The 62,778-nt window shown below is 43.6% G+C and overlaps 3 protein-coding genes and 1 long non-coding RNA gene across 5 annotated transcripts; 2 read left to right on the forward strand and 2 right to left on the reverse strand.

Annotated features, from left to right (window-relative positions):
• Nucleotides 1–14,343: 14,343 nt before the first annotated feature.
• On the reverse strand, nucleotides 14,344–19,252 carry LOC123931746. The gene is made up of 3 exons (XR_006816296.1): nucleotides 19,131–19,252; nucleotides 15,918–16,035; nucleotides 14,344–14,394 (listed from the first exon to the last, which is right to left on the reverse strand). It is a non-coding gene; the product is annotated as an uncharacterized LOC123931746 (long non-coding RNA).
• Nucleotides 19,253–23,692: 4,440 nt separating this feature from the next.
• On the forward strand, nucleotides 23,693–28,784 carry DUXB (double homeobox B). Its single transcript, XM_045986719.1, is given in 9 exon segments — nucleotides 23,693–23,717; nucleotides 24,305–24,403; nucleotides 24,406–24,515; nucleotides 26,594–26,699; nucleotides 27,092–27,246; nucleotides 28,210–28,429; nucleotides 28,432–28,554; nucleotides 28,557–28,743; nucleotides 28,745–28,784. Coding segments are annotated over 9 exon segments (1,065 nt in total).
• Nucleotides 28,785–34,110: 5,326 nt separating this feature from the next.
• Nucleotides 34,111–43,456, reverse strand: LOC123931813 (TERF2 interacting protein). The gene is made up of 3 exons (XM_045989408.1): nucleotides 42,686–43,456; nucleotides 37,146–37,270; nucleotides 34,111–35,366 (listed from the first exon to the last, which is right to left on the reverse strand). Exons 1-3 carry the CDS (start codon nucleotides 43,359–43,361, stop codon nucleotides 34,962–34,964), a joined length of 1,206 nt encoding a protein of 401 aa, XP_045845364.1. The 5' UTR covers nucleotides 43,362–43,456; the 3' UTR covers nucleotides 34,111–34,961.
• Nucleotides 43,457–43,535: 79 nt separating this feature from the next.
• KARS1 (lysyl-tRNA synthetase 1) lies at nucleotides 43,536–58,863 on the forward strand. Of its 2 annotated transcripts, XM_045989236.1 has the most exons (15): nucleotides 43,553–43,653; nucleotides 46,170–46,349; nucleotides 47,932–48,091; nucleotides 49,059–49,224; nucleotides 52,022–52,115; nucleotides 52,678–52,864; nucleotides 52,948–53,073; nucleotides 54,245–54,364; nucleotides 55,342–55,504; nucleotides 55,613–55,786; nucleotides 55,938–56,023; nucleotides 56,368–56,453; nucleotides 57,077–57,203; nucleotides 57,915–58,058; nucleotides 58,581–58,863. In XM_045989236.1, the coding sequence occupies exons 2-15, from the start codon at nucleotides 46,204–46,206 to the stop codon at nucleotides 58,677–58,679; spliced, it is 1,878 nt and encodes a 625-aa protein (XP_045845192.1). In that variant the 5' UTR covers nucleotides 43,553–43,653; nucleotides 46,170–46,203; the 3' UTR covers nucleotides 58,680–58,863. The 2 variants fall into 2 exon arrangements, with proteins under 2 accessions (XP_045845193.1, XP_045845192.1); XM_045989237.1 differs by lacking the exon at nucleotides 46,170–46,349 and having other exon boundaries at nucleotides 43,536–43,653.
• The last annotated feature ends 3,915 nt before the right edge of the window (nucleotides 58,864–62,778 follow it).

Raw genomic sequence — 62,778 nt, forward strand, 5'->3', positions numbered from 1 at the left:
TTCGGCTCAGGTCATGATCCCAGGGTCCTAGAATGGAGCCCCACATCCAGCTCTCTGCTCAGCAGGGAGCCTGCCTCCCTTCCTCTCTCTCTGCCTGTCTTTCTGCCTACCTGTGATCTCTGTCTGTCAAATAAATTAATTAATTAAAATCTTTTTAAAAAATAATAAATAAATAAATAAAAACCAGAACAAAACTTGAGGTGCCCGTACGGCTCCATTGGTTAAGCAACTGCCTTTGGCTTAGGTCATGATCCTGGAGTCCCAAGATGGAGTTGCGCATTGGGCTCCCTGATCAGCAGGGAGTCTGCTTCTCCCTCTAACCCTCCCCCGTCTCATGCTCTCTGTCTCCATCTCTCATTCTCTCTCTCAAATAAATAAGGAAAATCTTTTTTTAAAAAAACTTTATTGGGCTCTAACTGACATATGAAAGGTTGCACACGTTTAATGGATACATCTTGATGAGTTTAGTCATCTGCGTGTACCCATCGTACATCACCACAACCAATACAGGAAACATAACCATCACCTCCCAAAATTTCCTTCAGTCCTTTTGTAGGTTTTTTGTCTGTCGGTTCGTTTGATACTGGTTTGGGGGTTAGAACACATAACACGACATATTCAGTCTTCACGTCTGTTCTACTTCACAATGCCATATGGGCACAACGTTGACTAAGTGCTTCATGACAATGAACATGACATCAGGTACTACTGCGCATGTTCATTTATTTACATAATCAATGATGTCCTATTGACCACTCCGTTTGTGCCACGTCCAGTCTTGGCACTGGTGACAGGTTGAGGAATAGAAAAACAAGACCCCAGACCTCCTGTGGTTTTACACGTAAGTGAAGCCGGGGAGAAAGTAAACACAGCATATGTAAACATCAGTTCATATACCAGTAAGTGCTATGGAGAAAATACGGTTGAATAATAAGATAGGAAGCGATCAGGCAAAACAGTGCCCAAAGGTTCACTGAAGTGCACAGGGGAAGCGGTCAGCTCATCGGGCCATCCTGTGCTTGCAAACACCAAGGGAGCTCCTATAGAGAGAATATTGTGGAAACATGACATATGGCAATAACAGATATTTGAAGGCCAAGTAAGAAATCATTTATCGTGGCGCCTGGGTGACTCAGTGGGTTAAGCCTCTGCCTTCGGCTCAGGACATGATCTCAGGGTCCTGAGATCGAGCCCCGCATCTGGCTCTCTGCTCAGGAGGGAACCTGCTTCCCACCCTCTCTCTGCCTTTCTGCCTACTTGTGATCTCTCTCTGTCAAATAATAAATAAAATCTTTAAAAAAAAAGAAATCAATTTATCAATAAAAGCATCCCACTCATATCAGGCTTATACCGGGGTCTGCTTTAAAAAGTCTCCCCTAAGATTTGGTGCATATACCTTTATACACATGTAGCTCCAGGCTTTTTCAGCTTTCAATATTTTACTTGTTTATTTACTTATTTATTTGGGGAAGAGAGAGAGTGAGAGAGAGCACAGGCAAGCGGGGGCAGGAGCAAAAGGAGAGGTACAAGCAGACTCTCTGCTGAGCACAGAGCCCCATGCAGGGCTTGATCTCACGACCCTGAGATCGAGACCTGAGCCCAAACCAAGAGTCGGTCGCTTAACTGAGTGAGCCACCCAGACACCCTGTTTCAGCTTTCAAAAGGTGTTTGCCTAAAGACTAGCCACAATTCTGCTGTTTAGCAGTGAGAAAAAACATACTTTCAACTTTCTCTGGAAGACGGAATTCAGAAGCTATAAATCCTGAAATGCCTCACTGAACTGATATCACCCTCACACTCAGAAGTAAGAAAAGGGATGCAATTTTCCAATCAACCAATGAACAAGGTCAAGATGCAATCTGGGCGTGAAGAAATGGCCGCGGCAAATGGTCTAGCTATAGATTTTTACAACCATTTCTTTTGAGCCAGCCGTCTTAATACTTCCCATGATATTAATTAGGAAACCTCCTCTGAATTTATTTAATATCACTCATGTACTTGATGCAATTTATAAACAGTAATTTATAAGGTTTACAATAAAGCTACCTGGAAAATTGAGGTGGGGGTGTGATGCTCCTTGCTACCCAGGAGAGGCTCAGCATCTTCCGCGAAGTAGGCATATGCGTTTATGAAGGGCTAGTGTTTGGGCAGAGATGGAGAGATGAACACCAATTCAAGTCTCCCTCTGCACCTTCTGTAATACTGCGGCAGAAAACCTAGGTCAAATATTCCCGTTCATCTTTGTTCTTGGTCCTGGTCCATTTGAGCTCCTGTAACAAAACACCACTTGTAACTAACAGATAGATATTTACTTCTCACAGTTCTGGATGCTGGAAGTCCTAGAACAGGGTGCTAGTGTGGCTGGATTCTGGGGAAACCCCTCTTCTGGGTTGCAGGCTACTGACTTCGTCACCAGTGAAGGGGTCTTGTTTCTAACACACTGACCAGAGAATCTATCACAAAGTATTGCTCTGAGATAATTCTAAACCATGTTCACTTGTAATACCTGAACTTCGGGGAACACAGTTATTATTTTTAATATTTTGCTTTGTTAATTTACAAGAAGCTTAAGTGAAATATGTATTATTTGAATTGGCTGGTAACTGTTTATCTCAGATTTAATTGATCTCTGCTCTGATTACCAACAGACAAGCACTTCCTGTTGGTGTCTGCGTTGGTCTCCCGCCTACGTTCTGCAGCCAGAGCCACAAAGCCTGGGGGTGTGTGAGGACAAGGGTATTGTAGGCTGCCCAGATGCTCCACAGGGGACAAATAAAACAGTAAGTCTCCAATTTTCACTTGTCTTTTATTAATAAATAAGACCTCTAATATTGACTTGGGAGAACAATCCTACTGTTTGTGTGTGAGGTGGGCAGTATGCCAGGCTTAAAGAAAGAGAGCAAATTCATTGCCATGTTCAAATACCTTGAAGTGATCCAGAGATAAAGAGAAAGACATTGAGACTCAAATGTCTTCCATCCCACTTAAATTAGCTCTGCTATGACTGAAAACACAGATCTAATCAGACCTGATACATAATCTGCAAAAAATTCTAAATTGTCAAAGACTATGTCATTATTATCACAAGCTTCATAGTTTTGTGCATCTTTTATAATCTGCATAATATGTCTGCATAGTGCTAATATGTATACCTTATATATATATGTAAAAATTTATTGGATGTTCACTAAAACAACATTTATTACAAAGGCTGTTCAGCATAGTAGGTTAGAGACTCTAGTCAAAAACACCATTTTAATCACATCAACCACTTAATTGAAAACTATTATTCACTTTCCACTGGCTACAAGTTCTGTTTCAAGCCCTTATGTAGCAAATCTGGCCCTTCCCGCTGTGGTCCCGGTCCCCTTCCTTATCCTTATTTCCTACCGCTCTTTTATTCCTCCTAAAGGTGTGGACCCACTCCATTGTCTCTGATCTGGTTATGATATTTTGAGTATCTATCTCCTTCTATATAATATTTCTACTGCTGGGGATGGATCGTTATTTGCTCCCTTCCCCAGTGAAAAATTTCTACGTATCTTTGCACCCCGATAGATGGTCACCTACTCTGTGAAGCATGCCTCATTGGTCACTGGGGGTCCACATCTGTGTCTCCACCCTGTGGACAGGAGCCCTCTGAGGCAGGAAACACATCTTATCCTTCTCTGCACATCAGGAATGAATGTTAATCGATGCCTTCATAAATATACCTAAATCCATTTAGAGGTGGAAAACTACCCTTAAGAATGGTAACATTCTCCTACAGGGTCCTAGTAGACGTGATAGTCAATCTATGACATGTGTGCTTGTAGGCAAAATATCTTTATAAATTTTACATGGAAGTAACAAGAGATAGAAATAAAGTAGAGCTCAACAAGACAGATGTGTGTACCCAAACTAGTAACAACTATGTGATTTCATAGATCTCTTAAAAGAACTTAAAAATCCCGGGGGTGCCTGGGCAGCTCAGTTGGTTTAGCGACTGTCTCCTGCTTAGGTCATGATCCCAGAGTCCTGGGATGGAGCCCCACATGGGCTCCATGCTCAGTGGGAAGCCTGCTTCTCCCTCTCGCATTCCTCTTGCTTGTGTTGCCTCTCTCGCTGTGACTCTCTCTGTCAACTAAATAAATAAATAATCTTCCAAAAAAACCCAACAACTTAGAAATTCTTTGCCCTGGGCCTTTTCTGAAAAGCATCTCAGTTGTACAACATCGCCACCTAGTGGTAGACTTCAAAACACAGTAAATCAATTCTGTCTTCCCAGTTACAAAGATACTCAATAATTATGACCTTAGCTTCTGGCCATGGTGGAATGATACAGGATGAATTTGCCGTTTCCCCAGGGAGAGGGAAAAAAAAAAAAAACAGATAAAATACACCACACAACTAATTGCAAGACACTGGACAACGAGCAATAAAGGACAGGAGTCCTGTGAAGAGGGAAAAAAAAAAAAAAAAACCAGATAAAATACACCACACAACTAATTGCAAGACACTGGACAACGAGCAATAAAGGACAGGAGTCCTGTGAAACAGGAAACAAACAAGGTCAGCCCTTCAGTTTTCCTCTGATTTCCTCTGATTTCTGCCTTGAAAGAGATCCTAGGCCACAGGCAAGGAGAGGAGGAGAGGCGGGGATGTTGACTCATTAATGATAATGTCTCAGTATTTGCTTATCAACCATAACTGTGTCACACTAATACAAGCTGTTAATTATAGGAGAAATTCTGTATTTATAAGAACTCTTTGTATTTTATGCTCATTTTTTTCTGTAAACCTAAAATTGCTCAGCATAGTGGGTGGGGGCAAGGTGTTTGGAGCTCTGGGGGTGTCCCTGGGCACCCAAGTAAAGTTGTTTGAAAGAAGAGCATTGGCCAGGGTTTTGTATTTGTCCCTCTCCCCCACGTCGGCTGAGGTCCGCCTGGCTGCCCAGCACTGGTTTGGTTCCAGGCATAATGCTCTCGATGTTCTCTGAAGTTAATGATACTCTGGATGTGAGGTGACTCCACAGTGGCCTCATGTCATATTCATGATGCTCTGTGTCCTGCTGGTCCTGGGGCCAATCAGTAGCGGCACGTCCAGGGCACATTAGACCCGGTTCCCCATTCACAGCTGTGTGAATATTTTTATTTATTTTTATTTATTTATTTGACAGACAGATCACAAGTAGGCAGAGAGGCAGGCAGAGAGAGAGGCGAGGGGAAGCAGGCTCCCCACTGAGCAGAGAGCCCAATGCAGGGCTCGATTCCAGGACCCTGGGATCATGACCTGAGCCGAAGGCAGAGGCTTTAACACACTGAGCCACCCAGGCACCAAAAAAAATAGATAAATAAAAAGATCTGACTTCATGCAGAGACAAAGTGGACACTGGAGGGACGCATGGGGGGCTCAGTCCATTGGGCGTCTGCCTTCAGCTCAGGTCATGACCCCAGGGTCCTGGAATCAAGCCCCACTTTGGGCTCCCTGCTCAGCAGGGAGCCTGCTTCTCCATCTCCCTCTGCTTACCGCTCCCCCATGCCCACTCTCTCTCGTGCATGTCCATGCTTGCCCTCAAATAAAGAAATAAAATCTTTTTGAAAAAAGAAAAAGGTGGACACTGGAGATTCTGTCCCTCTGGAGGAAAGACAACACATTTTTTAGTAGCTATGACTAATTAAAATGAATTTGAGGGGCGCCTGGGTGGCCCAGTGGGTTAAGCCTCTGCCTTCGGCTCAGATCATGATCTCAGGGTCCTGGGATCGAGCTCCACATCGGGCTCTCTGCACAACAGGGAGCCTACTTTTCCCTTTCTCTCTGCCTGCCTCTCTGCCTACTTGTGATCTCTCTCTCTCTCTCTGTCAAATAAATAAATAAATTTTTATTGAATTTGAAGGGTCTAAGTCAAGTTCAGTGGCACGCTTCTGGGAGACATGGTATCAGCAACAGCAAAGCTGGAGACCATGAATAAAGACCTAGAAACATCTGACCTTTTACTTGGGTATAAAGTACACATTCCAAAACTACCAAAAGAGGACAAATGTCAAGATAAAAAACAAGTTGAGCTAATCACCAACATACCAGAAAAACGTAGTATTTAATATCTACATCAGAGCACCCAAATCGAGTCTCTGCAGCTGTTAACATCTACAAAACCCACTGGGGAAAATGAAGGAAAAATTCAGGAAGCTCTCAGAGATGCTCTGGTGAAAAATTCTCATCTTCAAGGAAGCTGGGCACAGTTTTCAAAAGAAGCCAAATGAATGAACAAGAGAATGAGGACATTTGTTGCACAAAAGAAAATAATATTACAAAACTCTTTTTACAAAGTCAGATCAAGTTTCTGGGTAGACAATGGCAAAGACGAGGGCTGGGGCTCTTGCTCCAGGAGAAGACACGGATGGTGGGAGCCTAGAACTGGATCATACAAGTTCACCAGAAGGCGGGACCAAGTGCAAGGTGAACCAAAGGAAAGACAATGATCGGTGTGGCTTGAGTTTAAACACTCATTTTAAAACTCCTGAAGAGACCAGCTGCATACTAACTGAACTGAAAAACAGGAAATAATCAGTGCCTTGAAAGATCATCTGAAATGTCTCTAAACCAGAAAAGTTTCACAGCAATCAGGGAAAAAAGAAAAAAAAAAAAAAGGCACAGTTAGAGAGACACCACAGCCCTTATCCTCCTTCAAGTATATCTGCATAAAAATCGTTTTCACCAAATAGAGAGGATGTACCCTGCAGAGATGTAGGACACTCCTTCAAAATCCTGTGACAAGACCATTAATGCAAAGAACTGGACACCTACAAAATACAAGCCAAAATTCTGTTGGGAAAATTCTAAAGAATCATGTTATTATTGAATCCTATTCAAAGAGCTCATGACTATGAGTCAGGAGCACTGTTGGCTGAGAGAGAACCCCATAGCTTAAGAAAAGAAAGTGCATACCTGAAGGGGGGTGGGGAAGGAAAAAGAAAAACTGAGAAACAATGTAAGTTTCCAGAAAAATATCTTTATGTCCCTGATGTTGCAAATAGGGCATCTGGCAGAGGACAGAGACCACCAGGACATCCTCTGGATGTCCAGACCCCCAAGGAAGGAGCCCCACTAGGCTGTGGCTGGCTGAGGATCCAGAGTCCCTCCCAAGGATCGGAAGCCGAGGGGAAAGACCCCTCTGGCAGGTCAGCTACATCCTGACACAGATCTTTCTCAAGATCTCAGGATAGCCAGGGTATCCTGGTCCTCCTGGTGCAGACAGCAGCTTGGGACTTTCTTTTGACTCCACAAATCACAGGATCCAAATTCCATTGACCTAGACTCTGGTCCCCCCTCTTGCCCCTTGTCAGGCTTCAGATGTTTTAGAAAACCTTACAGGGATTGCTCATGGGGGACAGGACTCTCTGGTCTTCCCCCATTCCAGAATTTCAGAAGAAATTGCCTAGGAATCTTCTCCACCGAGGGGATTCCCTGGCCCCGCGCACTTCCTCTCCATCCTCCATCAGCCACAGGAAATGTCTCCACACTGAAGGCTGTCTACAGGGCCTGAAAAGAGAAATGAGTCACCACTGAGCTGACCCCAACTTCCATTGATCCTACAGCTACAGAACCAGACCACAGCAAGATGTTTTCTCTCCACTCAAATAATTTTCTAATACTATTTTAGTCTTATGGCTATTAAGCGATTCTGTAATGTCTACAGTGAAAACCACTTGGGATTATACTACATAGACAATGTTCTATAGTTGTGGATTACTTCGATGTGACGCTTAGTTAATTGCTTCATTTTATCCTATTTGCAAGCAGCATAATTACAGCTTTTTATTGTTTTTAGCAAGTCTTCTAAAATAATCCAGGAGGCCAGTGTTTCATTTTGCCCTTTTTTAAAAATAATTTTGATGTTGTTCTTCTGGTTTTATTGTCATTGTAGAAAGTGATTACACAACATCTCAATGGGGGACCTGATCGAATTACAACACTGAGGATTATGGATTATTTTGTGCCTGATGTGAATGGGAATCTGATTTAACCCTGAGGCCACCTGCCTCCACTCTGCTCAACCTGCCCTCCTTGGGGTTCTTGACTGGGAGGCAACCTTAACCTTTACACTGAAAGGCGGCCCTAGTTCATAGGTCAAGCCCAGTCACTCTTTTTTTTTTTTAATTTTTTTTAAATTTTATTTATTTGACAGAGATCACAAGTAGGCAGAGAAGCAGGCAGAGAGAGAGGAGGAAGCGGGCTCCCTGCCAAGCAGAGAGCTCGATGCGGAGTTCGATCCCAGGACCCTGAGATCATGACCCGAGCCGAAGGCAGAGGTTTTAACCCAGGTGACACTAGCCCATCCACTCTTTACCCAAGGCCTGCCCCAGACAAAGTTACAACGGTGACCCCACCTCCCTTCCCTGTCCTGTGTCCTGTACCACCCTGCCCCATCACAAGCCTGGATTTGGGACTGGACAGGATCTCAGAGGCTGTCAACCCTCGCCTCTCCTTCCCTGAACTGTCTCACCTTTACAACAGCACAGTCAGTGGAAACAATTTAACACCCTAAATGATACCATGAGTCCGTGATGCTCAAAGCCCACCTATGACTCCAAATCATGCTGAGAGTCAAATCCATGCTCCTGGTCTAGACATGCTTATGTCCAAGACCCTCCTACTCAGACACTGACCTCCTTCTATCTGAAAAGCATCTTAAGGTCACTTGTGCAATTTCCTCTGCCAGAAACCCCTTTCCCCAGATGGGTGGCTGCTGCCTCTTTCATTTAGATACCAACACTGGTCCTGTCTTCTGAAGGTGCCCTTTCCAGACCACCCCAGGCCAGCGGCTCTGCTCACTCATTCCTCTCTATTCCCTCACCCTATTTATGACCTCGGAACCATCATCCTTTCAGAAATCATCTATTTCCATGTTTATTCACATGTATTTCTGCATCACTCTGTGTACTACAAGGGCAAGTAGGGCAGAGAGATGATCTTATTTCTGCCAAGACCTCCCTCCTGTCAAGCACCTGACAGTCACCCAAGGATTTGGGAAACTGGGCAAGAAATGAACAAGTGAATCCAGTGGAAAGACACCCATGAAACCTCAGACCTGCCCAAACATCCGTTGTGGGCCTCCCAGGGCAGGACCCACATACATGCCTCCTTGGAGCCTTGCCTGGACCCCGCTGCTCCCATGGGCCGAATGTTCCCTGAAGAACACAGGCTTTCCCCTAGAAACAGCTCCTCCCTTGGGTGTGGCTTTCAGGCCAAAGATTCCACATTAACACTGCTCATGGAGAAGGGAGGGGAAGGTCAAGGTTGAGGGGAAAGAAGAGGAGATGTGGTAGGGTAGCCCCTGCCTCCTGTCCTGGGCACTGAGCAGGAAGGAGCTCAGGTGCTTTTGTGGTAAAAGAAAAGCCACCAGGGATGCCTGGGTGGCTCAGTTGTTTAAGCATCTGCCTCCAGCTCAGGGCATGATCTCAGAGCCCTGGGATCGAGTCCCGCATTGGGCTCCCTGCTCAGCGGGGAGCCTGCTTCTCCCTCTGCCTGCTCTGCCTGCCTCTCCCCCTGCTTGTGCGTGCTCTCTCTCTCTGACAAATAAATAAATAATAAAATCTTGGAAGGAAGGGAGGGAGGGAGGGAGGGCCACCAGACCTCCAGCCCAGGTTTTTCACTGGTTTGGAGAGTCCCTAGCAAGGAGGAACTTGCAAGCACTCAACACTCAGCTCTTTGCTAAGAGTCACAGCCAATATTGGCAGGAGGCATGGAACTCAACAAAGCCCAGACCTTGACAGGAACTCCACCCTGTTCTCCTCTTCACCCCCCTCAAAACCCACTGATGCCCCATTCCGTGCAGGAGTCCCATGTAGAGATGAGGAAACGGACGCTCAAACAAGCTCCAAATTATGAAACGTTGAGACGGGGTTGTCAGTTCGTGCTCCGAAGCCCAGGGACGAGGCTCACCTCTACACCTTCCTAGCCGGGTTGGGTTTCTTTGGGCCACGTCCTCTAAACTGGGTCCCTCGAATTCCTCAACTCTGACCTAGGTACACAGGTTAAATGAAATGAACTTGCAGAGAATTCTTAGCACATGATAAAAGAAGTTGCTATTTTTATGATCCCCTTCTAAGTTATCAGCACTCAATCTGGGACATCCACCCCGAAATTCCATTCATTTCCCATTTCTCTGAAAAGGCTCACCTCTGCTGAAGCTTTTATTGCCAAGAGGCAGTACGAGGACCTCTCGTGGAGGGAAATGGTCATTTACTCAAGAGGAGCTGCTCCAGAGGCTGCAAATATGCATGCGTTTGGGCCACACGTGCACAGGTTGGAGGCGTACGAGCACACTCTTCCCGGGGCAAAGCCAGACATCAGCGGGTGCAGGGGGAAGGGGCTCAGCCTTGAGTGCAGATCAGGGGGATAGGCCCGGGAGCTGAGCAAGGTCAGGGAAGAGGAGGCCGGCCGTTCCCCGCTTACCGTGAGTGGGTAAGAAACAATGGGAGTGTAACTAGCAAACGGGCAAATGCAGTCCTAATTAGAACCAGAGGTTCTTTCTGCAAGTGGCAAAAACATTTTGGAGGTAACCATGGGAAAACATGGGAGAGGGCCCATAAAGCAACACTGGAAATTAACTTGTGTTTCTCTGCAACACTGACAGCTGGAACCCAGAGATGCTCCCTCTGCCCAAGCACTCACTTCCAATTCGGTATCAGCAGCATTAGCGTCTGAGCCTCTTAGACTCCCCCTGGCCATTGGTGGCCAGAAAAGCTTTCATTCAGACCACTCACTGCCCTGTGGGAACTTGATAGGGTTTTATTCTTAGAGGATGCTCTAGAACGGTGGGTGTGGCTCTGGAAATTCAGAGTCTCCCTGTTGCTCTATGTGTAGGTGGTATTTTGTGGCTACTAACGAGTCCACTAACATCATCGGAAACACAGAATTTCTTTTTTTTCTTAAAATGAGACTTTTTCTTTCTTCTGCTTTCACTGCTGGTGTGTAAGTAAGAACAGAATTTTGGTTGGCTTTGTTTGACTAAGGCCCCATACCATGAACGCTAAGAGGGAATTTTACAGGAGTAGACTCTCAAGATTTGGAATGCAACATTTATTTCAGTTGTAACAAGAGCTGAGCTACTCTAGTTACAACATTAATATGTTTAACAAGATCGAGTTTTGACTTAAGAAAGGGTAAGGGTATGAAACATTTTGTATGGCCAAGCATCCCTTTCTTCACTAATCATCACGCGTACTTGTAATGATGCCACTACCTTCACCCCTTACCCTCAGTGTGCAACTGTGGCACAGAGTACCAGCTCTTAGAGGCGAGCCAGTTTCCTACACTTGGGAGTCAGTGTTTCCACCGCCACAAGCCGGATGTGCTTCTCCACCACCACACCTGCCAGAACCAGCCTTTCAAAGAATACATTTCAGTTAGGTTTGGCACAGAAGACCTGATGGGGTCATCAGGTTGTATAAGAGAAACACTGAACTCATACTTAACCCGAAGGCCAAGCGCTTCTCACTAAGCTCCCTGGGATGATCCTTTAGGCCGAATCTCAGTCTTAACTCTGAAAGGTGTCCCAGGTGGGCCCCTCCCAGATTCACTGGACAAACCCAGCACTCCAGCCAGGCCAGCTCCCAGCAGGGTTATGATGACTCTAACGGAGACATTTTTAGGACCTTGACCCCCTGCTCTATTCTGTGCCCTTCACCCCCTGTCAGCATCACAAGTCTGGCCTTGGGGTTAGAAAGGACCTCAAAGGGCAAGCTGTTAACCCTTGTCCCTCGTGGGTGGCCCCATCCCTCCTCAGCCACTGCCTGCCAGCCCAGTGACAGCTGGAACTAAGGTTCATGGAGAGTTTAGAACTCTAAACTTCGTAACGTTCTGTTAATACGTCAAGGTCAGTTTTTGTCTGTTTGTCTGTCTGTTTTGTCTCAGATCCTGCACTGTTTCCTCTGCCAGGAACACCTTTCCCCCAGACAGGTGGGTGCTGCCTTCTTCATTGAGATAACAACGCTGCCCTGGCTTCTGGAAGCGCTTTTCCTGACCGCGCAGGCTTGTGTCTATGCTCACTCATCCCCGCCCTTCCTTCTCCCTGTTCAGGGCCTCAGAGCATCCATCCTCTCTGAAGGAATTTTATTTCCTCGTGTATAGTCTGCATTTCCCTCTGAATGGTACAGGTTGTTACAACAGAGTTTATCTTATCCCCAGGGAGCCCTCCTGTCCAGCCCATGGCAGGCACTCATTAAGGACCCGAGGAATTGAGAAAGAAGTGAATGCGTGAATCCAGAGGGAAGGACCTGAGACCTCACACAGTTCCGGAAGTTCCGGGCCTCCCAGGGCAGGACACACACACCTGTGGTGCCTCCTTGAGCCTGACCTGGGACCCTGTTGTTCCCCACTGCCCACAGGTTCCCCAAGGAACCTCAGCTTTATCAGACCACTCTACCCTCTCCGCATGGGTGATAGGCCAGCCCCTTGGAGGTCGATCCCTGATAGTGAGTGGTACACTCCACAGTAATGTGGGCAGTGGGAATGGGTGCCAGTCCCAGTGTTGTGGGATAAGAGGAAGATGCTAAAGAAGGAGACGTGGTAGGGTACCGGGACTCCTAAACCACAGTTAGGCAGCAAAGAGCGTGGGTGCTGCTGTGTTGAAGGAAAAGCCGCTGGATCTCAGGGACCCAGAACATTCTACCAGCTGGACAGTCCCAAGTGAAGGAGGTGGGGAAAGTACAAGCACTTAGCAAGTCTCCCCCAGGTCTAGTAAGGAACGCTTGTGGGCACACGACTCTCGAAGCCCAGAGTGCTTGCCTGCACACCAGGTTTCTATTTATCTCATTTAACCCCGCCGTGGCTCGCCTTGAGGAAAGGAATGGCATGAGAGGTGAGGAAACTGGGTCTCAAACAAGTTCTAGAACTTAAGTTTTTTCCAAGTGTCTCTCGAAACATGATGTTTCCATGTTATTCTATTTGTAGGTGGTGTAATGACAGTATCTTCATTCCTGTTAACAAGACCCCTAAAATAATCAGAAACACAAAAGGAATGTGGTCTTTCTTTTGAAATAATTTTGATTTCTTTCTCTTTGTCTTCCTGCTTTTAAGTGAATGTGCAAATATGGAGAACTCATAGGATGATAATTTTTAGGACAGTTTTTTTATAAATGTTCATTACATAAAACATGAATATTACTTTTGTCATTACTATTTCATCCAGAAACAGGAACACTTTTTCTCTCTTCTGATGTAATTTTGACTTTCTTACCATTGTTTTCACTGCTGTTGCTAAATAATTGTATATTTGCTCAAACTGAAGCTGAATAGAACAATTAGTTTGAAGATAGTGCTTCATAAATGGAATTCGTTTGGAAGTAAATTTGGTGAGTGCCTTGTTTCTTTGTCCCAGATGGTGTAAAGACAGTATTTCGGGGATGGCAGTTTAATAAGGTCCCATAAGGAGGGCTTATCGTGCGGGATCTTATACCTGGAGAGATTAGAAACACAGAGTCTACTTCTGTGTGCCAAGAGCTGAAGCGACTCCACTTAAAAAGACGGATATGGCTAACTAAGCTGTTCTTGAAAGAGAGCAGTCTGAGAACCTTCTATAGGCCAGGCACCACATCCTTCAGTTTTCACCTTGTATTTAATTGTATGAACACCTCCAAGGAGACGTGCCTGTGGACTCGGAAACCTTTAGCCTCCGGCCTCAAAATCCAGCTCTGCACAAAGATGACCACACAGAGAGGGAGTCTGCCTTCAGAGACAAGCCACTCTTATTGCTTTCTTCATGTGGCACCCTAACGCCATGCCCCTAGCTTCCCACTGACCCCACTGACCTCACTGACCTTGACTAACAGCCCTCAGAACCAGCCTTTCAGGACACACACTTCGGTGAAGGACAATGTAGGTAAAGTGGAGTCACTGGGATGCAAGAAAGGGAATCCGAACTCGGATCTAATCCGAGGCCACAAGACACTGGGCCTCCCCAGGCGAACACCCCAGCCTAGTGTTCTACCACGGCCAGCCTCAGGCCAGATTATGATGGTGAAAACACTTCCTAGGACTCTTATTTCTCATTTCTGGCCACTTATGCAAAGTGCCCAGGGCCTCACACTTTCTCGCATGTCATTAGCATCCCAGCTTCCCCAGTTTATTTATGGAGAAATGCCCCGGCCCCCCATGGTTGTACACACATGAGAGAGCTCTGAAGGATCCCAGGATCCTTTTAATAAAATGTGAATTTTATAATTTATAATAAATTTAATAAAATTCACATTCTTGGGAATTTTACTTTTTATTTTGAACTTTTTAATTTGAATACTACAAATAAAATATGATTGACAATAGAACTTACATATCTGCCGATAGCACCCAGACAGTGAGAGGCCTCAGATTTTAAAACAGCAGGATTCAGTGATACGTTGATTTTTATGAAGTCTGGAAGTCAAGAGCAAAGTGGCATGAATATCTTAGGAAACCAGAACAACGTGAAAGCATCTAAAATAAAAGGGTAACTTTAAATGATATAATAATAACTATAATTTAAATGATATAATAATTAACAAAAACATTAAACAATTATAACTGAGTGTTCTAATAGGAAACATATCACAAATTCTAACTTTATTCATATATTTATATCACCTGGGTTCATATTATTGAGCCTGGGTTATGAACTAATGATTAATAATTATATTTTATCAATATAATGATGTAGTACTATTAAATATTGATTAATAGAAACTTAATTTGTATAAAATTATTGTTACCAATGTTAGTGATTGGTAAAATATATTTTCATAATTTTTAGGGCAATACTTCCTAAATTTAACATTAATACTTATTCATAATCACATGCACTATCACTTGGCCAATAGACACAGTGACATTCCTTATACTGATATTATTTTCTTTTTGAAAAAAGAAAGTGAACCACTGGAAGGGAATGGATGCTTTTGAGTTACGTTTTAATGTCTTTTCATTTTCAACATTAATCAGATTGTACTATGCATTCCATGCTTTTGAAATTTCCAATATTTGGGGCATCTGCGTGGCTAAGTGGTTTAAAGCCTCTGCCTTCAGCTCAGGTCATGATCTCGGGGTCCTGAAATCAAGCCCCACATTGGGCTCTGCTCAGCAGAAAGCCTGCTTCCCCCCCCGTCTGCCTCTCTGCCTGCTTGTGATCTCAGTCTCCCAAATAAATAAATAAAAAGAAAAAAAAAAGAAATTTCCAATATTGTCGGTATCTTCTTTGGAGTTAGCCACACAATTAAATGCACAAAAAAAATTTTTTTCTGGCCAAAGATATGTTATATAAGTACTCAAGTTACAGCAAATGAGATGATTTTAATCTAAAATGTGTGCCCTGTGAATACAGTACATTGACAACCATTAATAGCAATGGCCTTAAATTTCATGATAGTGTGTGACTCCTTAAATTACACGTTCATTGGAAGCAGTTTTTCAATGTGAACTGTTTTTGGAAAGTTTCCTCCACACATTCTCTTACTTGGAGGGTAAATATTTCACAACTCTTTCCATTGTACTGTCTTTCTATGAGTTAATCTCCAGTTGATTACAGAGAATGGAGATGTAGTTTTATTGAGATGTAATTTATTCACCATAAAGTGTATCCTTTTACAGTGCACAATCCAGTGGTTTTCAGCATATTGGAAGAGTTGTACAACCTTCAACATTGGCTAATTTTAGAAAATTGTTATCATCTTTAAAGAGAAATCCCCTATCAACCAGTGCTCAGTCCCATTCTCCCTCCTCCCTTAGCAGGTAGTGGAAACTCCACACCTACTTTCTGCCTCTATGTATCTGTCTACCCCAGACATTTCAGTAGGAATGGAATCAAACAAAAGGTGGCCTTCTGTGCAAGGTCGCCTGTGTTAATAGCATGTATTTCATTAATTTACATGTCTGAATAATATTGCATTGTAAAATACGCCACTTACTTGTCCATTCTTCAGTTAAAGGAGACCTCCGAGGCTAACATTCAGTGATTACCAACATCTTTCCTCGTCGTTCTTCTTAAGAGCTTGAGCATAATTTCTGGGAAACAGGTGTGCCCTCCTGGGGGAGAAAAAAATTCCTCAGATGCCACCCCCCAAACTGGGTAAGCCTTGTTTTACAAAGATGCAACGTAAACTCCTCAGGAAATTTGTCTCTAAGAGAGTCAGTTTGCTGTGCACAGGCGAGAATGACTCAGTAGTCAACTTGGCACCCAACATTCGTCTAAGAAATACATGTGCACACATACGCACACACACTCCTACTGGATCCAGGGCACGACTGCCATTTTATTCTCTGAAGTCACGAATGGCTTCAACATTTATTTAGGGTAAGAGCCAATTTTTTTTCCCTGAAGTACTTTTTCAGTGCTGTGAATATTTTACTCAAAATGCTTTCCATAGTAGAAATTTCTGTTTCGTATCAGTTCCACTATCTCTTTGGAACGTTCCTAGATGTGCTATAGGACAGACGCTGCGGTGTTCCAATGGGGTCACTGCTCAGCCTCCTCTACCCCCTCACGCTTCCAAGGCGGCATCTAGCAGTGAGGAAGCCCAGCACTTACCAGCCCCAAGCTGCCATTTCAGCATTTTCCAGGACTGAGATGGCTGATGTGAGAGAGGGAGGGGACAGCAACAGACGGAAGAGAGTTGGAGAGAGGGGAAGGTAGAGAAGGTTCAGACATCGGGAGAGAATGGAAAGAGATGGTTCTCAGGGGAATGACCCAGGACACCCTGGCTGCCTGCATTCTGGTTCTTCCCTTTGCAACAGGTCCTGGATGTCACCAGCCCAGATTTCCCTCCTTCCCCAGTTGGACTCCTCGTGGCTCCATTATTTCTGACAACACTTTTCCTTTCCATCTTTACTCCAGACCCATATTTGAGAGCAGACAGCACAGTGGCTCCAGCAGATGGGCTGCAATTCTCCAGCCCACCTCCTGCCCCTACTTTGATGAAACGCATGAGAAAGAGCAAAGCTGCCCCCAATGGCCAGGACCAGGCCTGGTACCCTCAGTTATGTCTTGGTGTTCTTCTGCAGAACAGACAAACTAGAACATTGTCTAAACCACAAAATACCAACTGTCCTCTCTCCTGACCAACACAGGTGACGGCTTCTCCTCCACAATTATAGCACCGGCCTTGCTCAAGCTTTGGTTCCTAAAGATAAGATTTATTAAAATACCAATCATAGAATCATCCCCGTATGTGGCAGCACAAAATCCAGTGAAAAATGTCTGTTTCCGTGACCTCACCCCAAAATCACCCAGCCTCAGTGGAAATCCTATAAGGACTTTCTTCAAGAGTAACAAATGCCAAACCATGGGGGATGAGGAAAATGGGCAAGGAACTCAGCAGCAGGACTGGGAACACTGATGGCAGGCCCTCAAAAGGGTCAGAACAGTCCCTTTGGCCCCTGCAGCCTGGGGCAGGGCCATCCGGAAAATGCTGGCTGGAAAGGTGCCCTCCTCCCTGCCCCTCTCCTACAGGGGCTGTGCCATGCGGGATCCTTGTCACTCTATTGGGGGAACAGGGTTGGATTCCATTCCCCCGTCACTTAAGGTCTCTTCGACTGTAGTGTCCACACAAGTGCGTCTTCCTTCTTAGCTGCAGCCCCACTCGGGGTTGACACCTTCCAGGCTACTGCTGCAGTGAAATTAGAGCCGATGGAGTAAGATGAGCATTAGGGAAGTTAAATTAAATAGTTAGGGTCCTACAACAATCTGTGGTCAAATCTGTGACTATCCATTACGTAAGAACTGTGTGCATGAAAGAAGTCGATATCTGGAGTATCAGAAAGTGTGTCATTACCTCACCTGGCGGGGCAGCTTGAGCAAAGGCACGGTTGTAGGAAAGATGCATTGTGTGAGTGGGACAGCTGGGAGCCTCTTGTAGGATAGAAAGGGCGTCTGAGTGAACAAGGGTGAGGAGACTGCAGATGGGTCAGATTCTGAGGGGCTTTGATTGACATGCAAACCACAGGGCCACTGCCTCCACTGGAAGAGGCTGTGGTTCTAGAAAAGGGCATGCACCACCACAGTCCTGGGAAAGATAGCCTTCATTTTTCACATGCTCTACCCACTGGCTACGTCCTGACATCACTCTGTCCCATCTGCCACCAGGGAGAGAGCTCCTCACCCCCCTCTGATGAGGCCTAAATCTGTGTCATCTCAGGTACTTTCTGAATCAAATTCCCCCTTCTATTGGCCCTGGGACTGTGGATTTGTCTCCACTTTTTGATAAACCGATCAGGGTAACCAGATAATGAAATCCAGGGAAGCCTTTAATTCTTTGTGTCCTTTCTTCTTAAAGAACAAGTAAACATCTCCTCCAGGATGAAGGACACATATGGATTCCCTCCTTTCTTCCACATGTACACAACATTCTGAGCATCAGGTCCAGGGAGATTCCCTCATTTTCTGCAGGTCACATGACCAGCTGAGCAAGTAACTTCCCATGATCTTCAACCAAATGGATCCCGTCCTGCTAGTGTCCGCCTAGGTTTCACACCTCAGATAGGGCAAGTCTCTCGGAACTTTCTGTTTAGAGAAAGTGGTTTCTAATTTCATGCCCTTCTAAATTTCATGGAAATTTACTGCAGTTAAAAGAGAAGGGGCTATAAAAATTATAAAAACTGGTTTCTTGAAATACTCAGATAATTGTTTAAAGCCTTAACTCTGATCTCAGAGCTTAAGATACAAAAACCAAATTTGTACGTCCACCTTAGTCTCAATTATGTCATGGCAATAAATGACCTCCAAACACTAGTGACTTTCCTCAACAAAAGTCTATTTCTCATCCTTCTGGGATTCTGCTTAATGGGATCATCATTATGTAGGACAGAGAAGGGTCATGGCAGTGAGAAAAGAGCAATGGCCCCCAAAAATGGAGGATTCTGCTCAAAGATGGTACAGACTGCTTCCTTAACCCCACTCGTATCTCATTGGCTGAAAGAAATCACAGAGCAAAGCCTGAAATCAACAATTTGTGAAGTCCAGGTCCCCTGAAAGACAAGGCCTAACGGGGCCAGTGACATGAGGCTGGGCATGAAGTAAGTGGACCCTATTAAATACACCATGGTTCATCTGTTTGGTCAAAGTTATTAGCTTCCATCTCTAAAGTACACCATAATAATCTTTAATAATAATTAAATAATCTTACCCTTCTCCGCCAGACACAGTATGAAACTTCCATTCAAAAGCAACGAGAAGACCCCACTATAGTTCCTTCATCAAGATCTCAAAGAGCAAAATCCAAGGCTATGAGGCAGCTGAAATAGGGACTGGACCATGTAGTGAGCATCCTCTCATCTGTGGAGAAGAGGGGGGAGATGGCATCCGTTGGAACAGAGCAGTAGCAAGATTCAGCTGGGGAGCTTTTTAGGTGTAGACCTTTAAGGGAGCATGGATCCCCCTTTTTAGATCAATTTCTGCTTCCTGGCTGAAGTGCCCAGACCAGATCCTTGGTTGTCCCTTATCTTGCTTGGCCTCATTAGTAGGGACCCTAGAGACTGCAGTAGAAAGGGAAAAAAAAAAAAAAGGAAAAAGGGAAACAGAAGTACAAACCTATTACCCTGATTCCATTTCTTTCCAGATGCAGTTAGCTCACCCCCTAACTCATTACGCCTAATTTCTCTTTCATCTTAACTAAGATATCTGAGCTTATCAGTTGTCTGTGGCAAAAGCACACTTCATTTTTCCCCCTGTGGCAGTTTACAGGAATGCTTGAATAATAGAGAAATGACTTACTCGTCGAAGTTTCAATGCAATCCTTGCCATAGACCAAAGGTTTTAAATCACAACCCAGCTTTGATTTTTGCATTTCTTAACTATGTATAAAATTTTTCTTAAGAAGTAGGTGTCTAACTTTTTATGTCTTCATTTAAATGAGTATAAAATCTACCTGTACCTCTTACCCTGAAGTTCATGAATTCTCCTACCCTTCTTCCTGTTGAACAACACATTCCTTTCTTTTTATTTTTTTCAATAGTAATAGATTATGCCTTTATTAACACATTCCTTTCTGAGCTCATTTCTTTCTAAATGGTCCCAGGCAACAGTGGCCAAGAGCATGTAAATAAGGACAGAAAATGGGGTGCCTGGGAATCACCACTGGGTGGTTCAGATGACTAAGCATCTGCCTTTGGCTCAGGTCATGATCCCAGAATCCTGGGATCAAGCCCCACCTCAGGCTCCCTGCTCGGCGGGGAGTTTGTTTCTCCTTCTCCCACTCCCCCTGCTTGCATTCCTCCCTCTCTTGCTGTCTCTCTCTCTGTGTCAAATAAATAGACTCTTTTTTTAAATAAATAAATAATGACAGAAAATTATGTTATCCATAATTCCAGGCAAAGTGGGTTTCACCCATTTTCTGCCTTCCAGGTTTTTGCAGCTAACATAGATTTACCCAAAAAATTTATAGTGGTGTAACATGAGCAGGCATTTTTCTAGGATTCAACAAAGTTTTCCACCAACCATGGTTTGTCTCCGTGACAAATCCACAGACAAACTTTTTCCCTGTTAAATGTCATCATTTCCAAATAAGGCAGAGTTCAGTCATCCAACTAGAGAAACAGAATCAGTATATATAATGATTAATTACAAGGAATTAGCCTATGGGACTTTATAGACTCACTAGGCAATTCCAAAATTCCTTGTATGGGCTGAACTCTTGGGCACGAGCGAACATCAATTAACAGGAAGAATGTCTTCCCAGGGAAGTCTCCACTCTGTCCTCTTGGCCTTTCAGTTGATTGACTTAGGCGCAGCCAGATTATATAGGACAAATCTCCCTTAAAGTGAAATGATTGTGGACTTTACTCACTTCTACAAAATACCTTCACAGAAGCACCTAGGTGAGATAATAAGTTCTATAGATTAGCCATACTGACACATAAAACTAACCATTTCTGTCTACACATTGTTGAGCTGTATAAGCCATACACCTCTCCTGAAACCACATATGACTTCCAAATTTAAAAAAGTGGTATTTCTGCCTAATATAGTACAACTATCCTGCCTACAATAGAAACACACTAAGAAGCCTTTCCCAAGAAGAAGACACAACATCCTTGAGTGATGTGCATCATTCTCTTTTGATACACCTTAAATACAGTGATTTAAAGTGAACTATTGGGGTGCTTGGGTGGCTCAGTCGTAAAGCACCTGACTCTTGATTTCTGCTCAGGTCATGACCTCAGGATCCTGGGCTCAAGCCCCTTGTGGGGCTCTGTGCTCAGCGTGTTGACGAATCTGCTTGGCATTCTCCTTCTCCCTCCGCCCCTCCACCTGCTTGTGCTCTCTATTTCTCTCTAAATTAAAAAAAAAAAAATTAAAAATCTTTAAAGTGAACTATTATTGGGATGCCTACTGGCTCAGCCAGTGGAGCATGTGACTCTTGATCTCAGGGTCATGATTTCAGACCCCCAAGTTGAGCGTGGAGCCTACTTGAAATAATAATAAAGTTAGCTATTATTAATGGATTATTGGGGATAACTGTGGGAAGAAAACATTTTACTATATATACAGATTCATAGCAAAATTCTCATAACTAGTATATCCTCAATTCTGCAAATGGTCACAAGGTAGTAGCTGGTATTATTAACAATTTAATATTAACAGTATTTCCTTTGACCTCAGCAACCACTTCACACGGCTTTGATTCTGGCTAGGTGACCCAAATACTTATTTATGTTTATATGTATTTAAATTATATGTAATATATACAAATATTTATCTATAAGTCTGTTCTTATAGAACTACCTCTAGTGCTAACACCTGTATCACTTAGTCTCAAAGAGAGAAACAGGATCAGTAGCAATCTGAACTCATAGGAATCTAGTGAAATTATACATACACATGTGTGCTCATGTATATATACATATACATATATAGACATTTGTTATTATGGGCTTATACAATTGTAGCACATGGATAGACAAGAATGATATTTCTGGAGCAGACCCTGCGGAAGGCTGAAACTCTCATGGTGAATGAAGCTACTCGCCCCATCAGGAATGCCCAGCTTTGCTCTTAAGACTCTTCCATGATTCTGGGTGCCTGCGTGGCTCAGTGGGTTAAGCCTCTGCCTTCGGCTCAGGTCATGATCTCAGGGTCCTGGGGCGCCTGGGTGGCTCAGTGGATTAAGCCGCTGCCTTCGGCTCAGGTCATGGTCTCAGGGTCCTGGGATCGAGCCCCGCATCAGGCTCTCTGCTCTGCAGGGAGCCTGCTTCCTCCTCTCTCTCTGCCTGCCTCTCTGCCTACTTGTGACCTCTCTCTCTGTCAAATAAATAAATAAAATCTTAAAAAAAAAAATAAATAAAATGATCTCAGGGTCCTGGGATCGGGTCCCCCATCAGGCTCTCTGCTTGGTGGGGAGCCTGTTTCCTCCTCCTCTCTCTCTCTGCCTGCCTGCCTCTCTGCCTACATGTGAGCTCTGTCAAATAAATAAATAAAATCTTAAAAAAAAAAGATTTTTCCACGATTCTATCAGCCCCACCCAGATTATCAAGGATAATCTCCTTTACTTAAACCCAACTGATTGTATAATTCAATCAACAAAATACATTGATACCTAGATTCTTATTTTTTTTTAGTAACTATGGAGTATAGACTAGTGAAGATGGCATGTACACCTTACTGTCAATGATGGAAAGAAATGTGTTTCGGGGTGCCTGGGCAGCTCAGTCAGTTAAGCATCTGCCTACCACTCAGGTCATGATCTCAGGGCCCTGGGATGGAGCCTAGCGTGTGGTTCCTTGCTCAGCGGGGAGCCTGAGTCTCCCTCTGCCTCCCACTCCCCCTCCACTCATGCCCTCTCAAATAAATAAATAATACCTTTTTAAAAAAGTGTTTCACTAATGAATCATTGAACACTATATCAAAAACTAATGATATGGGGCGCCTGGGTGGCTCAGTGAGTTAAAGCCTCTGCCTTCGGCTCAGGTCATGATCCCAGAGTCCTGGGATCCAGCCCCGCATCGGGCTCTCTGCTCTGCGAGGAGTCTGCTTCCTCCTCTCTCTCTGCCTGCCTCTCTGCCTAGTTGTGATTTCTGTCAAATAAATATTTAAAAAAAAAAAACTAATGATGTACTATACAGTGGCTAACTGAACATAATTAAAAAGAAGTGTTTCAGTAAGAACTCAGGAAAAATATAAAGTGGCATATGTATATCCATACAATATCATATTATCATCAAGCCAAAATAATCAAAGAGAGTACTAAAACATTGTGGAGGGGCGCCTAGGTGGCTCAGTGGGTTAAGCCACTGCCTTCAGCTCACGTCATGATCCCGGGGTCCTGGGATGGAGCCCTGCATCTGGCCCTCTGCTCAGCAGGGAGTTTGCTTCCCTTCCTCTCCCTCTGCCTGCCTCTCTGCCTACTTCTGATCTCTGTCAAATAAATAAATAAAATCTTTTTTAAAAAATAAAATAAAAAATAAAACATTGTGGAAAACAAAACACTTAGAAATGTGTGTATCTGTGTGTGAACTAGAGAGTCATATTTGGAAAGACGTTAGGAGAGATGTAAAATTGCCTGGTTGAATCTGTACTTCTTAACCTGATTACTTCAAGTTTCTTCCTAAAAGCATTAAACATTTAATGAAGGGATTAAATAGAAGGGCGTTTAAGAAATGGGTGGGTCACCCTGGGTGTTGATAAGGCGTGTCTTGGAGTCCTGCTCAGTTGCCCATTCACCTCTGTGAGATCCAGGCAGCTCTTCCCGGGATGGATTTGAACAACACTAAAAGCGGTAAGTTTTCATCTGCAATTTGCTCTTGGATAATGCCACATGCTTTATTTTTGAGAGTTTATAAAAGTTAAAAACACAATCATAATTAGAGAAGCATATTGTTGGAGCAGGAGCTGTTTGCCTTGGTAAGTTGTGTTGGGGGACTGGTAAGTGCTTTCAAGTTGGAGACTGGAATTTCAAATTTAAAATAAGAGCCATAAGTCCCACAAGTGGGTTGTCAAAAGTTCTGAAGTCGACACTGTAAATGGAGAAAATATACATGGAAAACCTAATGTTTTATATTAAAATGTATTTTACTACAAAGCACCAGCTACTGTGTAATGTATCTCAATTTCTTAAGGTTTTACTTGTTTATTTCCATTAAGATTCCCAGCTCCTATTGCTTCCTATTTTCTCTGAGTAATTTTTCATTTTCAGTAACTCATATCACAGATTGTCATTTTTTTCTATTATACGTACATCCATAACATATATGTCTCCAATTCAGCATGACTTTAGCTGTACCCCTAAAGTAAAAATAGAGAATCATTGTTGAACTTATAGGCTTTCAACCTGGAAAAAAAATGTGAAGACTTAGATTTACACAGTTTTTTTAATCCATGAACATATCCTCCATACTCCTCTTCCCATTTTCTCTTCATCGGGCATACTACAAAAAGAAACTTGGCAAGGCAGGATTGTTTACAACCGAGTCAAAAGGATATCCTCCAAGAATGGTTTAAACAAAACCCTTACCCTGACAGAGCTACCAGGAAACAATGGGCCAAGGAAATTGGTATTTCGGATTCCAAAATTCAGGTAAGCATAGGTTTCTATTTCACTATCTGTCAGAAGGGCTGGGCTCGGGACGTTCAGGCCATTCTTATGTCCAGTATGTTGCTCAGGGGCTTTTTGTTGTATATTAAAAACAAGAACTGTGTTTATATCTTTTACCAATTGTGAAAATTTTGGCTGGGCATGTTCACTGATGGCAGGAGAATACACAGACTGGTTCAGGCTCTCCTAATAGGAGGTAAGTTTTTAAGATTTATGTATTTAGGAAATTATAACACTATGTTAATGATAAGATATCATTAAGTATTGAAATGTGCCGGGGCACCTTCCTGGCTCAGTTGGTAGAGGAAGCAATGCTTAATCACAGAGCTGTGAGTTCAAGTCTAACACTGGGTATAGAGATTACTTAAAAATAAAAAAAAATTTTTAATTGATAAATACTGCAGAATGAGAATTAATATGTAGTTATAAGGAAACATGTGTTCCCAATTTTCAGGCTAGTTTTTTTTTTAAATAACTGAAGTGTGATTCACACACAGAAATATACGAAATAGAATCCCATATTGTATTTTTCGAATAGAGCTGATATGAAAATGAAACTAAGTTGGATTTCTTCAGTTAGCAAGGCAATAATTGTAGACAATACAATTATACCCGGTGAGACAGCATTTAAAACAATGAAGATCAGCAAAAATGTGCTCTTACAATAAAATAATCAGTTCAGATTTTTGTGTCTATATAGAGAGAGAGCCTCCGATTAGCCATTGGCTGTAACGTCCCTTGTCTGAAGGATGCTGGGGAGAAATATTTTACTTTTCATGCATTTGAAAAGAGAGTAAAAGGTGTAAAGAGAGAGTTTACTCAAATCCCAGTCATAAAAGTGGATCCCATGGGACTATCTGGTGATGTGCTTAAGACTTACCTGGAAACATTTTAATTTAGAGCACAATGCCTGGATAAAGGAGTGGTTTGTTAAATATTGGTGGTCATTAACACCCTAAGTCTTATCACAAATTATCAAAATAAAACAAGTAATTAGAAAGTACATTGCAAACCCTACTCCAGAAACGAGAAAACAAGGAGTTCTATAGGTTTTATCTGTGGCAAGTTTCACAGTAAGGTGTACAAGATCCCAGGAGTCTCCTTATCTATTGCTGATTATACCTAAGAGGGAATATTGAAGAGTGTTAATACAGTGCAACTTTGCTAATTTACTCTCCATTTAAAGATATTCTTGGGGCACTTGGGTGGTTCAGTTGGTTAAGTGTACAACTCTTGATTTGAGCTCAGGTCATGATCTCAGGGTTGTGAGACTGAGCCCTGGGTAGGCCTCCACACTCAGCAGGGAGATTGCTTCTCACCCTCTTCCAGTACCCCTCCCCCTGGCTCACACACTCTCTTAAATAAATAAATAAATCTTAAAAAAAGATTCTCTCTTTCCCTTTGCCTCTCCCCACCCTGCTTACACCTACTTTTTTTTTTTTAAGTTTTTTTCATTATTTATTTGACAGAGATCACAAGTAGGCAGAGAGGTGGGGCGGGGGGGGGGGCAGGGAGAGGGCAGGCTCCCTGCTGAGCGGAAATCCCCATGTGAGGCTCAATCCCAGTACCCCGGGATCATGACCTGAGATGAGGGCAGAGGCTTTAACCCACTGAGCCACCCAGGTGCCCCATGCTCACACATACGTTTTTAAAAAAAAAAAAAAAAAAAGGAAACTCTTTTCCACAATCAACTCTATACGTATTACACATTACAAAATGGTGTTTCTTATAAAGAAATGGTAAGCCAAGAAAAGACATTCACAGATTGAAGAACTGTTATGAGAGAGGTAAGAAAGGGAGAAAAAGAAATATTGATCTCCTTCAATAGAACTGACAGTGTCTCTTAAGTCAGGGAATTTTTCTTGAGATACCATGATGTGATAAAAGAAATGCTGTCCTGAATTGTAAGCTAATAGTAATGTAACTCCTAGGATAATACATCACTTTTTTCTTATGGATATTATCACAGTGGTAGTTTATCAAATCAATTTTAATTATATTGATATTTGGACCGACACAGATTGAATTACATGACTTTCATATCTTCTTCTCCCACTTAGATCTGGTTTAAAAACCACAGATCGAAACAGAGACAATTGGAATTGGGATGCTCCTTAGGCAAAGACAAAACCCAAGGACAACACCATCATCAGCCTTGGACTCAAGGTAAAAAAAAAAACAACAAACAAACAAAACCACTCGCTCAAATGCATTTCTTCAGCGGGTCCCAGTGAAAATGGAAACAACTCGGCATCTCGTGCCCATGTTCTCAAAAAAAAAAAAAAAAAAAGTCATTATCTTGAGAGACACTTACAGCTTGTTCTGGGCACCCTAGTGTCAGAAAGATAAGCACAGCCCCAGAGCTGCTATGACAGGCAGGTTCTCAGCAGGCAAGTTTCTGGGCCTTTTGGTACTTCAGTTCCAAGCATCCTCTTCTGTCACCAATGGGGATTCAAGGAGAGTAAGTGTACTCAGCATGATCTTCCCAGGCTCAAGTTTCCAGTTAAAACCTGAAAACCGTTCTAAAAGATATCTTCTCCTCCCATGTTCTCCTTTAGAATACTTACCAAAAGCAGCCAGACAAGACTGGACATCTGTCCCAAGATCTCAATCACACATCCTACTTCAAGCCTTTGAGAGGAACCAATTGCTTGATTTTACAACCAGGAAAAAACTGGCTAAAAAAACAGGCATCCAGGAACCAAGAATTCAAGTAAGTTCTGTCTGTGACATGAAATATGTGATATCCACCCCCTGCCCCGTGGGTTGCTGAAAAACTGGCCTATCTTAGATTATCACAATCATCAAGGCTACGTTAAGGTATGGGATGGTAAACATCTAGCACTACAAGTCCCACTCCTGCAAAATGAAGAACTCCCATCAGCGGTATTCCCGTTTAGAATCACCAGCCGCAAATACATGAGGAAATGTGAAAGTATTTATTTTGAGAACACCCTGTGTCAGGTTTTCTACAGTTGGAACTGTCATTCTGGTCTGGATAATTCCTTTATTGTAAGGCTGTCCTGTGCCTAGTAGGTATTTTCAGCAATCCTGGCCTCTACCAACTAGACACGCTGCCCACCTCCTCTCCCCCAATTTGTGACACCCCCAGAACTCTACTTAGTCACATGTCCTCCAGTTGGAAGAAGAAAATCACTCCCATTGGGTACCTTCTAAAGTTAGGGAGACAGTGGTTTAGTATGTGTTAAAAGCTCATGACAAAGTAGCATTCATCGGTTTATCAGCACAGAAACAATCCTTGATCAGACTTATACCAGTGTATATGACATAGGGACTTTTATGCACACATTGGCAAAGAGAAAAATGTCAACCTGGTCAAGAAAATTTGTTTTTGATCCACTGTTGAAATTAAAGGGAGGAAGGGATCTAGATGATATGCCTTTTCAGCCAGTTTCAATTCCTCTATCATTGATTGCTGAGTGTTATGACCTCAATTTATGTTTGTATATGTATACACACACATTTGTACATATACATACACACACACACACACACATACATACTGAACATATGAATCAGAGTAATGAATTTCACACATATGGAATACTTATATTTCTGATATTGGGGCCTATATTAATAGCCCCTTTGCAATTTACACAGGATGAGAAACAGAGCCACAATCACTTCTTTTATCTTCTCTCTTTTCTTCCTGTAGGTGTGGTTTCAGAACCAAAGATCCCTATACCCAGGGCAGAGCAGAAGTAAGTCCATGAATTCCTTGGCAGATGGCCCAAATGAAAGACCAGATCTGACAGCTCAACAGTACCAAATTCATTTGTCCACTCCCCTGGGGAGGTCTCATCAATTTGCTTTTTCTAATTCTTTCAGCAGGAACCAAACATTTCTACCTGTTTTGATTTTATCAATCCTGTCCCTTGTGTGAGTCAAGGACCAAGTGTCATGATGGTGCAGCCTACACAGGCTATGCAGGGAGAGAATTCTCTATCTACTCTGACCCTTAGGAACTACCTGCCAATACCCTCAACTTCAGCAGGGGACCTCTCACTCGGGCCCTTTTCTGGCTCCCAAACCACGAAGAATGCCAGAATCACATAGAACAGACTGGCACAGGAGTATTGCAGCTGAAAGACTATTCTGAGCCTCGGCCTGAGCATCAACACCACCAGTCGCAGGATCTGCCACAGGTGGACATAACTTACGCTCTGCAAAGGTGGGATGAGGTGTGCCAGGCTGACAGCAAAATGGGATCCTCAAGAAGGTACACCCTGAGATACACACGGCTGCAGCACAGTCAGCCGAAGAACCAGCCCACTCTCTCAGCCAACAGCACCAGCAATGTGTAGAAACCTCAAGCCTTATGTCAGCTCCTGTTATCCACAGATGTTGAGGAAAAGGTTACCTTCTCTGAGTCCCAATCCACAGAAAGAGAACCCTCCAGGACCCCAACTGTGCTTCAGTGAAGATGATTTTCAGGCTGTGTTCCATATGCTACAAAGCTCACCAGGGCCTGAGTTTCAGAAGGAAGAAGTCATTCTCAGAACCTGGTCCAGGCCTCTCTTCTTTTGATGGACAATCAGTGCAACTTAAAGAACAGTCAACAATGAAGTCATCCTGTTTGGGACAGGATTAGTGCAAGAGGAACGAGAAAACTACTGGAAACCCAAATGGAAGTCTTTTTTTTTTTAATTATTTATTTGACAGAGATCACAAGTAGGCAAAGAGGCAGGCAGAGAGAGAGGAGGAAGCAGAGCAGAGAGCCAGATGCGGGGCTCGATCCCAGGACCCTGGGATCATGACCTGAGCCAAAGGCAGAGGCTTCAACCCACTGAGCCACCCGGGCGCCCCCCAAATGGAAGTCTTAACTTCTTTGTGGGCAGTGGTTATTTTCTGTACTCCTTTCACTGACTAAGCTGCATCCAGCCTCTGGAAGCACCATAGGCATTAGCCACCAGACAGGCCTGCGGAATCCTTCTGAACCAAATATTTTTCTGACAAACATGACCTCCTCTCTGTAATCACCACGTTCATCAATCAGGAACATCCATGAACCGTAACCAAACCCAAGTGAAAATAGGTCTACCAGGGACATATCAGCACACATTTCCCCGCTAGCAAGATGGGAAAGCAAACTTGAAATTAGTTTCTCATATAAAAAATGAAAAGGATACTGTATTTCCTGATGTGAGTTCATAAAAGTGAGCTTTTCTCCAAAGCTCTGAGGGCTTTAATAGGAACTAGAAACTATCTTAGTATCTCCAATAAGGTAATGATCAAATTAATTAGGATAAATCCACGATACTGAGTAATCTTTGCTTGTATTTTTTCCTTTGTCTATTTAAAACATAAAAAATTTTACAATGAAAATGCAGTAGTGACACAACTACTTACTCTAATACTAGTATTCCTACATTTTTAGGTTTTTCATATATTCACCAGTGTATGTGTGTGCATATATATATATATACACACACATAACATCCAGAAAATTCCTCATTTCATTATAAATTCTCTATTAAACTAAAACCTGAGGATAACCATTGTCATTTTCATTTTTCTCTCTTCTGAATGGTAACTTTTCAAAGTAGATTTTGATGTATGAAGGTGTAGTAAGGGTTTACTTCGGTACAGTAAAAATATCTTTGAAAAGTGTATTTTGTTCATTTTATCAATCTGCATTGTCATATTTGCTGTTTACTTTCCATATGAAAGTGTCAGAATAAGGGCCATGCACATACATCCAGTAATACAAAGATAGTCATTTTACACTAACACAAAGAGGTATGAGGTGTACATCCTTACCAGTGATATATGGGTGTGTCATGTCCAAGTTTCTCTAGATGTTCACACACTAACACTTAGGCGCCAGAATATTCCAACATCAGTATTTATGGTCAAATTACACTCAGCAGAAATTACTTCTCCTAATATTAGATGGACTTTACCACCTAACAAATTAAAACTCACACACATACACACATAAGGGACACTCAAATTACTGTGGCATCTATCAGAAAAAAACAAAAAAAAGAACCTGACAGATTTGGTGTTTATGAGTGAACAGACTACGTTGCCTGAATGACAGAAATTCATTTTCTCACAGTTCTCAAAGTATCTGCCGGTTTGGTTTCTTCTGAGGCCTGTTTCTTTGCTATGCAAATGGCCATCTTCTCCCTGTGTCCTTACATGGTCTTCCCTCTGGACACACACTGCAGTATGCCTCTCCATGCATCCAAATTTCCTCTTCTTGCATTTGGTTTTCTTAGCTTTCAGTATATGGTCTCTGGTTTAGGTTTTGGTTTGCTTGCCAACGGCACTAGAGTCAACCCTATCTAATGAGCTCCATGTTTTAACTACTTTAACCTCTGTAAAAATTTATTTGTAAAGTTTCCACTGCCTGCTTTAAAAATATTAGAAAATAATTTGATTTACTTAAGTCTATATTGTGGACAAAGCCACCAGTTAAATACACAAAACAGGCAGAACAGTCATCAGCAAGCTTCTCTGAAGAGCCCAGATGAGCTCTTCATATCTTTGGGCACAAATTTATGACCTGAGGCAGCCCACCGTGCCAAGGCGCTAAGCTTGTAAAACCTGATTCATTCCCCAGACACACCCCAAAGGCAACAAACTATCAAAACTGAAAGCTGCAGAACTGAGGAAACCCTCCTTGTTGACAGGCACAACCATACTGAAAACTAGAGAATCTGAGAGGAAAAGAGCAAAAAGATAAGCAGAATGAGTTTTAAGGTAATGTTTATTATTGACAGAGAAGCATAAATGGCATTTGCTTCAAGAAAATATGCTCAAGGGGCACCTGGGTGGCTCAGTCAAGTGTCTGCCTTTGGCTCAGGTCATGATCCCAAGGTCCTGGGACTGAGCCCCACATCGAGCTCTCTGCTCAGCAGGGATCTTCTTCTCCCTCCCCTTCTGTGCTCTCTCTCTCAAGTAAAATAAATAAATAAATAAAATTTTTAAAGGGGGGAATAAAAGAAAATATGCTAAAGAAACATATTAAAAACCCCAAGGTAAAGCACAGAAAAATGAGAACTCAAAAGGTTAAGTCCAGGCTGATGATAACAGCTAATAATAATCCACTACTGGGTGGATATTCTTGTTCCTAGAGAAGGTCACTAGGATTTATCTGTACAATTGAAGATTTTAGATGACTTTTATTTGGGTATTTAGTTCCCCTTTACACATTCCCAGGGAAGGTTATACAATCTGCAGCCCAAGAAAGACAGATCTTGAAATTTAAGTCAATCTAGTCATTTAAGAAGTTAGGAAGAGGCATGTGCCAAAATTCTAGCCAATGAGAAGTCTAGGGGCTTCTGAGAAAGGTGGCCGGCCAATAAAGGAGAAGCCAAGGAGGAAACAGTCCCTCTTCCACTGTTAGAACTACAGCAGCCAACTTCTGACAATGAAGCAGCCTACAAGACAAGCTAGAGATAGCAGAGCAGAAAAATTAAAAAATCTTTGAAGTTAACTGCCTCAGCACTTATTATATATACAAGATATAATCCCATTTCCCTTGTTTGAAGTCCTTTAGGTTAAGTTTTCTGTTATAAGCAATTAAATGCACTTATGGATATAGGCAGAGGAGGGATATGATCCAGCAAATGGCATTAGACCAAAAACAAGAGATCTCAAGAATTCAAGCAGCAGTTTAAACCTTTAAAATGCAAATGCATCTGCTTTAAAGGGACAGGGAACAAAGGAAAACTGGACACCGGGAGCATAATCCACTGCTGCAGTTTGCAAAGAGACAGAAAAAAATGTTTCTGCCACTAATGAAGGTATAGAAGTTATTTAAGTCTTAGAAAATTTCAAAAGCTTAAGTGTGGGGGGGGGGAGGGGGAGAGTAATGAGGAAGGTCCAGAATTCAAGAGCTAAAATGAGTAAGAAATGATGTTTCCCAGGGGCGCCTGGGTGGCTCAGTGGGTTAAAGCCTCTGCCTTTGACTCAGGTCATGGTCCCAGGGTCCTGGGATCGAGCCCCACGTTGGGCTCTCTGCTCAGCAGGGAGCCTGCTTCCCCCTCTCTCTCTCTCTCTGCCTGCCTCTGCCTACTTGTGATCTCTGTCAAATAAATAAATAAACAAATCTTTAAAAAAAAAAAATACTTAAGAAAGAAAAAAGAAATGATGTTTCCTAGACCACAGATCTCGTAATGTCCAAAAAATGCAAAAAACAAGAATTTGGGAGCTCAAGGGATAGGTATCCTGACTTGAACAGCTGGTCTTTACAGCAGATGCAGCCGTAGCTCAATATGATTAACCATTAAAATTCAATTCATTTTCCTTGCTTAGACTTGTGCTCCAAAAAATACTTCTGATAATTTGTTTCCCCAGATATATCTCTCAGCCTAAAATAAGAAAAGCCAGAGAAACTGCAAAAACAGTTATTGCAAAGTTATTAGTTTACAATGAGTGCTTTAGTTTACACATCTTTTAGGAGTCTAGATAAGACTTTGACAAAACTGAAATTTCTAGCCCTATAAAAGCTGTAGTAACTTTACTAGATTATAAACAACCTAAATAACATCTCCATTTTTATTTATTTATTTGAAAGAGAGAGTGTAAACGCATGAGCACAAGTGGGGGGTGCAGGAGGAGAAAATTTTAAGCAGACTCTGTGCTGAGCACGGGGCCCAACATGGGGCTCAGTCTCACAACCCTGAGATCATGACCTGAGCAGAAATCAAGGGCTGGATATTTAACTGACCAAGCAACTCAGATGCCCCTGGTGAGAACACATTTTAAACAAAAGCCCACCACCCAATCCTTCCCAATATCTACTTAAAAATTACTCCTGGAGTGAGCTAGGTACTACTGGGAGCAGTTGTAGCCTTTCGACATACGAAAGAGAAGAACAAAGTAAAGCATTTTGATTTAGGTGGGTTTCCCCAGAACTGAACTCTACAACTGTGTGTGTAACTGATGATTTCAAGATGTACTGATCAGGGGAGTGGAGATGTGAAACAAGAGAAGGAAGCCTATGCAGGACGCACATACACACAGACTGCCACTGTGGGCCACTATGCTTATTTCTGCTGGGAATCTCTAACAGATGGCATGGGCACCATTATCCCACTCAGGAGTTAATTCTCAAAGATTCAGTTGTGTCATTTCTCTGGACAGCAAGGACAATGGGTCTGCATCCTCTAATTCTCATTCAACATCGAGTGAAAGCCACTCCCGGGGGCACTAAACTCCACAGCACTTTAAGCAGAGGGAAAGCTTCAAGCAGGCACTTGCCATGGGACTCCTATCAATGGGATATGCTGGAATGGTGAATGCCCAGAGAACATGGGTAGGGCACCGACTCCTTCTGTTCCACACCTGCTGGTTCGTGACTCGCTCCTCTCCACTCCAGCTCTCAGCGTTCACGGTGTTCTGCCTTCTCTCACAGTCCTTGATGCGGATCTTCTCTCTGCATTCTCTCTTCATCCCGAAGAACTAGCATCTTTGTAATAGCCTACTAGTTCTAAAATGAAACCACTCTGTTCATTATTGACCTAATTAAGATCCAAAAAATGTCAGTTCCTTCATGGTTTTTACATTAAAAATGTTTTGGAACACAATCAAATAAAAACACTTGGAGACTCAAAGTTCTATTTATTTTCAACAATAAAAGCAACACAACAAAGAGGAATCAATTCACTAATTTGTAAATCTAACACAATCCTTAGCACAAACTATTTTCAATAAATAAAAACACATTACTAGTAACTGAGTAAGACTGTTTTTAAGACTCTCTAGGGTTCTGTGTCTGTTTTAAACAAAACTGGGTGATAAAGAAAGATGTGTCACAAGTATGACCGACGAAGACTGGAAGAAAAGAACAGCCAAGGAGCAGGTCCCCAAATAGTAAGTCAGCAAAGGGAATACGGGATCTTCAAAGCAGTTGAGAAATCAGAGCTCACGAGAGGATGCAAGGGTTTAGGGAAGTCTGTATTCAAGGCCTTGGAATTAAAACTTTCCACATTTCTAGATTCTTGATTTGGAATCTATACAATCTAGAGGAGCTTCTACCAAAGGACTGGAAGCTCTTTATTCATGCTGCCCGGAAAGACCCATCTCCTAATCTCCCTCCTTTGACCGTCCCTAGCTCCTGAAACAATATAGCAAGGAATCCATTCGGAAAAGGATTACTACTACACAGGCCAACCTCCCCCTGGTTTAGATTTTCCTTTCAGAAACATGCTGATACTGCCACGGACAGCTCTAAATATATCCAATGTCTTTTACTTTTAGCCTCCTACACAACTCTGCTTGGCTACAAAATCTAAGACTCACAGAGAAGCCTATGCAGGGCAATGGCAGCATTGGTCAGAAGACAAGTGTCAGTTCCAATGTACAAATCTCTGAAGTCCAGTGATCACAAGTCTTTTTTTTTTTTTTTTAAACCTCACTTGCCACATGTTTTCTCTTTTCTCATTATCCTGTCAATTATTTCTTTCGGAACTCAATCCTCCGAGCTACATTCTGAGCACCAAATTTTTTGACCAATGCATCTCGGGCATCCTCATCATCTTTTTGCAAATCTAAGTCATCCTGTCGGGACCAAATGGGATACCCATCAGCCCTCTGACCAGACTCTAAAAAGGAGGAAGTAGCCTCCAGCTCACCACTATTTTTTAGGAAGGCTTGTGTTACTGTTGACAGATCCAAGTTAAACTTTTCCATTAACTGCCGGATGATCTTAATAGCAGCTCCCACCTCTGGTGCAGAAACTTTTTCTTCTTCTTCTTCTTCCTCATCCTCATCAGGCTGTGTCTCAGAATCTTCCTCAGGTGTGGGTGGATCATCATCACACATTGTTATGTGTATTTCAAAATCAGGGCTCTCGTCAACCTAGAGAAAGTGATGAATATGACCAGTTCCTAATTACCAAGTCCCAACTTACTCTTTCAGTATCTACTCTCTCTCAACCACACACCCCCTGCTTTGTCCTTTTCACGCCAATCACACTGAACTTCCCTCAGTACCTTCAGTACCATCATGCTCCTTCTTATGTTATTCATGTTGGATGTGTTTACATATACCTAGAGACAATGGGTTAAGGGGGGAGTGACCATGTGTGTGTAGGTGGAAAATATGCAGTGCTTATGCATACATTACGTGCACATATATGTATACATATAACTACGGTATTCCCACAAAACACTAGAAGCTACACTAAATATTAAAAAATATGTTTGTGCATACACGTATTCATTAGATGATCTGTTAAAAGTTCGACTTTGCTCCCAGACTGTAAGCTCCATAAGAGCAGACATTGTCTCTGTTCTACACATCACTACATCCCCTATACCTACTAATACTTTCACGTAAGTACTCAAAACACACAGCTGTACAACACAACCATACTAGGACCTCCACACTGTACTACATTTAGGCACATTACAAAGCATATTATGTGAAAAGAGAACTAGGTAAACCATGTTTGCATTTGAAAGTTTATGGATTGGGGCGCCTGGGTGGCTCAGTGGGTTAAGCCTCTGCCTTCAGCCCAAGATCATGATCTCGAGGTCCTGGGATCAAGACCCGCAAGCTCTCTGCTTGGCAGGGACCCTGCTTCTGCCTGCCTCTCTGCCTACTTGTGATCGCTCTTTCTGTCAAATAAATAAATAAAATCTTTAAAAAATATGGATAATAGACCAAATATAAAAAAAAAAAAAACCTCAGACTACAAAAGACAACAATCTCTAAATTCTGCCAATTCGTGTGCATTCCTTCACTCACCAATTACAGAACTTTACATTTTTTTCCTGTTTTACAATGAGGCCTAATCATTTTCCTTTATTAATAAGAAAAAAATTAATTTACAAAATCCTTTTTTTGGAGAAGATATGCGCATATATTTGGACTTTCTTTTAAATTACTCCTATTTTATAGCTTCTACCTTTCCCTCTAACTATGATTAAATATGGGATTCCAACTGACTAACAGAAGCTCAACTAAATATGGAAGCATTAAAAAATATCCCAAAACTACCCTAAGTACACAAAAAGCTAAACTTGCTTATTAAAAAAATTAAACTCTTTTTTTTTAAATTAAACTCTTTTAATATTACATTTATTTTCCTAAAAAGTCTTAAAATAAAATTTAAAAGATAATTTATTTAAAAGATAAATCCAGGGGTGCCTGGGTGGCTTAGATGGCAAGTGTCTGCCTTCAGCTCAGGTCATGATCTCTGGTCCTGAGACTGAGCCCCACATGGGCCTTCCAGCTCAGTGGGGAGCCTGCTTCTCTCTCTCCCTCTGCCTCTCCCCCTGCTGGTGTTCTCTCTCTCTCAAACAAATAAATAAAATCTTAAAAAAAAAAAAAAAAAGATAAATCCACAGTCTTACTTTGAAAACCTTAAACTGAGAACAGAGTCCTTGAAATGGGGTGCTTTATATGGTTTAAAAATAATTCTTCCCGATTTTTCTCCCTCTCCCCCTGTGAAGTTTTCCTACCAAAACCTCCAAGCTACATATCTGAAACCAAGATCAATCCCACTTTCTATTCTCCCTCTCCTCCACCCCCACCCTTACCTTGCTGGGCCTTAGGTGTACAAAAAGAGTTAATTCAATAACCAATTTTAAAGAAGAATGGAAGTAGGGGAGAAGTTAAATCTAGTCAACATACCACAATCTCCTCAAACTCCCGGGTGGCTTCTACAAGCATCTTTTTGACTGCTTCATCATTCTCCTTGATCTCTTCCTTTACATATTCTTCCTCAGGTAAGTCTGGAGTTCTCTTATTCTGTGGTTCTATTAAAGAGAAGAACACCACCAAATTAGAAGTAGCCTCTTTTACAGAAATCAAAAATACAATGCATGCTCTATGAGCTCTTAGCCAGAAGTGAGCCTGTACATTTTTTCTATTAGAAGACACCAGTTTTGGATCTGAAGGATTTGAAGAACATAAGATATGCATATTCAAAAATTTCCACCTTGATTCTGAAAAGTTGTACTATCCAAATGATGATATTTTTCCTAGGTTCTAATACATAAAATAAAAATAGTCTTGAAGTGTAATTCATTTTTTGCTTTCTATTTATAAATGTGTAAATTAACAAAATCGTGCCATAAATTGGGTTCTCTTCTCTGGGAGGCAGATTATGAAATGGAGATTAACACAGAGGTGTTTAGTAGGGTGCACTTCTTGCAAAACACCTGTTGAGAAGAAAGCAAGAATGGGAGCGAAGTTGAGTGGTGAAAAAGCTCCAACAAAGCCTCAGCTGAAACCATGGGGAAATCTGGAGCTGGCCAAGTTGAGGTGAGGAAGCCATGACACAATTCCCCATAGATCAGTCCCTAAATGCTAGCCATCCTAAGATGACAAGACTTTGGGCAAGACGGCTCTCCCAGCCACTGAAGACAATTAGGAGGGTGCACCACAAGCCACTATGTATCATCTACAGAAAGGAAGGTCTCCTGAAGCTCAGCATCCTCTGGTGTCTCTTTTACTCTTTGTTCTCCAAGGATTTAATTCTGCTTTCTTTTCAACTTAACAAAAACTGACTACCAAGGAGCAGCAGGAGAAAGCTGTGCTGTAACTGCTCTGTATCCTGATTTAGATGTGGTTACAACAATTATATATATATACTAAAATATACAACTGGAAAATAGTATGGTGGTCCCTCAAAATACTACACATAAAATTACCGTATGATCCAGCAATTCCACTTCTTAATGTACACTCAAAAGAAATGAAACCAGAGTCTCAAACAGCTATTAGTACACCCATATTCACAGAAGCATTACTCACAATAGCCAAGATATGGAAATAACCCAAGTGTCCCTTGACATGACCAAATAAACAAAATATGGTCTATACACGCAGCAGAACATTCAGCTTTAAAAAGGAAGGAAATTCAGACACACACTACAACATGGATGAACCCTGAAGACACTGTGCTAAATGAAATAAACCAATCAAAAAAGGACAAATGTGTGATTCCAGTTACATGAAGTAGACAGACCAAATTCATAAAGACAAAAAAGGAGAAGGGTGGTTGTCAGGAGCTGGGGGAAGAAGCAAAGAGGAGTCAGTCTTAATGGGTACAGAGTTTTAGTTTTAGAAAAAGAAAAAGTTCTGAAGACAGACGGTGGTGATGGTTACATGACAATGTGAATGTACTTAATGCCACCAAACTGAACACTTAAAAATGGTTAAAATGGCAAATTTTATGTAACATAAATATTACCAAAAAGATATCTCTAGAGATTATTACCCATTTTGTTCATGTACCCAGATAAATAAAAAACAACACTTCCTTGCTCTGATTTCCTTTCCTGAAAAACATCACCACACACATTGTTATTTAAGTTTCTATGGGTCATAAGTCCAGGCATGGTTTCTATCGATCCTCTGATCAGGATCCAGTTTATTTTTATTTAATAACAATATACTGCATTTGCTTATCGGCCATTCATTTCCTTTTCCGGAAAATCCTCGTTCCATTTCTTTTGCTCATTGTTCTATTAGTTTCCTTTCACTAACTTCTACAAGCTCTTTGGACATTAAGGAAACTATGCTGCCATTATTAGGACTATTTTTTCAGTTTGCTCTCTGACTTTATCATGAGAAGTTTTTAATTTCAAATAATCAAAGAAAAATTTTTTTAATCTCTTTGGTTTCAGGACTATCACCATGCAAATATTAAAAAGTATATTCAAGGCAAACTACTGAATGGGAGAAAATATCTGCAAATCATACATCCAATAAGAGGTTAATACCCAGAATAAAGAGCGCATACAACTCAACAACACCAAAAAAATTCCAATTAAAAAATAAACAGAGAATCTGAATAAACATTTTTCCAAAGAAAACATACAAATGGCCAAGAGGCACATGAAAAGATGCTCAACATCACTAATCATCAGTGAAATGCAAATGAAAACCACAATGAAGTAACACAACACACCTGTCAGAACGGCTATTAACAAAAAGACAAGAAATACCAAGTATTGAACAAGATGTAGAAAGAAGGAACCTTTGTGCACTGCTGGGGGGAGTTTGAGTTGATGCAGCCACTATAGACCCAATGAGGTTCCTCAAAAAGTTAAAAACAGAACTGCCATACAGTACAGCAATACCACTGTGTGGTATCAATCTGAAGAAAATGAAAGCAGTGGGGAGCCTGGGTGGCTCAGTGGGTTAAGTCTCTGCCTTCAGCTCAGGTCATGATCTCAGGGTCATGGGATGGAGCCCTACATCGGGCTCTCTGCTTGGCCAGGAGCCTGCTTCCTCCTCTCTCTCTGCCTACCTCTCTGCCTACTTGTGATCTCTGTCTATCAATTAAATAAATAAAATCTTTAAAAAAAAAAAAAGGAAAGAAAGAAAATGAAAGCACTAATGTGAAAAGATACATGCAACCCTTCATTCACTGCACCATTATTTACAAGAACCAAGATACAGTAACAACCCAGTGTCCATTGATAAAAACGAATGGCTTAAAATGTGGTGCATGCACACGTACGCAGGTACACGTGTACACACACACACACACACACACACACACACACACACAGGACTACTCAGCTGGGGATAGGAAAAAAAAACAAACCCAATAAAGAAATCTTGCCACTTGCAACAACATGGCCAGACCTGGAGAATATTATACTAGTAAAATAAATCAGAAAAAGACAAATACCATGTGATTTCACTCATAAGTGCAATCTAAAACCAACCAAACTAAACAAAACCTAAGCTCACAGATACAGAGAAAGGAGATGGAAGAGGGTTGACATGGGGGGTGGGGTGGGATGCAGGGCAGCAAAATGGATGAGAAGGGGATCAAGAGGTACAAACTTCCAGGTATAAAATAAATAAATCACGGGGATAAAACGTACAGTACAGGGAATACAATCAATGAACTGTATTAACCTGCATGATGACAGATAGTAACCTAACTTACTGTGAGTTTGCAACGTACGCAAATGTAGAATCCCTAAGTTCCATACTCGAAACTAATACTGTATGCCAACTGCACTTCAGGTTTTAAAAAAGATCAATAAACAATCCAGAATTGAAAAATAAACTTAAAATATATTCATGAATATTTCTTTTTTTTTTCAAGTTATTTTTTTTTTTCTTTTTAAAGTAATCTCTACACCCAAGTTAGGGCTCAAACCTACAACCCTGAGATCAAGATTCACATGCTCGGGGCACCTGGGTGATTCAGTGGGTTAGGCCTCTGCATTCTTCTCAGGTCCTGATCTCAGGGTCCTGGGATCGAGCCCCGCATCGGGCTCTCTGCTCAGCGGAGAACCTACTTCCACCTCTCTCTCTGCCTGCCTCTCTGCCTATTTGTGATTTCTCTCTCTGTCAAATTAATTAATTAATTAATTTTTAAAAAAAAGACTCACATGCTCTACCGGCTGAGCCGGCCAGGCACCCCCTTATCCACATCTTCTTTTTTTTTTCCTTCTTTTTAAAGATTATATTTATTTATTCGACAGAGATCACAAGTAGGCAGAGAGGCAGGCAGAGAGGGGGAAGCAGGCTCCCCGCTGAGCAGAGAGCCCGACGCGGGGTTCGATCCCAGAACCCTGAGATTATGACCTGAGCTGAAGGCAGAGGCCCAACCCACTGAGCCACCCAGGCGCCCCTTATCCACATCTTCTTAGTCATTTTAGGATTTTAATCTTTACAATTAAATATCTGATCAACAAAATATTAGAGTATGGTGAAGCCAGCTTAATTTTCTCCAAAGTTCCAAATGGCCTGTCTGTAGTCCCAACACTACCGATTTAAAAGCAAAGCCCTACACGATCTACTCCAACCATACACATAGCCTTGTCCTCTCTTGCAGAACTCTCTGTTGCTTACTCCATTCTAGCCACACTGGTCTTTGTTGCTCCAAGAACACACCAGCTACATTCCCACCTCTAGGCCTGTGCACTTAATACTCCTTCTGCCTGAAACACTTCCTCAGATAACCACCTGGCTTGCTCTTTTAGTCTCTGTTCAAGCATGTAGGGGCCTTCCCTTATCACCCTGTAGAAAACAACCTCCTCCCCAGCCATTACCCTGATTTTATTTTTCTCTATAGCACTTACCACTGCCCAGCTAGCATGTTAAGTTCCATGACCACAGGGACTTTTACTTATTGTTATATCCCAGCAGGATAACAGTGTCTGGCACTCAAATATCTGTTGAATGAATGAATCTGAAATGTCACTTTTACCAAAAACAAAATTCCTACTAAGCATGCTGAACTTCGAAATAAATTTACCTCCCCAGACCTGAAGCGTTCCATGGAATAGCCAGTCACCTAAGGAAAGGGGCAAGGGGGGCGGGGGCGGGGACGACACACATACACATGCTTCTTTAAACAAAAGGGTCTGTCAGTTTAAGCTCTCAATACCGGTTACATCTGAAGTGAAGCATCTTCACAGCTCTGCACTAAGTCCTAACCAACCTGAATCCCCACGTCCAATTCAACTGCATTAAAAACTCACTTCACCGGGGCGCCTGGGTGGCTCAGTGGGTTAAAGCCTCTGCCTTCGGCTGAGGTCATGATCCCAGGATCCTGGGTTAGAGCCCCGCATCGGGCTCTCTGCCTGGCGGGGAGCCTGCTTCCTCCTCTCTCTCTGCCTGCCTCTCTGCCTACTTGTGATCTCTGTCTGTCAAATAAATAAATAAATTCTTTAAAAGAAAAAAACCAAAAAACTCACTTCACCTGAGCCAGACACCAGCAAGACCATTCCAACTGATGAAACCTGCGGTGAGTACGCACAGAAGCCAAAACATGAAATAAACTGGTCCGGCATGCCTTTAAAAAGGCGTATACTCTATCAGAACACAGAGAAATATATTTTTTTAACGAGTTTCTGGAAAAGAAACCCTAAAAGCTGGTCAACAGTACACTGCCTCTGGGGAAGACAACTGGGTAGGTGGTTCGTAAGAAGGGGAGGGGGGAGGTATCTCTACATAGTCTTTTTGTACCTTTTGAACATCAAACCACGTCAATTCCCTAGTTACTGGAAAAATACATCTAAGTACGATTAAGAAAATGGTGCAATTTTACCCGGATGTCTAAAGGGGCGGGGGAGGGCCGGGCGACGCCACCAGCCGCGCCAACATGGATGCCTCTCAGAAAGGGGAAGGTGCCCCGCCCCCACCCGCCCACCCGCACAGGTGCAGCGCAGGTCCCGCGTTCGCGGCAGAGGCCTCACCCCCGCTGTCAGCAGCTTCGGGATCCTGCTCAGCTTTCCGCTTGAGCTTCTGGGACGAGGGGCTCACTGGGGCGTCCCCCAACAGGTACTTATGCTCCTGGCCCCGCAGGTGCTTGAGGTAGCGGTCCTTCAGGGATTGCCACGAATGCTGGGTGAGCGAGCTTTTCTCCATCGCCTTCCACAAGGCGGTGCCAGTGACGGAGCTCGCCGAGCGGGCATTTTCCTTCACGTACGTCAAGATGGCCACGTCGTCCGCGTCCGTGAAGGCGATGCGCCCCCCGTGCGGCTGCGGCTCGGGCTGCGCGGCGGCCGCGGCGCCCCCCTCGGCCTGGGCCCCGGGCTTCGTCTCCGGTGCCTGGTCGGCCGCCGAGCCGAGTCGATAGTCCTCCAGGTCGAGCCTCTCGTTTCGATCCACGCAGTCCATGATGTACTGCGTGGAGATGAAGTCGCCCGAGGCCTCGGCCGCCGCCTCCCCCGGCTGGGCCAGCAGCACGGCCCCGGGCTCCTGCACCCGGCACAGGGTGCCGCCGCCGTGCAGGATGAGCGTCGAGACCCGGCGCTTGGCCGGGCTGGGACGCACGTAGAAGGACATGGAACTGCCATCTTCCCTCACGAACAGAGTCGAGGAATGGGTGAGCCCGTTGGGGTCTTTGCCTAAATCCATCGCATCCGCCATAGCTGACACCAGGTACCACAGGAGCGGCCCCCAAGCGAGCTCTGACGCACAGAGCAAAATAGAACCAACAAGCGCTCCCTACGCGGCGGCCGCGAAGCCCCGCCCTGCGCCTGCGCAGCAGCAACGTGCGGGGAGTGCCCGCCCCTCTTCTCGGAAGAGGCGGAGCTTCCGGCCGCGACCTGGAAATTACTGAGCGACCCTGGTCCCTTTTAGGTCGGGCCGCGGGAAAGATGGCTGCGGTGCAAGGGGCTGAGCTGAAAGTGGACGGCGGCGAGCCAAAACTGAGCAAGAAGTAAGTGTCGCCGCGAGTTATTAAGGTCTTTGCGGCCTGACAGCCCGGGCTAGAAAGCGCCTCGAGGCTCCGGCTGAGGCGGCTGTGCCTGGGGCCTTCCTGCCGGTTCTCGTGGGTCCAGCCACGCCGGGACGTAGCCGCTACGCCTCGAAACTACAACCCCCAGGTTGCCCCGGGGCCGGGCTCTGCTGGAGCCCTGTGGTCGTGTATTTCTGGAGTTAGGAGAAATGAGAATTGACTAGAGAAAAGCGAAACTTACTCCTTCTTTGCCCTCCCTCTGAGAAAATGCGTTCTTTCCTTATTGAGCCACGCCTCGCTACCCTTTGGAGAAATGCTACATACCCGAGCTTTTCGGAAAGACCTTCCAGTTTTCCTTGGCCTCACCCTGGTTATTCTGAATATTATGTATTAAATGGATCCTTTTTTAAACTGTTGTGCACCTATCTATAGGGGTTATTTAAAGGATCTGTGAGTATTGAGTGAATGACCGAAGTCTAGCAGTAGGGTCTGATTCGACCGTCGCACTAAGGCTGCACTTTGGAGCACTGCTGGATAGATCTTGGTTAACCACCCTAAATCCTTGGAGTGTGACGATAAATATAAATGTATCAAGCTTAGCCTCCCGTTAACTGGCTGTGTCCTGTATTTCTGGGTATATATAATGTATTCCCTCTCAACTAGGGTTCTTCGGTTGAAGCACAGAGCACAGGCAGTGATTTGTTTTCTTAGTACTCCCAAGGATGCTGCATAACTAGTACCATTCCAGAGGCATAGGAGGGCAGTTAACTCTTTACAAATAATGGCTGCCTGAGTGCATTGGGACTCAGTTCTTTTGCTGAACCCTGATGGAATACACAACTTCACCAGTAAAAATTGGTTTTCCTCTATGTCTGGATTTACGCATCAAATGTTCTAGAAAAATGAGAAAGGAAACATCTGAATTGATGGTTTGATAGCACCCAATATGTTGTCCTTCTGAGGGCATCTGATGTTTGGAACTTGGTCTTGGACTTATGCCTTTGGGAAAAGTGCTTGGACTTTGATCTGTTACATCCGTATAGTTGAGCCTTGAGCAACTGGGAAGTTAGGGGCACCCTCCCCCTATATAATGGAAAGTTCAAGTGTAACGTTTGACTCCCCCAAAACTGAATAACCAACTGTTGACTGGAAGTTTATCAATAATATAAACAGTTGATTAACATGTGTTTTGTATGTTACATATGTGCTGTACTTTTACAATAAAGCAACAGAAAAAATGTTTTTTAAGAAAATCATGAGAGAAAATGCATTTACAGTGCTCTACTGTATTTATCCCCACGAAAATCTGCATATAAATGGGCCCTACGCAGTCAAAACCCAAGTCGTTTAAAGATCAACTGTAATTGAATTTAAGGGTTATAAATCATAAATACCTCCTAAACAGGTTTCCAACTGAGTGCAGTTTTGAAATAAATTGAGGAACTTGGCTAATTCCTTTTACTCACTCCCTAATTTAATTACAGCTACCATTTTTTAAAGCAGGTTCTGTGTGTCAGACACTATGCTAGAACTATATAAACTTTCTAATCTCAAGAATAACCTTACAGGGAAAGTATTAATGTCCATTTTTCAAATTAATAAAATGATGCTTTGAGTGACTAACACATAGCTGAAGTGTGCATCCCTAAAGTGTGGTCTGTCACCGACTCGGACTCTGGAGCAGAGATCTAAAACCAAGTCCAGAACTCCACAGCCCATGCCCTGTACGCTGCCTGCACCTCACCTCCTCACATTGTCTAAAAAAAGAATCTGCTGTTGATGTATATTCCTCTAGTTACCAGGGGCTAAAATAATTTTTTTAATGACTAACATTTCCTTCTTTATCTTAATTGTTCTTGGGACTTCCTTGGTCTGCATTTTTAGTGAGCACCATGCTATGCCAGTTATCTTCTCCAAGTTTAAAAACAGATGGGCTGCCTGCCAGGTGACTGATTCCCAAATGAAAGGTCAAATTAATGTAGTCCAGGGCGCTTCCTGAAATTCTCCTTTCCTCCTTGTTCCTCGAGTTCGAACAAGTCTTATCTTTGACTCAGGTGCTTTTGCGTGGCTTACTTTTAGCTTCATCTAGAGTTTGCAGTTGACAGTGACATTTCATATGTTTCCCATTGCCATCTTTGTGGCCACATATTTAATAGCCAAGAGAGAAGCCACATTTCAGGGGCTTCAGAGACACTGCTTCTGGTCCTATCTTCCTATATTCTAGATTGTTGTGATCATCTCTACCTATAAAGTGTTGATTGCCTTGCTCTTGAGTTTTGACCCAGGTATGCACCTTATTACCATAGCAAGAACAGACGGTTGTCAGAGGCGTGGCACAGTGAGTGTTACAGGGTTGTTGTCAGTTAAGAGGGTCTTCAGTGGAACACTAAAAGGTTGTGCAACCTCCCCTTGCCCCCTACCCATAACAGTAGGAGTGCTGGTTGGGTGTATTTATACTGTTTTGTCCCATCTGACACCACATCTCTGTTTCCTGTTAGGTGGTGGTAATCATTAGTTCCGGGGTGTTCTGCCATGTTGACGCAAGCTGCTGTAAGGCTTGTTAGGGGGTCCCTGCGCCAAACCTCCTGGGCACAGTGGGGGCAGAGGGAGCTGCGACTGTATCAACTTGCTCCTTTCACAGCGCTTCACAAGGACAAGCCACTTTCTGATAAAAGAAGGTTGGTGCCCTTATCTTTGTTGTTGCTCTGGGAGCAGAAATCCTTCCCTTACTTAGGTCCTTATCTGTTAAGCCTTTGCTTCAGTCTTTGGACTTGTTGCTAAGGAAAGAGAGCTCCACTACCAAAATCGGTAGTTGTTTCTTATTTTCTCTTTAATAAATTCAGATTCTCACTCTAGATCCTAGAGGTGACTTGTGGATCTTATACTAGAACAATGTTGAGAACAAACGTTATTTTCCCTTTCCTGTCTTTTTTGACTTGGTTTGCTCCTGAGATTAATTTGGTTTCTAGTCTTTGTTCTATCTCTAGGACCTTTTTGGATTTTCCTTAGGATTAATTTGATTTAAAGACCAACAGCTAGTTGAATGGAAAACAGGTTTTTTTATGTTAATGCTAGGAAAAACCAAAAAGGCTCCAATGCCAACTGACTGAATTACAGCACAATAGGCCTAGCATAAAGTTCTGGAATGATTGTCTTCGCGGCTGTTACAGGACAGTTTACATCCGGAGACACCTACTTCAAGCCCCCTGGAGTCAGTCTTCTTCCTTAAAAAGCATTATTTCACATCACCATTTTTTTTTAACTGAGTTATTCTAAATTCATACTGAAAATTAAGAATGTGCCCTCAAGCCAGATAATATGCAAGCATGACTTGGTATCATTTGCCATGGTTCATTTATTATAGGATATTTGATGAACATTGGTGGTTTGAATGAATGATCAATTCTCTTTGAAATCTGTTTGGTTTCTGGGTTCAGATAGCAAGATTTCAGATCAGAGTGTAGATGGTGAGGGGTTTGACTAAAAATGTATCCAAATCTAAGATTTCTGTCCTAGGTGCAGAGAATGAAGGGTTTAAGATAGTGAAGGATAGCCAGGATGGCTCACATTTGTGTGTTTACTAAATGCTAAGGGCGGGGTCATCTTAGTCCTCACAAGGTTTGGGGAGGGGAGCATCTTCTGTTATTTCCATTTTACATATCGGGGTCCTATAATTCCTAGGCAGGTGTGTAGGATTTAGTCCCAGGCAGTCTGACTCCAAAGATGTTGTATGATGCCCTTCTCTGTGCCGGTTTATACACTGTCCTGCCAGTTTGTTGTCAAAGTCAAGCTCCAGCAGACAGACCAATACTGAGGGCCTTGTCAGTGCATTGACCAATGCTGAGGGAGAGATTGTCAGTGACGTGTCTCCTTGAACTCTGAAGAACCACCTCTCCCCCACCCTGTCCTACCCCAAACTAACCCACTCCTTGGAGAGATGTAGAGAGGAGTGGCAGACAGAGCTGGAGATGTTGCCTGTTTCAGTTTTTCTTTGTCCTGGGGTATCTTGGTTTCAACTAGGATCTCACACTGGAAAGCAGACGCTGAGAAAGACCCTTCACATCTTTAGTCTAAACTTAACTTTTCTTTTATCTTATTCACCTGTATTGTTGACTAAGAGACTAGAAGTGGGGGTGTAGAACCAGGCAAGAGCATTTCCCCCCCCAGGTTGTTCATATTTTTGATAAGTGGTTATGGGGCAGAACATAGTACAGGACTCTCAGGCAACTGTCACATTGAACATTTCCATCTTCCCAACAGTGAGCTAAAGAGACGCCTGAAAGCTGAGAAGAAAATCGCAGAGAAGGAGGCCAAGCAGAAAGAGCTCAGTGAAAAACAACTAAGCCAGGCCACCTCTGCTGACACCAACCACACCGCTGACAATGGTGTGGGTGCTGAGGACGAGACTCTGGACCCAAATGTGAGTCCCCTGGGCCACCACTCTGGCGGAGGTTGGGGAAGCTTCTGATGAGACTTAAGGCAAATTCCTTGGGACCAGTCACTGAGAAGATAAGTAGGAACTGGAACAAGCAATGAGCCCTGGGTCGCTGCAGATGGGGTAGGGGGTGGGCAGGGAGGTCTGTTACTCCATCTGATTAAAGGCACAGGCCATGAGCGTTATTCCTAATGAACTCTCAACGGGTATTTGGGAGGATTCAGGACTTTCAAGTGTCTGGTTAATCTCCCCTGAAACTAGCTGGGCCTTAGAGTAAATCCAGAGAAGATATCTCCCTAAAGATTGGCTAGGGTTTACTTTGGACTATAGATCAGCAGACTGTAGTCTGTAGGCCAGATCCACTTTTCCTTGTCTTTCATCTCGTCCCCTCTCCTTGGTTTTGAAAATAAAATTGTGTTGGAGCCCATACCCGTTTGTTTACATTGGTCTAAGGTGCTTTCACATAATAGCAGAGTTGAGTGGTTGCATTGAAAAAAGTGTGCTGGCTCCTGCCTTAGAATATTCCCTTTTTACATCCTCCAGGCCCCAAAGGCTGGTCTTGGGGAAAATCTGATATGTAGCCAGAGGTGGGAAAGTAGGAAAAAAGGTACGTAACTCACCATGCAGATGCATCCAGAAAAGTGCTAACCAGGGCCACTGGTACAAAGTAAACTTATTTTAGGCAGAATTCCAATTTTTCTTTTCACTGAATCTTGCATTTTGGAGTTCTGGTCTTCATTTCCACCTGTGGATACTTCATTTCCACCGTGCATAACTTAAGTGCAAATCTCAATCCATATCAAATCCTGGGATTTCAAAGATCTAGAGGTTTCAGGTGAGGAAACCTCAATGCATTGGACCACTCTGGGGCAGAATACAGTACTCTGCTTGATGGGCCACTGGTCTGACCAGGCTCAACTTCTCAGAGGCTTTTTTTTTTTCCCTCTAATAGCAATACTTCAAGATCCGCAGCCAAGCAGTCCACCAGCTAAAGATCAGTGGGGAAGACCCTTACCCACACAAGTTCCATGTTGACATCTCGCTCACTGATTTCATCCAAGAATATAGTCACCTGCAGCCTGGGGACCACCTGACTGACATCACCTTAAAGGTGGCAGGTAGGAGGACTCCCTGCTGAGCTCCCACAGCACAGGCCTCTGCAGGAGCACAGAGGAAGGTCAGGGTTGGTCTTCCTTTCAAGTAGTCTGTGTCTGAAGCTACTACTTAACGAGGGACAGGGCTGCCCTCTTTCCATCACAGGAAGAAACAGAGCAGCCCTAAGACATGAGTGTGTATTCCGGATGAGATGATACAGCAGAGGAAGGTGCGTCCTCTGAGCAGAACTCCTGACATGATGCTGCTGCTGATTCACGGTGCTTCAGGAGGACTTCCTCTTACCAGTGGGAGCCGTGGCCCCATGCTCCTAAAAATTCCCACCTGTGGCCTGAGGATGTTTTGCACTGAGACGTATTTCTAGAACATAGTTATTTTAGAGTTCTTGCATGGGATCTTTTCCTTAATTAAAAAAAAAAAAAAAAAAAACCCTGTGACACATGGCAAGCTCAGTCCACAGAGCAGGAGACTCTTGATCTGGGGGTCGTGAGTTCAAGGCCCACCTTGGGCATAGAGGTTACCGTAAAAAAAGAGAATGTCTTTGGGGTGCGTGGGTGGCTCAGTTGGTTGAACCTCTGACTCTTCGTTTCAGCTCAGGTCATGATCTCAGGGTCTTGGTATCGAGCCCCATGTCATGCTCTGCGCTCAGCACAGACGGAGTCTTCTGGAAAGTCTCTCTGCCTGCTGCTCCCCCCTGCTTGTGCACACGCTCACACTCTCTCTAAAATAAAAAAATTTAAAACCTGGGGCACCTGGGTGGCTCAGTGGGTTAAAGCCTCTGCCTTCGGCTCAGGTCATGATCCCAGGGTCCTGGGATCTGAGCCCCGCATCCGGCTCTCCGCTCAGCAGGGAGCCTGCTTCCTCCTCTCTCTCTGCCTGCCTCTCTGCCTACTTGAGATCTCTGTCTGTCAAATAAATAAATAAAATCTTTAAAAAAAAAAAAAAATTTAAAACCTGTCTTATTTGACCCACCCCCCCAAAAGTGAAACTATTAATAGTAGAAAATTTAGAACATTTAAAGAAGCAGGGAGAAAAGTTTAATTACCCATAATTTCAATTATCCAAAGAAAACTTCTGCCAGTGCCTAAATGCCCAAAGGTTCAAGCCTAGTAATTTTATGAAAACGTGTCATGATGTTAGTCATTCTGAGTCAGTATTCTCAGGCACACAGTGTGCTCTTCAAATACGTGTTCTCAAGTCTTTTAGGAAATTTTTCTTAAATACGATTTTTTTATGTTCTGTTTCTTGCTTTCGTTTTCTTTTGGGACTCCTCATCTCCGTATGTTGGATCTTCCCTTTTCGATATTTGTCCCTTCTTTTCAAGCCTTTTTTTATACTTTCAAACCTTTTCTTTATAATTTGATATTTAAATTTTATTCTTCCCCACCTGGTTTCTTTTAAAGCATTATTGTATTCAGTCTTCTTTTTTTTTTTTAGTCTTCTTTTCTGAAATTACTTTATTTCTGATTTTTTCATGTGTCACTTCATTTCTTAGTTTTTCAGTGACTCTAATTTGTGAGGCTTTTGGTTTCATATCCCTTTCTTCATGTCTTTAAGCTCACTGTGAAATAGAATTGTTTTTTTCTGAGCATGTCTGTCCCAAGTACTTTTTTCTTTAATAACTGATATTTTACCTCAGTGCTTATATCTAGCTTATTTTTATGTGAAATTAGTTTTCCTGAAATGTTAAAAGGAAATTTAGTTTAGATAGCTTTTCCAGCTTAGCTGAGCTCCCTCTTCTGTTGTTTTGTCCAGTGTTCAGAATTAAAGCAACTTGCTTTCTGAGATTTCCAGGCTCTCTTCCCCTTCCTCACTTTTATTGGACCTTCTTTTTCCTTTGTCTGTGTGTTCCTGGCCTTTCAGTTTTGTGGGCCTTGCCCTAGAAGGGAGTCCCAGCTGTTAAATTTAGTAGGTACCTGAGGCTACCCTGAAGGGCGTCAGCTCATTTAGACTTTATGCAGCCCCAGCTCGTACTTACCCATGTGGCAGTGGGCAAACCCCCTCCTGGGTTCAGCTGCCATCCTCCAGTTAGCTGCCACATTTTCCAGTGACTGCCTATGGCTCTTTTGGAAATTTCCGGTTCTCAGACCCATCAGATACTTTATTGCTCCCTTCAGCTATTTCCTGTATAGAGGTCTTAGGGTTCTTGGTGGTTTGCCCCATGGCTTGTATTTGGAGATTTCTGGGAATATCTTCCCGCATAATTTTGTTGTAAATTTTGTCCATAGCTTTTTGGCCTTGCCGGTCTAGTAGTGCTTTCTTTTTTCTTTTCTTTTTTTTTTTTTTTTTTTTTTTTTTTAAGATTTTAATTTATTTATTTGATAGGGAGAGAGAGATCCCAAATAGGCAGAGAAGCAGGCGGTGGTGGGGGGTGGGAAGCAGGCTCCCTGCTGAGCAGAGAGCCCAATGCGGCGCTCGATCCCAGGACCCTGAGATCATGACCTGGGTGGAAGGCAGAGGCTTATCCACTGAACCACCCAGGTGCCCCTGTGCTTTCTATTTTTATGTGAGGATTGAGGTAGATACAAAGACTATCCTGCCACTGACATAGCCATGTTCCAGGAGTCCAGTAAACAGCTTTAAATCCTGATCTTCCTGCACATTTTTAACTGATTTAATGAGGATCGTCACCATGAAGGAAAAGACTGGGCTTCATTCTCAGGCTAAAATCAAACTGTTCTAATCTATGGTCAAGGACATTCTACCCAGACATAAACAATGGCAGAGGGAACTTTTCTAGCACTGATATCACGAAATGGCTTCTGGTTTTATAGGTCAGTATTTTTGTTGTTCTTTTTCTAGGTAGGATACATGCCAAAAGAGCTTCTGGGGGAAAGCTCATCTTCTATGACCTTAGAGGAGAGGGGGTCAAGTTGCAAGTCATGGCCAATTCCAGGTATGTAGAAATACCCCATTACAGGCCTTTCTAGATGGCCCCAAAGCAACATGGTTGGGGACAAAGGCCCACGGGGTCTCCCTTTCCTGTTGGTATTTAAAGTTAAAAAGTAGCTTATGGTTGATTAAGGCTGAAAAAGAGAATAAAAAGGCCGTCCGGTCACCTAGAGAGTAACAGCTGCTCTCAGGTTGTGCGGCAGCTACAGGCGGAGGATCACGCTTCAGCAGTGGACAGAATCGGAGATTCTCCTCGGCTGCACACTAACGAGGCATCTGCGGTGTGGTGAGGATTCCAGAGGGCAGTTTGAAAAACTAAACCAGTGGAGAGTGCAGTCAGTTAAGCATCCAACTCTTCATTTCAGCTCAGGTCATGGGATAGAGCCCTGAGGGAGGCTCCATGCTCAGCACGAGTCTACACGGAATTCCCTTTATTCCTCTCCCCTTCCCCCGACTTGTGCTCTCTCTCCCTATAAAAAATAAAATCTTAAAAAAAAAAACAAAAACTAAATCTGTGGTCAGTTTTAATTTGAAGTATTGTATACTGAAGTACATTTTATTTTCAGGAATTACAAATCAGAAGAAGAATTTATTCACATCAATAACAAACTGCGTCGGGGAGACATAATTGGAGTTCAGGGGAATCCTGGGAAAACCAAGAAGGGTGAGCTGAGCATCATTCCCTATGAGATCACACTGCTGTCTCCTTGCTTGCATATGTTACCTCATCTCCACTTTGGCCTCAAAGACAAGGTAAGCTCTTGTGGCCTCTTCACTGCGATTTATTGTGGCATTGAATCAGACTTAGTGATTTCTGTCTGTTGCTTTTGGTTTAGGAAACACGGTATCGCCAGAGATACTTGGACTTGATCCTGAATGACTTCGTGAGGCAGAAATTTATCATCCGCTCTAAGATCATCACGTATATAAGGAGTTTCTTGGATGAGTTGGGATTCCTAGAGGTGAGGGAGAATTCTTACCTGACACGATGAGCTAGCTGCCTTGTTATGCCTGCCTCTAATGATCCCTTCTCTTCCCGTCTCCATGTCCTGCGTCCATATTGTTCGTGCTCAAGAAAAGTCCCCTTTCTTCATAGTATCTTCGTTCCACCTTGTTTTTTTCAGTGTCCTAATTAAGAAGGCAGGACCTGAATTCTGAAATAATGGACAAAATGTAGGGCCTTCCGCACACTAATGATACCACATTGAGTGTGTTATCGACTCATTTTGCTTTTTCATAGCATTAAAAAAAAAATAGGTTTTAATTGTGTAAGAAAAGTAAATTCGTGTTATTATAAAATAAATTCAAAGAAACAGATGTATGAAAAATATATGCTGTGCATATGTACCCAAGCTTGCTGCAAATGAGGTTTGTAGGAAGTGTTTTAGAAGGGTTTTATTTTTTACATTAAACATAAATGAGGGGGCGCCTGGGTGGCTCAGTGGGTTAAAGCCTCTGCCTTCAGCTCAGGTCATGATCTCAGGGTCCTGGGATTGAGCCCCGCATCAGGCTCTCCGCTCAGCAGGGAGCCTGCTTCCTCCTCTCTCTTTCTCTCTCTCTCTCTGCCTACTTGTGGTCTCTGTCAAACAAATAAAATCTTTGAAGAAAAAAAACATAAATGAGGTCACACTATATGTAATCTGATGGACCTGGTTCCCCCTTCCCAATATATTCTGGAGCGTTTTGCATGTCTGTAATAACTGGGTCAAAAGATAAAATCATTTCAACTTACAGTGTTTCTTAAAAATTTAATTTATGGGTGCCTGGGTGGCTCAGTCAGTTAAGCATCTGCCTTTGGCACAGGTCAGGACCCTGGGGTGCTGGGATCAAGTCCCACATCAGGCTCCCTGCTCAGACAAATAAAAATCTTTGAAAAAAATTTAATTTACAGTTTATGAAAATTTATGGTACTATATTAATGGTGTTTGGTGTTAAAAGAAATTGAGATGCTTCTAGAAAATCAGGTCATCTCTACTTTTTTATCAAGCACCACCTGCATATGACCATTAGACTTGACTTTCACTTGGGGATATGACAGGGATAGAACATATCCGTGCAAAACCTGAGTTAGCCCAAAGGCCTCTGGTTTGAGGACCTCTGTATGAAGACTAAATGTTTCTCCCTGTCGTTTAGATTGAGACTCCCATGATGAATGTCATCCCAGGAGGAGCTGTGGCCAAGCCTTTCATCACCTACCACAATGAGCTGGACATGAATTTATACATGAGAGTTGCTCCAGAGCTCTACCATAAGGTAAGCAGTAAGAGGATGCCTTGTTCCTTCAAGAAGCAGGAGGCTGGAAATCCACTGGCTGGGTAGGTGCAGTTAGAAATAAGAGGAACAATGAGGGTAGAACAGCCAGGAGAGTATTATAATCTGCCGGGCCTGTGGATGTTATACTTCCAGAAGTTCTCTACAAGATCAGTAAAGCATTGCAGGTCAGAGGGCAAAGGGATTGTCTTTCCCAGGTGTAGAGCTCCTCCTAATCTACTTTGGTTCTCATATTTTAAGTTTATAGTCCTCCTTGGATAAAATCTGATTTTAGTCTTTTAGAGGAAAGTTTGATGTCTGTCTGGAAGTTGACAATAAATATTATAAATGACCAGAGCAAATATAGAAGACTGTCATTTGAAATTGTTGCAGACAACAAAAGTTGTTAAAACTAGTTTAAACACAAGAAGAATGTGTTCAGATATATAAGGAAGCTCACAGTTCCCCAAGAGCAAGAGGGATCAGAGATTCAGGCTTGGAGACCACAGGGCTAGGAATGATTCTCAGGCCTATCTGGGCTGTTCCTATGGAGAAGCTGGATCTTTTCTCCTGGGGACAGCTAACACAGCTCGTGACCCTGGCTCTCGGCACAGGTCGTTGCCGTTAGGACTTCTGTAGTACTTACTTCTTTCATCAGTAACTTTCAAAAGCTGTACAGTCATGTGTGACTGGTGGGGAGCTTAGGATGCCTGCATCCTAACCCCAAAAGGCTGCTTTCTTGAGGAGGCTCACACTCACAAGAGAAAGTCCTCTCCCAGCAGAGGAAGAGTATTCAGAGGTCCTGAGCAACCAGAATGAATGATGACTGTCCACTACAGAGGTCTAAGAGGGTAGGTTACTCAGCATTTGGGTAGAGACCTGAAAACATGCCTGAGCTATGAAAACCAAATTAGCTTTTGTAGACAGACTTTCCAGAATCATTAATATTAGCTGCCATGACCATGGCCATGTGTTATTAGATACTGGTGGTTGGTGGCATTGACCGGGTTTATGAAATTGGACGCCAGTTCCGGAATGAAGGAATTGATTTGACTCACAATCCTGAGTTCACCACCTGTGAGTTCTACATGGCCTATGCAGACTATCACGATCTCATGGAAATCACGGAAAAGATGATTTCAGGTGACCTGTCTCATTTCCTTTGTCTTTCACACATGTCTGAAGGAGTGGGGTGCTGCTTTCAGGAGGACTTCCTGTGGGTCCTCTTTAAATGACAGATTTCTTTCCCAGGGATGGTGAAGCACATCACAGGCAGTTACAAGGTCACCTACCACCCAGATGGCCCAGAGGGCGAAGCCTGTGAGATTGACTTCACACCCCCCTTCCGGAGAATCAGCATGGTAGAAGAGCTGGAGAAGGCCTTGGGGATGAAGCTCCCAGACACCAGGCTCTTTGAAACTGAAGGTGGGTGAAGTGACGCGTGCCTCCACGGAACGGCTCCTTCCTGTTCAGCCCTGAATTAGATGAGGTCAGGGCAAGAATTTCCCATGCCATTTTTTACATACTTTTTTACTGCATAACGCCTTCTGTCCTGACTTGCACATTTGTATTACAGAAACTCGCAAAATTCTTGATGACATCTGCGTGGCAAGAGCTGTTGAATGCCCTCCACCGCGGACCACAGCCAGGCTCCTTGATAAGGTGACAGACCGTGCTCTGCAAGTACATGCCCTCATCCCGTGCCAACCAGCCCCCTGCTCCATACGAAGGTGAATTCCACTGCGGAGCGCTAGCTTCTCCAGCCTCCCAGGAAAGCCCTCACAGAGAGAAATAAGAGAATTCACAGGTTTTGAACTCCTGTTGTACTAAGCTCTGTGCCAAGAAGTTAGGTAATCTCAGTTAAACTGTACCAGCCAGGGAGAGACTTAGGATAAACCCCGGTAGCAGCAGGTAGCGGGTAGAGTGGAGTCCTTCTCCACCAAGACTGGGACAATCAAAATGCCATTCAGAAAGGATCTCTAGCTCTGCTCTGCTTTTTCCTTAAGCTTGTCGGGGAGTTCCTGGAAACGACATGCATCAATCCTACATTCATCTGTGATCACCCGCAGATAATGAGCCCTTTGGCTAAATGGTAAGATGAAACAAGGTATTTCAGTTACCTGTTACTGCCTAACAACTTCAGAATTTAGTGGCACAAAGCAGCAGTTCTCAGGAGTTTGTGGGTTCATTGGGTAGTTTTTCTGCTCTGCTGAGTGGTAGCGAGGGTAACTAAAGTGGCTGTAACTGGGAACTCAGGCGCCTCGTGTCCCCTCCACATGGCTTCTCGTCCTCCAGAACTTCTTCATGTAGCCTCTCTATGGCAGCGTAGCCTGGGCTCCCTTACATGGTGGCCAGGTTCCAGAACCAGCCCCAAGGTGCAAACACATGTCAAGCCTCTGCTGATGTCCCAGTGGCCAAAGCAAGTCCTGTGGGCAGCCTGGGGTCAGCGTGACAGGGCACAGCAGGGCCTGAACACAGGAGGTATGGGCAGTGCACCCATCTCCCACACAGGCATGTTGTGAAGATGATTAAAGCCTCCACGTCTCTCCCCCTCCTCACTACTGTACCAAATGACTTGGTGCTAGAGTGCATACGGGCCTCAGGTCTCAATTTGCAGCACTGAAGAATCAACAGGAATTCAGGAACTCCTGTGTTTGTCGCAGATGTTATAGTGAACCTGTATATTCAGCCTCCCCTTTGGTCTCCTGTCCCCAGGCACCGCTCTAAAGAGGGTCTGACTGAGCGCTTTGAGCTGTTTGTCATGAAGAAGGAGATCTGCAACGCCTACACCGAGCTCAACGACCCTGTGCGGCAGCGGCAGCTGTTTGAAGAACAGGCCAAGGTAAGGAAGGGGGGTGGGGGCAGAGGCAGCTGTTTCCTCCTGTGCCCACTCACTAGACAGTGTCAGCCTGAACCCTGGTCTCTGTCATAGTCTGCATCTCTTGGTGGCTTCAGCAGAAACGAAGGGTAAAGCCACGGGCTTCACTGGAGAAAGTCCCATTTCAAGATGGAGAACTTGGCTGGTTTGGGCCCTAGAATCTCCACATAGAGGAGCTTAGGCATGATCGTATCTGTGTGGGGAGTGCGATGCTTGCCTTGAAAATACATTTGCCTAACAAGAACATCATTTTTCTTAAATGATACATTGATTAAGGGGACTTTGGGACAAGAGGCAGGTAGATTACTGAAGACAAAGCCCCCACCGGCTGCCTGCACCAGCACTGCCGCAGATGGGTAGTTTTAGGAGATGAGAGAAAGACTCCTGGGAATCCTCGGTCTCCAAATATCAGTCTCACTGATATTCTGGGGCAGTGGGGGTGTTTTCATTTCACAGAGAAATTCTCATGTGTTCTGAAGTGGGGCTCACCAGCCCCGACCCGGTCTTGGAAAGAAATGGCTCCGTCCTGAAGTTATTGGGAAGCCAATTCCCAAGACATGCTGGGTGTCCAGAGCATTCCCGGAATGGTTGTCCCTGTGAATGTGCTGATGCGCTCACTCAGACCCTGAGAGACCACGCAGCCTGGAACGCTGTTGCTCTTTGGTTCTCTTGTAGGCCAAGGCTGCTGGCGATGACGAAGCCATGTTCATAGATGAAAACTTCTGCACTGCCCTGGAATACGGGCTGCCCCCCACGGCTGGCTGGGGCATGGGCATCGACCGCGTCACCATGTTTCTCACAGACTCCAATAACATCAAGGTACGTCGCAGGCCTCCGGCGCGCACTGCCCCAAAGAGCTCTGCTCTCGGAGCCGGGGTAATGCAGGCCTGGAGAAGAAGGGAGGGGTCTCTGGGCTGGAAGGAGGAGCAGACAGAGCTGTTACACGTGACTCCACAGGAGGACAGTCAGGGCATCTGACCTCATAGGATTTGGTGTTTTTCCTACCTGAGGCAGAAAGCGTACTGGTCGTTTGAATTTCTTGAGGATCCCAGGAACACACTAAGCCCTCTAAGTGCATTATCTCATGTAACTTAAGTCCGCCCTATGAGGGAGGCACAAAAGCTGTTGTTACTCCCATTATTATGGACAGGGAAATCCTACTGTCAGAGAACCTCTATGTTCACTCACGCTTTTCCATCCTCTATATTTGAGAGGGACTAAGTTGAAGTAAAAGCCGAGATCTCTGGATTTGGGCCACAGTAACCAGAAGCAAAAGGAATGAGTGGATAGCTGTCAAAAAGAGCATGCTGCTTCCTTCAGAATGCATTTTCTCTCCTGTAGGAAGTACTTCTCTTTCCTGCCATGAAACCCGAAGACAAGAAAGAGAGTGGGGCCACCACTGATACGTTAGAAAACACAGCAGCTGGCACTTCTGTCTAGAAGACGACAGCAAGTCGTATAACTCAGGCCTCTCTGCATTTCTGCATACGGTCAGGGACTACAGGGGAATTCTTGTGTGTTGCTCTCCATTTGACGATCACAGTTCAGTTCCGCCACCAGAAGAGAGAAGAGGAATTAAAAATTCCTTTTTACTTCTTGTTCCCAAATAAACCATTTGTCTCTACTCGCGTCTCATGACTATGTTTTCTGTAGAATGTCAACTTTTACTCAAGACAGCTGGCCTAGTGGATGTTTAAGATTATACCACTTTATTCATTCAACAATTTTGTATTCATGTCTGCTCTGTGTCAGGCATTGTACTGAGGGGTTGGGGACAGCAGTGAACAAAAGCCAAGTCCCTGCTTTTGTGGAACTTGTATTAATTTAGGGGTTGAGGGCAACTAGACAAGAAACAAGTAAATACATGTTTCTGGTATATACTAAGAAGAAAAATGGGTCAGGGGACAGGTGCTATTCTAGAAGGAGGTGGTTGGGGGACAGTGCTATTTGAAATATATAATCAGGGACAACTCCAAGATGACTTTTTTAAATTTTTATTTTAAAGATTTTATTTATTCATTTGACAGAGAGAGACACTGAGAGAGGGAACACCAGCAGGGGGAGTGAAACAGGCTCCCCACCAAGCACGGAGCCCACTGTGGGGCTCAATCCCAGGACCCTGGGATCATGACCCAAGCCAAGGGCAGACACTTTAATGACTGAGCCACCCAAGTGCCCCAGGTGACATTTAAATAAGAATCTGAAAAGGTGGGGAGGGAAGGGTGATCCAGACTAGAGGACTGCATTTTTTTTTTAAGATTTAATTTTTAAGTAATCTCTACACCCAATGTGGGGCTCAAACTCCACCCTGAGTACAAGAGTTCCGTGCTCTACCAACTGAGCCAGCCAAGTGCCCCGAAAACTGTTTTTGAGGAACAGCAAAGCATCTGGTATGGCTGGAGAGGAGTAAGCAAAGGCCCTAAGGGGCCAGATCACACAGGCCACTGTAAGCCATGCTGAGGAATGTATGTTTTATTATGCGTGACATGAGTAGCCATTGGAGGGTTTTGGGCAGAGTGCTTTGAAAATACTGCTGTAGTTAGCACGGAGGGCAAGAGTGAGAGAGACGGTGGCTGACGGTTTGAAGTAATGGAGCTGGTTACATGTCATTGGACTCCGCCTGGTCCTGAGGTTCATAGAATTTGGTGAGGGGACTTGGGTTGTAAGAAAAAGAATTAAACAATTTTACGATTTGGGGCCTGAACAACTGAAGAGTTGTCATTTACTGAAATGGGACAAACAGGAAGTGCAATTTCAGAGGAAAGAATGAGCATTGGGTTTCAGACCTCATTTAACGTCGGGTGGGAACAGTAAGTATGATGAACGTAAGTCTGGACTTTTCTCATTACCTTCAGCTCATTTCAGCTGGGCTAGGAATGAGACACGTGTGTGGCCGAGGGCCTGCTGTTACAATGGATCCCCCAGTCCCCACACACGAGGCAGCTGGGGGAAACTATAGGTGAGTCCTACCCTGAACGACTTGTCTTTCTCATCTCAGCAAAACCTGCAAGCGTCCCAAGGAGTCGACTTTGACAGCAGGGTGGTCACTTCTGTAGCTGGTACTGAGCACACAGAATCCCCTCTCTGGGAATTAAGCTCAGTGTTGAGCACCCCCACCCCTCGCTGGCGTTTAAACACAGGCTCTGGGAGCACTTGGCAGTGGTGGTGAATGACCAGGTGGCATTTCAGAAGAAACACTTCTAGGCGGCACATCCTTCACAAGACCGTGTTCTATTAAAATGAAAACCACCTCCCCAAAGGAGACGGCATAGGTTCAAGATACATTACTGGACTGCAAGCCATTCTACCACTGGAAAAGGCAACAAGGACCATCAAGGTCCCAAGTGACCGTAGAAGAGCTGTTTAGGGACGCCTGGGTGGGGCAGTTGGTTGAGCATCTGACTCTTGGTGTCTGCTCAGGTCATGATCTCAGGATTGCAGGATCAAGCCCCACTTCAGGCTCACAGTGGAGAGTCGGCTGGAGATTCTCTCTTTTCCTCTCCTTCTGCCCCTCCTACTTGTGCTTGCTCTCTCTCTCAAATAAATAAATCTGCAAAAAAAAAAAAAAATAGAGCTCTTCAGTAGTAGGCTGGGGGCAGAAGCCAGCTTTCTGTCCTCAAGAAGGCTGGAGACAGATGAACTGAAGCAGTAGACAACATATTTGTGGGGTGTGACAGGAAAAAATGACAAACAGGATGAAAGCCAAAAGGAACAGAAGGATTGCAATTATAAAGTCCTCATTACCTCCTTCAACAGTTGAAGCTCACAATTTGCTAACTGTTTTACGGGAGTGAAAACAAAGGCATGGTCTCAAGCTTCATCAAGCTTCTAGACTTGTAAGGAAAATAGACATTTAATAAATCCTTTTTCAACTGTGTAAAATGGCAGTTCTAATAAATGCTTTGAAGGAGAGGTCCATGCGGTATTGAGAAACTCTAACAGACCCAGTTAAGGAAGGTTTCCCCAAGATATTCGAATCTGAGATCTGAAAGAAAATGGAGCATTAACTAATCAAAGGAGAGGGTTTTCCCATGGTGTGGCAACAAGCATAAAGGCCCTGAGGTAGGAAAGAGCATAGAAAAGGCCAATGACACTAGAGAGAGCCCGTAAGACATGCCACCAGATGAGGCAGGAAGAAGCTGGTCATACAGGGGTATGAGCCTTATTATGGTATTTTGAGTAATCTCTGAGCCTTGCTATGGGATTTTGCATTTTGAGAGTCCTGGAAAACCACTAAAGTATTTAAGCAGTGACATCACATTTGTGTTTTAAAAACAGTCTGGCTGCTCTGTAAAAAAGAATTGGAGTTGGGCAAAGAAAGGTCTAAGTCTAGAGGTTAGTACAGCAATCCAAGGGGAAGACATACTGGGCTATTGCCATGGAAATGGACAGAAATGGATATATTCAAAAGACAAGAAGTTAAGAACAGGACTTGGCAGTGGGTTATATTGTGGGGGTTACGGGAAGGAAAATGACAAGGAGGGTGACTCGCTTTACGGTTTATTTGACTACATTGATGGTGGTGCCGATCCCTGAGATTGATGACTGCTCCCGCCCAACCCCCACCAGGATCAGTACCTCTTTAAAGGCAGAAGAGGGAGGCAGTTGCAGGTTAAAGGTGTTAGAGAGAAAGGGATAGGGAGCAGGGTCCTCAGCCTTGGAGGAGGCCTGTGGCCCTTTCCCCCTCAACTATAGAGAAGAATGGGGTCAAATAAGTTGCACTACTTCTCCTCTAACTTTTGAAGTTTACCGAGAAGAAAAGTGAATTCTTTCACCTTTAGGAACTGAGGTATACAGTTGCTGGATGGCACAGAACCCTGAATCATCCAGAAGGCAACCTGACAATTTTAGCCGCCGGCAATCCAACAGAGCAGCCATGAGCCAAATGTGGCTGTTGAGGATCTGAAATGTGGCCGGTCCACATTGAGAGGCATTTTAAGTGTAAAACACATACCAGATTTCTTAAGTATGAAAAAAAAACAATGTAAAATATCTGTTTTGTTTTGTTTTGTTTTTTAAATATTGGTTACACGCTGAAATGACAAGACTTTGGACATACTGGGCTAAATAAAATATATGATTACAATTAATTTCACCTGTTTCTTTTGACTTTTTAAAATGTAGCTATAGGGGTGCCTGGGTGGCTCAGTGGGTTAAGGCCTCTGCCTTCTGCTCAGGTCATAATCCCAGGATCCTGGGATCCAGCCCCCGCATTGGGCTCTCTGCTCGGCGGGGAGCCTGCTTCCCCCTCTCTCTCTGCCTGCCTCTCTGCCTACTTGTGACCTCTGTCTGTTAAATAAATAAGTAAAATCTTGGGGCACCTGGGTGGCTTAGTGGGTTAAAGCCTCTGCCTTCGGCTCAGGTCATGATCCCAGGGTCCTAGGATCGAGCCCCACATCGGGCTCTCTGCTCCGCAGGGAGCCTGCTTCCTCCTCTCTCTCTGCCTGCCTCTCTGCCTACTTGTGATTTCTCTCTGTCAAATAAATGAAATATTAAAAAAAAAAAGTGAAATCTTTAAAAAGTAAAAATAAAATGTAGC

This window comes from Meles meles, chromosome 19 (genome assembly GCF_922984935.1).
Source record: "Meles meles chromosome 19, mMelMel3.1 paternal haplotype, whole genome shotgun sequence".
NCBI lineage: Eukaryota > Metazoa > Chordata > Mammalia > Carnivora > Mustelidae > Meles > Meles meles.

What these genes read in the sequence shown, in the direction of transcription:
- LOC123931813 (XM_045989408.1), bottom strand. Translation starts at nt 43,361, where the DNA reads ATGGCGGATGCGATGGATTTAGGCAAAGACCCCAACGGGCTCACCCAT. An exon ending in CGAAGCTGCTGACAGCGGGG is followed by an intron (nt 37,271 to 42,685) that starts GTGAGGCCTCTG and finishes TCTCTTTAATAG; the next exon opens with AACCACAGAATAAGAGAACT. An exon ending in GGGAGTTTGAGGAGATTGTG is followed by an intron (nt 35,367 to 37,145) that starts GTATGTTGACTA and finishes CACTTTCTCTAG; the next exon opens with GTTGACGAGAGCCCTGATTT.
- KARS1 (XM_045989236.1), top strand. Translation starts at nt 46,204, where the DNA reads ATGTTGACGCAAGCTGCTGTAAGGCTTGTTAGGGGGTCCCTGCGCCAA. An exon ending in CAGGCTCTTTGAAACTGAAG is followed by an intron (nt 55,787 to 55,937) that starts GTGGGTGAAGTG and finishes TTTGTATTACAG; the next exon opens with AAACTCGCAAAATTCTTGAT. An exon ending in CAGCCAGGCTCCTTGATAAG is followed by an intron (nt 56,024 to 56,367) that starts GTGACAGACCGT and finishes TTTTTCCTTAAG; the next exon opens with CTTGTCGGGGAGTTCCTGGA.